Raw genomic sequence first — 72,089 nt, 5'->3', positions numbered from 1 at the left:
ATTTGAGCCTTTTCTGGAATTTCTATTCTATTCCAGGAGAAGGCTTCTTTATTTACGCATGATATTGGGCTGAGCTATGCTCAGTCGCTCAGCTGTGTCGGACTCTTTGTCAGAAGCCTTGGACGACAGCCCGCCAGGCTCCCCTGGCCTCTCCTGCCTCGGTAGGCAGATTCTTCACCACTGAGCCGCCCGAGAAGCCCTTGCATAATACTGCACTCTGCGAATCACGAGGTCTTGTAACTCCTTCCCAGCACTAGCTATTTCTTGCATGAGCCCCTGCAGGAGCTCAGCCTGGCTGGCCTCTCACTCCCCTTCTGTCCTTTATCACATCCGGTCCCCTTGAGAAGCCTGTCCCACCACCCACTACTCACGGGCCTTCCGTGATCTTTGCCGTGAGGCTCCTGATACTTTTTAATTAACCTTCCAAATCACTCGCACTGACACATACTATATGTGTTCCCTCTTGTAAATGTTTTCTCTTCATAATCATAAACCTTGCTGCTGCTGCTGCTAAGTCGCTTCAGTCGTGTCGACTCTGGGTGACCCCATAGAGGGCAGCCCACCAGGCTCCCCCGTCCCTGCGATTCTGCAGGCAAGAACACTGGAGTGGGTTGCCATTTCCTTCTCCAGTGCATAAAAGTGAAAAGTGAAAGGGAAGTCGTTCAGTGGTGTCCGACTCTTCGTGACCCCATGGACTGCAGCCCACCAGGCTCCTCCATCCACGGGATTTTCCAGACAAGAGTACTGGAGTGGGGTGCCATTGCCTTCTCCAAATCATAAACCTTGAGTGAGTGAAGTCGCTCAGTCGTGTCCGACTCTTTGCAACCCCATGGACTGTAGCCTACCAGGCTCCTCCCTCCATGGGATTCTCCAGGCAAGAGTACTGGAAAAACCGCTATTTACTAAATAATTGGAACCAATATGGAGAAGGAAATGGCAACCCACTCCAATATTCTTGCCTAGAGAGTCCTGTGGACGGAGGAACCTGGCGGGCTGCCGTCTATGGGGTTGCACAGAGTGGGACAGACTGAAGCGACTTAGCAGCAGCAGCAGCAGGAACCAGTATCCAATTTCGGGGTCATGAGAAACTGGCTCTAATTTTAAACAGTCTTTATGTTGGAGAAATTTCTCCATTCTTGAAAACATATAACTCACAAACTTTTTGCTTAGCATCTTTCCTATGATCTCAGCTGGACTTATTCCAGATTCTCATTATATTGTAACTAGAGTCTGAAAGTATTCACACCTTGAACATGTAAAATAAATTTGGGAAAATTTGGTGGTAGGCTGCAAAAGAGAGGAAAAATTTTCTCCTTCTATGGTTAACCTTGGGTTAAATTTTAAAATTTTGATGTATGTTTAATACATTCATCAGCTAAATCTCAGGTTGCTGAAGAAATCAATAACACACTAATTTTGCCCATAAAAATATTTGCCATCAGAATATGTATTATAACTATTACACAGATCTGTCCTCTAACTAAGAATCAAGAAACATACAGAGACTCTGCATAATGCGTTCATAATAGTTAAGAACTGGATGCATGTCTGTTTTGGATTGACCCAAATAATGCTGTGTGAGTGTACGGGCTCAGTCATGTATGACTCTGTAGCCCACCAGGCTCCTTTGTCCATGAAATTCTCCTGGCAAGGATTCTGGAGTGGGTTGCCATTTCCTACTCCAGGTGAATTTCCTGACCCAGGGATCAAACCCCTGTTTCTTGCATCTCCTGCATTGGCCTCTTCTTTACCAGCTGTACCACCTGGGGAGCCTGCAAATAATATTACTTAGCACCCTGTTCACATTTGAGAAATAAAATGCTCTGTGTCCTCTATTCCCTCTAGAGGCTGAAGAAAAAAATATTCTGAGTAGAGTGAGAGCTATCTGGGAAAATTTAAAAAAAAAATGCAAGTCAGAAAATTCACGAAGTGATGATTTAAATTGGAAATTTAAATGTGCCAGGTTGCAGAGATCCCTTGGGTAGAGATAGCTACTTTTAAAGAGCACTTTATGTATAGAAAGAACAGAATATTTAAAGTCCAGTTGAATAATTTTAGTGAAACAGGTAATTTCAGTTACGGGAACTTAAATATTCTGATCTTCTCTAGTGAGAAAAATCAGCAACATCTCAAGTAAGAAAGGTAAATATGAAAATAATTATAGTAAAGTTTAATTCTTATTTTAAATTTAAAATTAATAATTTAAACCTTTAAATGTGTAAATTTTAAATTTTAACATGGTAGCAAATGTTTCAATTCATTAAAGCATCTTTTATATGTTTCTTATTCTATTAAATAAAATTTGCAATTAAATAATAATAAATAATGGTACTAAGTCCGTTTGAAATGTCAAAAAATGTAATAATTAAAGTCTAGGTAAGATGATATTAAAGAAAACTTTATTTGAGTCAACATATTGTATCAAAAAAGTTAAATATGTTTATTCAGTTTGATATTACAATGAGAGATTTTAAATAACATAACACATAAAATAAAGTTACAACCATTGAGGAGTTCAAAGAACAATTATTTTGAAGAAAGAAACTTATAGAATTCAGGATTTATAAAATAATAAAGATAGCTTTAAGTCCAACATTGTTTTTAAATTATTTTCAAGGATTACATTGCTAATATTTATCAGATATACAAATATACTTGAAATACACCTTGTTCTACTCTTGAAAAATTCAAACTCAGATATTACCTATTTCATGTCATACAAGATTTGATCACCAAAATGTCTTATCTGTACAATTACAAACTGCATTTTATATAGCGCTGGAAATAATTTTATTCAAGTAATAGGTGAAATTGCTCATACTAAATGTTTTTATTCATAAAGTGATAAAGATTAAAATTGTATTCTTTTGTATATTAATCTTTTCTCCCTTTTCAGATTGACAATTTTAAAAGTGTCTGTTTCTTTTTTCAATTTCAGAATCAAATAATGAACACCATATTAAGCAAACAAGCATTTTCTATGTTCTCTATTGTTCCCAAGTAGGAAAATAGTCTCAGTGCTTCCATCTCAGATCATGTAATATCAGTGGGAAAATAAAGGGTAAATGAAAGGAAGGAGCCAAATTGCAGCACTATGTGCTACAAAGTTGTGTGTGTTCTCCCTATTAGTTCTACAGAGTGGAGGTCATACTATTATTGCAATTACTGGCAGAAAATTCTTGGAGAATTCACATCTAAGAGTCTTGGATTTTTATATCACTGTGATGATTGTTTTAATATCTTATTTTATTCCCTCATTAACCATGTGATACAAAGTCAAGGTAAATTAGAGAGCAGTTTTTCATAATGGTAAGACAGAGAGTGAAATTTAGAAGAATAAAATTTAGTTTTTAATGACAAAAATAATAGCTAGCTTTTGAATAGACTTTTATGAATGCCAAAACATCTTTAATTTGCTTTACATGTATCAAATGAATTAATTCATATAGCAATCTTAACTGTTGGTACAACTGTTAGTCAGTTTTACAGCCAAGTGATCTATGGCACGGGGAGATTAAGCAATTCACATTGTCACAAAGCAGGCAAGTGAAGCCATGATTCGATTGCAGGTCATTCGATTGTCATCATTCGATTGTCAGGATTGTATTTTTTGTCCATGACACAATATTTAGACTATGCTTGCATGGAAAAACTTGAAACATAAAGGATGGGGAAATGAGAAACAGGGCTGGGAGTCATATTGAGTCAAGTGATGCCTGGAGTGTAACATTTAAGGAGGCAGTCACTTTAACAATGGTACAATGCAGAGTCAGCCCTGAAACTCTGAAATTCTGTACTAGAGGAGTCTCATTCCTTATTTAGATAAGACCGTATTCTACTCCAGGCTCTGATGAAAGGAAAAAAATGCAAAAATGTAATCATCAGCAAGTAACTCAATAGCTCTACCAAAAACAATTTTTCTAGGGAGTGTGTTACAACCCTGGCAACTAAAGATTTAAGAACATTGTACCATATTAATAATTATAATTATAGGACCATAACTTAGACATAAACATATTAAAAGCGATAACTAATTTTGTCAATAATATAATATTTAATTATCTCAAATAAGAAAGCAAAGAAAATTTAAACAATTACTTAATATAACAGATGATAAGTAATGGAGTTAGGATTCAAACTTAAGTATGATTTAAAAAATAAGCACTGATTTGCAATCACAAAACCAATGCACAAATGATCAATGTATCCATCATTGCTAAATCTCAATATCCTAACTCAAGAAAAGTGAGTTTAGAAACTGTTATCTGAATTATTATTTTCTGAGGAACAACAAAGACATCAGAGAGGCACACTGAGTACAGGGTAAAGCATGACAGGAAGTATCGCACACAGCTAGTGACCACAGTCCGGTGACCCCTCTGTGACCCTCTTAATTGCTTCTATCTGTATCTATTCCCACACGACTTTTCCAGAATGCAACCCTCTGATAGCCCCCACATAATATCTTACTGAAATATATGTATTTTATTCCCCTATGTACAATTAAATAAAATATTCTCTCATTTTTAAAAAACTGCCTAATAATGTGAATTGTATATAAGAACATGTATGATCAAGATCATCAAGTGATGGGAGGGAAATGAAGAGTTGAAATATGTAGCTGAAAATATATAAGGAAGATAATTTCTGTTATATTAATAGTTCTACTGACGTATGTAAAGAAAAGTTATAGAGAAATACAAAATTGCCAAAAAATGTAAATATTTAAGGGAATTCCCTAGAAGTCCAACGATTAGGACTTTGTACTTTCACTTCAATCTCTGGTTGAGGTACTAAGATCCCGTAAGCCATGAGACACGGCCACAAAATAATGTAAGTATTTAAAACTGAGATAACATAGCAAGACTGTAGGTCTATCTTCAATGATTATCAATTTATCCAATGCCTGTGCTGATCCGGGCATTTGGTGCTTCCCTGGTAGCTCAGCTGATAAACAATCCACCTGCAATGTGGGAGACCTGGGTTTGATCCCTGGGTGGGGAAGATCCCCTGGAGAGGGAAATGACAACCCACTCCAGTATTCTTGCCTAGGAAATCCTATGGACAGTCAAGCCTGGTGGGCTACAGTCCATGGGATCACAGAGTCAGACAAGACTGAATGACTAACACTTTAACTTTTTTGACTTTGGACTGTATTCAGAAAGAATGCCCTAAAAGATATTTCAAGGGAGAGTGTATGGTGATAACACATGGATTATAAACTGAGAAAGGAGAAATGCATAAATAATAAAATTCTTAAATTAGAAACAATTGCATTGATCATATAAATCAATCTGGATATCCTGATACAATTTATAAAACAGGCACTGACCCTTGATGGTAAAAATGAAAAGCAGATAATACATTTCTGCCTTTTCACAGATGCAACACCAAGAAAAAGCACCAGAAGGTAATCTCACTAAATTGATGGAATTTGTTCTCCTGGACTTTGCTGATGTTCCTCATCTCCAGGGGTTTTTATTTGGACTGTTCTTACTCATCTATATAATTATCTTGATGGGCAATGGGATCATATTTCGGATAACAAAACTAGACCCTGGTCTCCAGACCTCCATGAATTTTTTCCTTGGCAATTTTTCCCTTTTGGAAATCTGCTATGTGTCTGTTACACTCCCCAGAATGCTCACGAGTCTTTGGACACAAAGAACGATTTCTTTAGTTACTTGTGCCACACAAACGTGCTTCATTCTTATACTTGGGGCCACTGAGTGCTTCCTTCTGGCCGTAATGGCCTATGATTGCTAAGCACCCATTTGTAGCCCTCTGCACTATCCTCTGGTCATGTCGCTCAGTCGTGTTCAACTCTTTGCGACCCCATGGACTGTAGTAGCCTACCAGGCTCCTCCATCCATGGGATTTTCCAGGCAAGAATACCGGAGTGGGTTGCCATTGCCTTCTCCAAGTCATGAACTACAAGGTGTGTATCCAGCTATTGGCTGGCTCCTGGATCAGTGGAATCCCAATCCAAATAGGCCAGACAGGCCAGATTTTCTCTCTGCCCTTCTTCTTCTGTGACATCCCTCCCATACTCAAGCTGGCCTGTGGGGACGCTTTTCTGAATGAAATGTTGGTCTTCACAGTTGCTGTGCAGTTTGTTTTGGCTCCATTTCTGTTGATACTTGTCTCTTACGGCAAAATCATCTCCACAATCCTTAAATTGCCATCAGCCACAAGTCGAGGCAAAGCCTTTTCCACCTGCTCCTCTCATCTTACGGCTGTGGCATTGTTCTTCCGATCAGGCCTTGTCACATATTTAAGACCCAAGACCCAAGGCTCAGCAGGAAGTGACAAAGTGCTTTCTCTCTTCTACACGATTGTGACGCCTGTGTTCAACCCCATGATATACAGTCTAAGGAACAAGGATGGCATAGTGGCACTGAGACAATGACCATGCAAATACCTTAGTTCACTGAAAAACTGACTTGTATTTCAGAAGTTGATTTCTTACATATTTGTTAGAAATTTTCAATATTTATCTTAACTCAATTTATCTGTCTATAAAGTGGTAGTTATTACCAAAATAAAAATTACTTGTAACACTGAGAAACCTTTCTGTCTCCAGTTATACAGTTGTGTATGGGTCAACAAATAGCAAATCATTCACTTGGGAATTCTATAACCTTCTTGTGAAACGTTCTCTTGTAGTAAGAACTTTAGACAAGAATTGCTATAATAGGCCCAGTTGTAATACAGACTCAGTTATATCACTTATTTGAAAGCATATTATTCAGTTCCATAGAGTTGTCACAGAAAATTTTAAAACTAAGTTAGTAATGGGCATTAATTAAACTGTTATGTATAGTTTGGCCTAGCAATTATTCTACAGAGAAATAATTTCTTAGAGTGAAAAGTGCCTCTCATTGGGAATGTAGTTTAATAAATGACATTGTACAATGATATTAGTAATTATTAGGCATCATTTATGTGTATATCAGATTAAATAATAATATGATTTGTTGAGTTGATAAAAGATATTATTGAAGTCTTTACATATAATAAGATGAGCTTGGAAAAAGTGATGGGAATATTCACAAGTCATGATTTTTTTAATATATTTTCCTAGAGATGATAGTGAGGATAGGAAAGTTAGGGGAAAAGGGAAAGGATTTAAATTTTTGTAAAAGTAAGTATCTGCTATAAAAGCACAAGTATTATACACCTTAAACCTTACATACATACACATATTAGAAACGGTCAATAAAAATAATCATCATTAATTATGGAAATCACAGAGTAAATCATTCTATTTTTCCCTTTGTTTTATTGAAATTGTGCAGTTTATTACAATAAGCTTGTGCTATTCAGGTAATCAAAATAACAATTTGTATTCATTCTGGACAAGGAAAATCACAATTATTAGTTGCATCTGCTATTTTTTGTAGTTATATAATTTTCAAAATTCCATATATATATATATATATATATATATATATATATATATATATAAAATCCTTCCTATAGACAGGCAACAGATCATTGCAGAAATATGACCTGTAACCAGTATTCAAAGTTAAAAAATATGATGAAGCTTGAACAGTTGCTTTTAAAGTTTATTCCCATAAAAATATATGTCAGTTTTGTTCACATTTATATGGAGCTGGCTATTTCCAGATGGATAGGGAGGTGCAGTACCACTTTCTCCTTGGGAAAGCAACCAGATGACATGTGACCAATTCTGATAATAAAGTGAAGAAGGAAAAACCAACTCTTACTGAGAACCAAGTAAACAATAAATCACCAAGATTCTCAGATAATACAGCCATCATAGCCTACTAAAATCTAATGGGGATGATTGAATACAGGGGAGATTAAGAGAAAGAGAACTATAACAAAAACAACAACAAAATTCCAGGAAAATTTCTAGGCAGAAGTTGGATAAATCCTGAAACTATCATATGTTGAAAAGATTGAGAGAAAAATTAAGAAATCCTCTCTTTTTTCTCTCCCTCTTGCCTAATTAAAAAAAAAAAAAACTTTTTTAGAGAGAAGAGATAACTAATTGGGGGTGGGCAACATTTAAAAATATTGATGGATTGAACAGATGTGATTGGATCGCTCTCCTTTTATAGAGAAGGGCAAATAAGAGTGATATTTTGGAGCACTGTGACTTTTTTTGCGGTAGATACTGAAGTTCCAAGCTAAAAATGTCAGTGGACAGCTTCAGAAATTATTTTCTCTTTGGCTTGGCAACTAACAAACTATATCTAAACTAGTTACCACATTTAGTGGTAATAGCTTGCCAAAAATCTGTATCTGTATCATTTGTTTTTAAAACACAATGAATGTGTGCAAATGCTGCCACTGCTTTGTAAATTATAAATATCTTTATTAGCAAGATAATCTTTTGTTACTACTTTGCATTGTACTATTTCCAGAGCAAGTCACTTATAATTCTGAGAAACTAAGCACACACAATTTTATTATTTAGAAACATGAAAACAGATATTCATTTACATAGGTATACATGCTTGTCTGTGTGTGTCTGTGTGTGCACTTTAGGAGAATATTGCTCTTGTGGACTGAAGTCAACTGACAACGAAGGATGGGAAGGTCAATAATATGTGCAAAATCTTTCCGAGATTAATAGCCTGATTCGGGGAAAGTGAATATGTCTTCATTGGGCATCTGGATTGTATTAATAGCTTGGATTCTTTGCTGGAAAGGAATATTTAGGGGATAATGGTAGACATCTTCTCTTTCTTTCCTTCTTTTAAAGGTATCTGCATATTTATATTTATATAGGTATCATACCTATAATTGTTTCTTGGAATAGTGTTTTGCTATATGTAACCCTTATATCGATTAACTATTTCTTTAGCTGTGACATGAGAGCATGTAAGCTTATTTCACTATCATATAATTAGTATAGAGAACATATATAGAAATAGAATAATAGAATTGGAAGATAAAGAGAAGGTGAACATATGGTCTAAGGGAAGAGCTGGAAAAAATATGTTATGAAACAAACTTTTAGAGAGATAATGTTGAAATTTCAAAAAGGAAGATGATTGAGCTTTGCCATAATAAGCTTTACACACAAAAGATATACATATTTATATATGTACATTTATATTTTGTGTTTAAAGCATTTAGATAGATGATACATAGATAAAGAGTTTGTGTATGTGCATGCAATAACACAGATGTGAACTTTTCTAGGTGGATTCATTGATGTAATTATATTTAGAATGATTAAGGTTGTCATATATGGCCTTCCCCAGTGGCTCAGCAGTAAAGAATCTGCCTGAAGTGCAGGAGCTGCAGGAGATGTGGGTTTGATCCCTGGATTGGGAAGATACCTTGTAGAAGGGCATGGCAACCCATTCCAGTATTCTTGCCAGGAGAATCCCACAGATAGAGGAGCCTGGCTGGCCACAGTCAATAGGATGGTACAATCAGACACAACTGAAGTGACTTAGCATGCACACAGAAGGTTGTCACGTATTTATATTTTTGTTGCTATTCAGTTGCTCAGTTGTGTTCACTCTTTGTGACCCCATGGACTGCAGCTTGGACTTCCCTGTCCTTCACCATCTCCCGGAGCTTGTTCAAACTCATGTGCATAGAATTGGTGATGCCATCCAACCATCCTGTCCTCTGTCGTCCCCTTCTCCTCATGCCCTCAATCTTTCCCAGCATCAAGGTCTTTTCTAATGAGTCGGCTCTTCGCATCAGGTGGCCAAAGTATTGGAACTTTAGCTTCAGCATCAGTCCCTCCAATGAATATTCAGGACTGATTTTCTTTAGGATGGACTGGCTTGATATTCTTGCAGTCCAAGCTACTCTGAAGAGTCTTCTCCAACACCACAGTTTAAAAGCATCAGTTCTTCAGCACTCAGCCTTCCTTATAAAATGTGTCCTTGAGGGTCATTATTCTGTGACAGCCAACATACTTGAAAAAACAGAGAATCAATTAACAACTGCCTCATATATTGCATTTCCATACTGAAAGTATGGGTAAACATTAGCAAACCACTGAATATCTTAGATTAAATAAAAAGAGAAAGAGCCTTGAGATAATCTCTGTTCCTTTCTTTCAAGTGAGGTCTCGTTTAGAATTGTAAGTAAAATCAAATGACTAACAAAGAACTATCTACTCTTTATCAGTGTGATAAAGAATGATAGATGACAATGAAAATCATATTCGGAAAAAGTAGTTAATTGAATTAAAGAATGTTTCTAGAATCTTGAAAATCAAGTGATGAGAATCAAGAAAGGAAAGGAGATAGAGGAATATGCATTCTATGTAAATTCAGAGCCCAATTAAATGTTCCATGTCAGCAAATAGTGGCAGGTCCTGTAAGCCAAGGATAAGAGCAAGTATTTATTCATGCATGTGTATCATGAGACAGCAAGGCAGAATGAACTCTGCCTGAAGGTTTAAGAAGGCAGGGAAGTGTGAACATTGTTGTAAGAGAATTTGTATTAATAATATTGTTAAAATAATTTCAATATTTAAATGAGTAGCCTTCGTTCTATGGAAAACTAGATGTTGGCAAATGCTTCCTTCTCCAAGATTTTTAAAATTTCTGAAGAGGCTCCTTGAATCCAAGATATTGTGTTCATTGCTTTGACATACTTAATGATAGTAGATGTTATTGCTATTTTATAGACAGAGAAATTGATACAAAAGAACAGTTGAGATACTTGAGAATGCACAGATGATAATAAATTCAAAACAAAAATCAGTTATCTTAATTATAGGACTGATACTACTTCATTTCATTACAATTTGCTTATCTAAGAGTTCAGGGAAAGAATTACTTTGTTGTTCAGTATCAAAGTCATGTCCAACTGTTTGTGACCCCATGGACTGTAGTATGCCAGGCTCCTCTGTCATCCACTGTCTCCCAGAGTTTGCTCAAGTTCATGCCCATTGAGTCCATGATACTATCTAATTATCTCATCCTCTGCCACTTCCTTTTCCTTTTGCCTTCATTCTTTCTCAGCATCAGGGTCTTCTCCAATGAGTTGATTCTTTGAATCAGGTAGCCAGTATTGGAGCTTCAAATTTAGCATTAGTCCTTCCAATGGATATTTAGGGTTGATTTCCTTTAGGACTGATTGGTTTGGCCTCCTTGCATCCAAGAGACTTCTTTAGCATCACAGTTTGAAAGGGAAAGAATAGCACCCCCATAATTATTATATCTTCACTTTCTTTATCACCATCAGTAATGTATTTAATTTTTGACACATTAAAAAAATAGATGAAGTAGGTTAAGATATTTACACTCATGTGTGCCATGTGTGTGTACTCAGTCACTCAGTCATGTCTGACTCCTGCTAACCCATGGACTATATAGCCCACCAGGCTTCTCTGTCCATGGAATTTTTCATGCAAGAATATTGCAGTGAGTTGCCATTTACTTCTCCAGGGGATCTTCCCGACCCAGGAATTGAACCTGCATCTCCTTCATTGGCAGACAAATTCTATACCAATGCACCACTGAGGAATCCCCACAAGCCCTAGAAAAATAAAAATCCAAATTTATAAATCAAATGTTATAATTAAACTGTTAACTCTTTTAAAGAGAAATTAACCTGAAGGAACAAAATCTACAAAAAAAATAATAAACCTATAAAGTGACATTATCATTAGATAAATAAACGATGTTGTTTACAAGTATTAGTAATATTTTTAGTTATAGAGACTGAGTATCCCTTGAGTTACACATTTGAAAGAGAGAAGCAGGTATATAGTGAAGTGTTGATTCTTTTTTTCTTTCCTGTTAGGATATTTATGATGGATTAATTCTTGACTTTATCTGTCAGTTCAGTTAAGTCGTTTAGTTGTGTCCGACTCTTTGCAACCCCATGAATCGCAGCATGCCAGGCCTCCCTGTCCATCACCAACTCCCAGAGCCTACCCAAACCCATGTCCATCGAGTCGGTGATGCCCTCCAATCATCTCATCCTCTTTCCTCCCTTTCTCCTCCTGCTCTCAATATTTCCCAGCATTAGGGTCTTTTCAAATGAGTCAGCTATTCACATCAGGTGGCCAAAGTATTGGAGTTCCAACTTCAACATCAGTCCTTCCAGCGAACACCCAGGACTGATCTCCTTTAGGATGGACTGTTTGAATCTCCTTGCAGTCCAAGGGACTCTCAAGAGTCTGCTTCAACACCACAGTTCAAAAGCAGATTTTATCTGTACCCTCTGGTTAATTTCATATACATTACTGAAAGATCAGCTGGTAAGGATTAGTTATATTCATACTAATTTAAATACAGCTTATAGACAGGCAGTGTTAGGCATTTTTTATGGCTATACTACTATTTGTGATATTAAGTAACTGTGTGTGAATCTTTGCTTGGAAAGTGAAAGTCACTCAGTTGTGTCGGATTCTTTGCAACCCCATAGACTATACGGTCCATGGAATTCTCCAGGCCAGAATACTGAAATGGGTTGCCTTTCCCTTCGTCAGTGGATATTCCCAACGCAGGGATTGAACCCAGGTCTCCCGCATTGCAGGCAGATTCTTTATCAGTTGAGCCATAAGGGAAGCCCAAGAATACTGGATTGGGTAGCCTATCCCTTCTCCAGGGTATTTTCCTGATCCTGGAATCAAATTGGGGACTCCTGCATTGCAGGTGGATTCTTTAACAACTGAGCTATCAGGGAAGCTCTTAATTTTCATCTAAATTACTAATCTGTTCCTTGATATTAAGTGTAAAAAAAACAATCCATACATAGTTTTTTTTCATTGCAACTTTGTTAATTCAACTAAGCTCTAGCAAAGCTTCTAAGTAGGAAATGCGTTTTGGAAATCGGTATGAAGCACAGTAATGAAAGCTGTATGACAGCGCTGTGTCAGATGTTTGGTATTCAGTTTTTATCACTCTTGGAAGAAAAGATCCAGATATTCAGCTCCCTCTGGTTACACATGGAACAATTTTCTTAATTTATACTGAGAAAATAGATGTAATGAAAGGTTTTCATTCTATTTTAAAATTATTGTTCACAAACATATGACTTATAATTTAGTCTTGTGTTCATTTCTCATCACACATCTAATAAAAATTCTCCCATTTGAAATGAATGTGTCACAAATACATATGGCAGTACCAGCATATTTGTAAATAATTTATCAGTTATCAAGGCAAAGTATTTTTTTTCTACACATTTTAAGCAAAATTCTAGCGATTTGCTTATCTGAAAGTGTTAGAGTTGGGTAAAATTTAAATGGCTATGAAAAAGTGGATTTGTTTTAAAGAATAAAATAAAATTAATTGATTTTCTTATTTAAAATGTAGTCAAACTGACTTCAGACAGAAAACCTCAAAATACGTAATAATAGTAAATGACAACATAATAATTGGGAATAATTACACTATCAGTAAACAATGGAAGAGTGAAATTAAATCGTATTTCTGTGAGCCCTCTGAGACAAACATTAAAAAGTGACCTTTCACATCTTCACAGTGTTTTCTTAAGTAATAGTTTTTTCAAAGCTGCAATGACATCCTTAGTCCTAAGACTGTATAGCAAGGTGTTAAACACTGGCGTCACAGCAGTGTAAGAAACAGAGCATTTTGTCGGTTCCTGTGGAATGATTTGGTTTGGGGCGTAAATAGGCAATAGTCACGGAGCCAAAGAATAGAAGCACAACGGTGAGATGGGAAGAGCAGGTGGAGAAGGCTCTGGACCGGCCTGTGGCTGAGCGCGGCTTTCAGATGGCAGAAATGATTTTGACATTTCAGGAGGAAATGAATCAGGAGGAAAGGAATCGTGGCAAACAGCGCAGCAACCGCATTGACACAAATTTATTAAGCGCAGTGTCCCCACAGGCCAAGGTGATCAACGGGGGATGTCACAGAAGAAGCGGTCGATCTGGTCTGAAGCGCAAAAGGGCAGTGAGGACACCCGGCGTGTCTGTGCTGTCGGGACTGGAATTCCCGCCCCCAGGCGCCAGCAGCCGACTGCGGGCCAGTCCTGTGATTCGTGAGCAGAGGGCGGCGCAGAAGCTGCAAGTGGATGCACAGGGCTCAGGCCTCGCTCCCAAGAGGAGCGCCCCCGGAGCAAGGAAGAAGCGCGTCCGATGGCACAGAGGCTGCGCATGGACGCACAGAGCACAGGACTCGCCCCCAGGAGGAGCGCCCCCGGGGCTCACGGAACAAGGAAGAAGCGTGTCTGATGGCGCAGCTCAGTGAAGAAACGCTTCTGTCCTGAGTCCAAAGGGTCACTAGAATCCTAGAGTGACAGATACGTAACAGATTTCCAGTGATGAGAAATTTGGAAGGGAAAAATACAGGGGCGTCTGGAGCATAGGGTCTACCTTCGTGATTATTATGATAAGACTATTTCCTGTTAAGATGAATATGTAGATGAGAAAGAAAATTCCAAATAGAAGTCCCTGGAGGTTTGGAAGATCCGAAAATCCCAGGAGAACAAATGCCATGACTGAAGAGAAATTGCCTTCTGCTGTTTGGTCTCCTGGAAGCATCTGCTATATATATAATTAATGTAAAGTCCTCTATCTCTCTGAGTTGCAGTTTGCCAAGTGATAAAATGTGTGCACTGCACTTTCGAAACTCACTAATTTGAGTCCTAGAAAAGCATCTAAATTTGATATTAAGCCGTAGTTTAAAGAAGTTCATTCTTTCACAAAAAGTAATCCATCAGAAAAGAGTAATATCAGGAATTAGGTCTGCTGATAGATGGCTGTATTTTCCTGTTACTGATAATGAAACAATTGATGCTGCATTTTGTTATTCAGCTTTGTGAGACGAATATATAGCTATAGCAAGAAATTTGACAATTTTATTTAGAATGACCTTTCCATCAATTCTTTCTCATGTTATTTCTTTTAAATTAATTGTATTTATTTATATTTTGATTTAAGCTATCCAAATATTTTTGAGTCATCATGCAACTATAATTTAAAAATAAGCCAGAAAAAGTGATTTGGGGGATGATCTTTGTGATTTTTTTGTGTTATAATAGTTGGTATAGCCAGTTTATTTCAATCGAAAGAGTCATAAAGAACTCAGCCAAAGAGGTTTTATCAAATCTCAAACACTGCTTTTGCATTTGAGTGATAATTCCTGCAATCGACAGCCATGCTTTCAATAAATTTCAACATAAAAATGTTATATAAATCGGCTAAGATCAAAGCAAATAAAAGGCATTATTAAAGACTGAATTTTAGGCATGTACAACTCAAAATCTAAGTTACTTTTACTGCAACAGATAATTTCAGGGGAACATAGAATGTATCATTTATATATACTTCTCCTTCCTGGGAACTAACATGTATAAATAACCCAATAAGTATTTGATTTACAAATGGATAACAATATTAAATATTAATTAGATTACTATATCCTCCACTAATGATTAGTATGGGATGCACTATTCTCATTATTGTGTTTTGTGTTCACCTCTCTCTCTCTGCACATTGAAATCTTGTCTTAATTCTTCTCCAATATTGTGGTAATATCCTTCTTTCATATTTTTCTTAAGTATTTTGGGGAAAACAAATCAGAGAAAAGTAAAAATAACAATTGAAAAACAAATTGGAAATTAGCAGTCTATAACTGAGTATGAATTTGCTTGACTAAGATTTGTGACAAGTTAATAACATGCAATGATAAGTAATTTTTGAAATTTCCACATGTATTGTGAATATTAAATAGAAATTGCATGATAAAACCTTTTGAAATGTAGAGAAGTTATTAAGCAATTTCTACCCAATTTCTAATTCCCTCCTTAAATATTATAGTAGCATAAAATCTTTCCTTCATATAAAGATAGTGAGGATTTTCTCCATGAATTTGGAATGTTTTCCAGGTGGTGTCAGGGATACCATTCATGCATGGCTTTATTATAATACTGAAAAATATTATGTATTCATCTATGACAGTGAAAGACGTATATACTGACCACACGTTGTGTTGGACTCATATTATTTCTGTTTTAATAACCTAAAAAAGTGTACAAACCAAACAGTTGGTGACTACAAATTCCATTCTAAGTCCACTATTTATTTCAGACTTTAATTAACAGTTTGTATTTGTGTTAAATGATTTTATGTTTACTTTCCAAAACAGTTTAATTGAAATTACAGTGTTCTGCAATACAGAGGGGTTTCCCACATGGCATTAGTGGTAAACAGTCTGCCTGCCAGTGCAGGAGATGCAAGAGTTGCAGGTTCGATCCTGGGTCTGAAAGAGTGCCTGGAGGAGGAGATAACAACCTTCTCCAGCATTCTTGCCTGGAAAATTCCATGGACAGAGGAGCCTGATGGGCTACAGTCTAGGAGGCTGCAAAGAGTCAGACACAGTTGAGCACACATTCATGCATACAATACAGAGATGGTGTTATTATCCACCACATCTACTATAAGGCTCTCCACATTTTATCTTCTCAAATGATACTTAAGCAATAAAACGATTATGAGCTGGATGAAATTCAAGCAACATAAACAGAGAAGAGAAAGAAAAGGATGAGAGAAAGAGAGGGAGAGGGAGGAGGAAGGAGGAAAGAAAGAGGGAAGAAGGGAGGGAAGGAGAGAGGGAGGGAAAGAAAGTAGGAAGAGAGAGAGATATGGAAAGTCAACCTATGAATTATTCTCAGTATTTTCATAACAAAATATTCACCTTAGTGAATCCCTGGTGGCTCAGAGACAAAGAATCCACCTGTAATGCAGGAGACATGGGTCCAATCTCTGGGTCAGGAAGATCCCCTGGAGAAAGAAATGGCAACCCGCTCCAGTATTCTTGCCTGGGAAATCTCTTGAATAGAGGAGCCTGGTGGGCTGCAGTCCATGGGGATCGCAAGAATCAGACAGGACAGTAACTAAACCACACCAGTGTTTTCAGTCTACGCCTAATACTGGAGATGAGATTAGTATTGTGATTTGATTGTATACTTATATCCCTTCACTGTAGATAGAGAAAGGCAGTATCATATCACTACTCTAAAATTAATTCTACTCAAACTTTTCTTTCGCAGAAGTCCTTCCAAGGGAACAGTAAACAGGCTTGATTCTTTTGAGGCTTTTTGTTTGTTTGTTTGTTTGTTTTTCCTTTAGGCTGGCTTGTTTTCTTAGGGACACAGGCCAATTTCTCTTTTACTTAGCTAATGACCTCAAGGCTCTAACTCCCTCTGGATGAGGACAAAGACAGTTATATTTGTAGTCTGATTTTGTAGTATTTGTTTAATCAGAAAAGTATAACATCAATTATTTTTCTTTTAATGCCCTAAAATGTTAGATTCCTGGCTCAGATGGTAAAGAGTCTGCCTGCAGTGCAGGAGACCTGGGTTTGACCCCTGGGTCAGGTGGATGTGCTTGAGAAGGGAATGGCTACCAACGACTCCAATATTCTTGTCGGAAAATTCCATGGACAGAGGAGCCTGGCAGGCTACAGTCCATGAGAACAAAGAGTTGGACACAACTGAGCAACTAATACTTTTCAAAGTAGTGTTTCTTCAGAAATAATACTGTATTTCATTGATTGTAGTACGCAAACACTTTTAAAACATTTAAAAATAAGCCAATCACTGCTTTCTTCAGTAAGTTTTCCTACATTTAGAATTTTCTTCAAAACTGCCTCAACTATTTTAATAACTTGTTACATTAAAACTAATAATACATTTCAAAATTCTTTTAGTCATTTATCTCACTAATTTTCTAACAGAATAATGAAGATGTTGCCTGAAATATAGTCTAACTTGTCAAATTTAATATATTATCTTGATAGCCTGTAAATATTTGGGTTTATAAACTTTGATATTTAAGATGTGATTAGCTAAGAGAATCAATCTAAAATGTAAAGAACACTTTTGATATAAGAGTTCATGCTTACCTCCCTGGATTGGAATGAAGCTATTTCTTTCTTTGATATGGAGTATTTTAAATGTTGTTCTATTGATATTCAACTTTAAATAATTTGAATGTTAGGTGTTGCAAATGTCTTCCTAAATCATTTTTTCCCTCCAAAGCAAATAGTGCTCTTTAAGTAGAAATAGATTTCTTTTGGCCTTGGGAATTAGTTCTCTCCCATATCAGTGTAAAATTGAACCAGCTCATTGTACTAGCCATTCAAATATTTTGGAAAGCAACCAAAAATGTCCCTGGCCATAGCATTCCTTTTCAGTGATGTCTTACTCTATTCCGTAGTGCTTTAAATAACAAGGCAACTGACTCTAGGATTCTTGCTGGGAGAATCCCATGGACAGAGGAACCTGGCGGCCTACAGTCCACTGGGTCACAAAGAGTCAGACATGGCTGAAGCTACTTAGTGCATAAGTACATAAATATCCTAGGGGAATTAGGACATCTAATGTTGATGGAGCAATGGAATCTAAGACATTTAAAAAATTTCCCAACACAAATATGACTAACTGATTTTTGACAAAGGTTCAAAATCATTCAATTTATTTAAGAAAAAATATATTGTCTTAAAAAAGTTATTAAAACATTGCACATGCAAATCCAAAGAAATAAACAACAACAACAAACCCTGAAGTTCCATATAAACCATAAAACCTTATTTAAAAATTAACTCAAAATTGATCAAATGAGGGGGAGAAATGGTGATGCCATCCACCCATCTCACCCTCTGTTGCTCCCTTTCCCTCTTGCTCTCAGTCTTTTGCAAACAGGCACACACACATACACACACACACACGCACGCACACACACACACGCACACAGAGATGCGTTTCCAGAAAATGGATGTGTGATTCCAGGGGCTGTGTGTGCGTGCGTGTGTGCTCAATTGCTTCAGTTGTGTCTGATTTTTTGTGATCCTCAGGCTGCCCTAATCGGTTTTCTGTAGTTTCTCATTAAATTTAACAATTGAATATTTTAAAATTAATATATATGAACAGATAGAGACATAGATTAGATATCTAGATACAGATACAGATATAAATATCCTGCAGCTTCCCAGGTGGCGCTAGTGGTGCAGAAGCCGTCTGCCAATACAGAAAACCCAAAAGATGCAGTTTCAATCCCTGGGTTGGAAAGATCCCCTGATAGTTTGTGAGTTTTGAGGAATCAGTCCATTTCACCTTATTGGCAATTTTATAGACATAGAGTTATTAAAAACATCTTTACTAATCCTTTAATAATATCTATAGATTTCAATGTGCCAACTCATTCTTTGTGTTTAATACATGTGATACGTCTTTTTTCATTGTCTGTTTTTTAAAAGTCATATCTACTTTACAAAATTTACAAAGTATCAGCTTTTTACTTGATTGCCTTTCTCTATTTTTTTTTTTTTTAGTTTTGGTGATTTCTATTCTGTTTTTTTCTTCCATTTGATTAGATTTATTTCACTATGACTTTTAGAATTGTTTGTGGTGAAAATTTAATCTATTGACTTAAGATGTTATTTTAATGTTCTAAATGTTCAGTGCTATGTTATTTTAATGTTCTAAATGTTCAGTGCCATAATATTTTGTTTAAGTACTGCTTTGGCTGGATCTCTTAGATTGTGATATGTGATATTTATATTAAGTAAAAATGTAGATCAATAAGAGGAAGACCTCCAGATACTTGAAAAGTTACATAACATATAACTCTTCAATAGTGAAAGCTTTCAATGCATGGATGAAATATCTCTAAAATGTATTGTTCTAACTCTCTTTCCATTATTCTTTATACAAGTCTGTTTATTTCTGCTTACATGTGTGCATGCTTAGTCGTCTCTGCGACACTTTGGACTGTAGCCCACCAGGCTCCTGCTTTCAGCTTGTGCACCTGAAAAGGAATAAGTGTGTGTTTCCCTTCCCCTCACTCCCCTTTCTGTAGTCTAGGAGATGGTGAGGTCGACCTGGTTAGTGTGAATGTGGAGATGGAAAATTTCTGTTGAACACGACCTAATTGTCCCAAGTCTTCTAGATTTCTTACTTTTGAATTTTTAATGAGAAAGACAATTCTCTTCAAAACATTATTCATTTAAATCTTTTTTAGAACATCTTTATAGCATCAGTAATATGTAATCATAAATTTCTGATTTTACAATACTTCCATTTCTTAATAATCACAAAATACAGGAAAAGAGGTAGAAAATTTTAAGGAATACTATGGACAGATATGATTTTGATTGTCGTATGAAACTCCTCCAGTGGCGGACAGAAAGGTTTAGTTTAATTAAGAAATGACATGGGGAATAAGCTGATCCCAAGGGTAAAGAATATTTTATATTTAAAGAGCACTATTTTTTATGACAAGGAATATATTATAGACTGTGGTTAGCCTCTGTTCCAAATAAATGTAAATTGCCTAACTGCCAAAACAAAAACGGTCTCACTTTTTTTCTGTCTTTTAACTCTGTCTATAAAGGTAAGCATTGCATTTAGCTTCAATTCAAACAGGTAAGCATGAATCATTTTTTCCAAAGCAAATTTAGCTTTACAAATCTCTATGTACATTTAGCATCAGCAAAAAAGGCACTCATTTTAGAAGAGTTAAAAATAGATCCTTTCTTCTTACTGTTAATTAATTTAGAAAACCTTGATTCAGATAATCTTTACTTTTCTGATTCTCATCATTATATTACAAAGTGAGAAATTACAGAGTACTATGTACTATGCAGGTGTGCACTCAGTCGCTTCAGTCTTCTGACTCTCTGGGAACCTATGCGCTGTAGGGGCCCACCAGGCTCCTCTGTCCATGGCGTTCTCCAGGCAAGAGTACTGGAGTGGGTTGCCATGCCTTCCTCCAGGAGATCTTTCTGCCCCAGGGATCGAACCCATGTCTCTCATCTCTTACATTCCAGGCAGATTCTTTACCACTGAGCCACAGGAAATGTCTTGTAATACATTTGGCCAATATATCAAATATTACAACCTCATTATCATTATCATCAGTCATCTTAAGTATTAAGATTTATTAAGTGACTATTACATAGTAAGCATATATTTAAGTAGTTTGCATGTAGTATTATATCAGGATATATCACAAAAATATTTAAAAAATTATTTAACTAAGTTGTACGATAGTAAAAGGAGTTATTAAAATGTGTTCTCATCCAATACCAAGGGAATCATTTGTTTGTTAAAGTTAAAGTCTATGGCAAATGAATGAGGAAATATTAAAGTAATATTGGCATGTTTTCCTTTTTATCCTAAAGGAAGCAGGCTTCTGAACTGTATTCACCAATTTTAGATTTTCATTTCCTATTTCAAATTGATTTAATAAACTTTCTCTAAACAGTAATAAACGCATTATGATATAGCTGATTTACATATCATAATCCCTACATCAAAGAAAATTGTCATTTCAGTGGAAACACTGGAACAATAAACATGAATTATTTGAGCAAAAACAAAAGTGGCTCTATTTAGATGAATTATATAGTGATTTTCTCTTTGGGTTGTATAAAGAGAAGCATTGACAGTTTTCAGAAGTCAGAGAAACCAACAAATATGTCACAAGATTTGAGGAAATCTTTGAACCTGAGATTGAGTTTAGAATATAAGTACAGTTTGTACAGAATTTGAATAATTATAATATTTCTTACTTTAGAAATGGTTTTATACAGACAATTCTATTTATTATTCATAAAAAGTTTCCATTTGATAAATAAAAAGTTGAGACAAGAAATATTTTAATAAATGTGGAACACTCCATTCTTGATATTAAGTTTTGCTTTCTTACTTTTTCTGGCTTTTCTTTGACATCTTAGTTTTAGTATGCTTTTCAAATGTACTATTCTACCTGAACAGGAAGGAATAATTTGTAAAGGGGATTAAAAAATGAGAGAAAAACCTTACATACATAAACAGCAGATACAATAAAAAGAATAAAGCAGATGGCAGTTTCTGTGGGAAATGGGTGGCTCCACAAACGTAGGTGCATGCTCCTTGCTAAAAAGATTGATGATTCATTCAACAAGTAATTTTAATCAGTACCCAAGTACTACACTCTACATTGATTTAAGTATGTGAATAAGATTTGGTAAAGGTGTTGGGACAAGGTATTAAAAAAAGGAGGCATGATTGCATAGACTCATATATAATACATCTGTCAGCCACTAGCTTCTGACCATTTAAGAGACTCATTCATAGCATTTTTGCATTTCTAACAATCGCATTTTTATTGAGAGAATTGTATAAGAATGGAAAAAGTTTGAATATCTTTAGTACTGTAATGTGTAGTTTAAGATATTGTAGATGGTACATATATAAATAGTATATGGCTTCCCTGATGGCTCAGATGATTGAGAATCTGCCTGCCATGCAGAAGACCTGGGTCTGACCCCTGGGTAGGGAAAATCCCCTGGAGAAGGGACTGGCAACCCACCCCAGTATTCTTGTTCTTGTATGGACTATAGGTTCTACCCCATGTTTGTCTACATTTTTGCAGCAGAAATCTTGACTTTTGTCCTTACTTAATATCCTTAGAATATGTAGTTAGTTGTGTATCTTATTTTCAGTGACTTATTTTCTATTGGCTTTCAAATAAGTTAACACATAATATGAAAATACCTGTATAACATGCTGAAAAAAATGAAGCAATTTACTACTTCTGCAAGAATGAGTAAAAAGTATAATTTCTAAATATACACACATTCTGCTGCTGCTGTAGCTAAGTCGCTTTAGTTGTGTCTGACTCTGTGCGACCCCACAGACGGCAGACTACCAGGCTCCCCGGTCCCTGGGATTCTCCAGGCAAGAACACTGGAGTGGGTTGCTATTTCCTTCTCCAAATATACACACATGCATGCCCCACAAAAAGTATGCTTGATCTCTAACAGGAAAGAGAGGAAGGAGAGATTTACATTTTCAGTGGGAATCCATGTTTTACTTTGGAAATGAAGTGAAGTGAAACTCTCTCAGTTGCGTCTGGCTCTTTGTGACCCCATGGACTATACACTCCATGGAATTCTCCAGGCCAGAAAAAATGAAAGAATCTAGTAATATAGTTAATGCAAAAAAGATGGGAAATCTCAACCTATCACATTCACATGCCTGACTAACAGAGACACATGGGAAAAGGAGGAATGAAAAAGTTGAATGGGATCATCAGTAAAACAGCAATTGTTGAGGATGTGGGTAATTTAAGAAGATCTCACAGATTAGTTGTGGGTGGTGTCTCTTTGATGCAGTAAGTGAGTGAGAGGTGAACATTCTAGCCAGAACTGCGTTTGTGAACATAAACCTGGATGTACTTGCCTCTTACATCTCGAGTGTTCCTGGACCAAAAGAACAGCTTAAAATTCCTTTTCTCTCAACTGAGAAATCTGAATAGAACTTATCAGTACTGATTTATGGACTTTACACTGAAATACACATGTTTGAAAACTAGTAACATCCCATAATGTTATATAGTCAGCTCATCAATTTTATTTATAAGAAAAAAATAAAATATGTAGACTGTCAGTGCCAAACAAGACTTTGGAAATACCACAGGAAAACCAACACTTTAAAAGTTAACTATATTCTTCCCTAAAACTATCTTAGGTCACTTACAATATATTTCACCATACAATCAAATTAACTTTCAATCGACAATAATTTAACACAGAATTAAGTTGAGAGGTGAAGAGAAAAACACAGGCTATAAGAGCAAAATCACTAATGTAAATGAATTTAACTCAAATTTTTGCATTTTTGAGCATTCAGATGAAGAAGTGAAGTCGCTCAGTTGTGTCCGACTCTTTGCAACCCCATGGACTGTAGCCCACCAGGCTCTTCTGTCCATAGAATTCTCCAGGCAAGAGTACTGGAGTGGGTTGCCATTTCTTCCTCCAGGGATTGAACCCAGGTCTCCTACATTTCAGTCAGACACTTTACCATCTGAGCCACCAGGAAAGCCCAAATTATAATCACATATCTTCAGAAAAAGTGATAATTCATGGCAGAAAATAAAGATTAAATGGATAACTTTTCTTACAAATTGATTTAATAATGATGAAAAATGTAATTCACAACCTGTTAGACACCTAACAATTATAGGTTTGTTTTCTAATGGAATTGGAAAAAATGAATGGTGTACCATCTTTTATATATATAAGGAAACAAGAGCCAAAGAAAGTGAAATAACAGTACTTTTGATTGAATCATTTCCACAGATGAAATATGAAGAGATGGAAGCAGAAGACAACGTATCCACAGTTATACAATTTGTACTCCTGGGGTTTCCTGACCTTCCAAACCTCCAGGCGTTACTATTTGGAGTATTCTCCATCATTTACATCATTATCTTAACTGGAAATAGTCTCACAATAATACTAAGTAGGCTTGACCCAGCTCTGCAGAAACCCATGTATTTCTTCCTGGCAAACTTTTTCTCCGTGGAAATCTGTTATGTGTCCGTCACTCTCCCTAGGATTCTGGTGAACCTTTGGACTCAGGACAGAAGAATATTTGTCCCGGACTGTGCCACCCAAATGTGCTTCTTCCTTATCCTCGGAGCCACTGAGTGCTTCCTCCTGGTGGTGATGGCCTATGACCACTGTGTGGCTGTCTGTGGCCCTCTGCACTATCCCCTGGTCATGACCCCAAAGGTGTGCCTCCAGCTGGTTGTGGGCTCCTGGGTCAGTGGAATCCCAGTGCAGATAGGGCAAATGTGCCAGATCTTCTCTCTGCATTTCTGTCATTTTAACGAGATTTACCACTTCTTCTGTGACATTCCCCCCCCGCCCCCCATTCTGAAGCTGGCCTGTGGAGACACTTCTGCACACGAGCTGTCAGTCTATGCAGTAGCTCTGTTGTTTGCTGCCGTCCCTTTTTGCTGATCCTTGCCTCTTATAGCCAAATCATTCCCACTATTCTGAGGTTGCCAATAGCCAGAGGACAGGCTAAAGCCTTCTCCACGTGTTCTTCTCACCTGCTGGTTGTGGTGTTATTCTTCAGATCCGCTGCCATTACCTACTCAAGACCAAAATCCAGTCATTCTGCAGGAACTGACAGACTCCTCTCTCTGTTCTACACCATAGTGACTCCGATATTCAATCCCATGATATACAGCCTTCAGAACAAGGATGTGATTACAGCGCTGAGAAAATTATTACTGAAAAAATAATGTGATGAGTTTAATTATAAATGTTTTAATTGTTTGCTAAACAGTTAACAGAGAAACATTTTCAGCTTCTATCTTCCCTGTTTAAGGAGTTAGCCACTTCTATTCTCAGATGCACTTATGAATACTTTAGAAAACTAATCCACAATTTACTGGGTTTGGATAAATACCAGATAAATGAGTCATCAATCCTCCATGCCTAAGGAATAATCCTGCCTGATGAATTACATAGTAATTTACACATTAAAAAAGCTAAAACAAAATTGAATCCATTAAGTTTTTTGGCTTAAATATACTGGAAAATATGTTTATTTATCTAAATAATTATCTCTCTCTCCACACTTGCATTTGTTGGCATTCTTTGATTCTATAGCACAGAAAAGGAGTATAAGCAGTTGAAAATTGGATGTTTGAAGGAGGGATTGAATGAGTGAATGGGTAAATGAATATTGCTAGTGCCAACATCAGACTGCTAGCAAAAAAGTCTAGATTTTTCAGAGAACCAATAATATTGGGAGCATATTTGTTTATCCACTATAAACTCACATGAAATTATTGCAATCATAAAACCAAAAGAATAGCATTCATAGACTTTGTTTTCTTCCTAAGTGCATGATAAAACAGTACCTTTCTACTCATCTTAACTGGTTTATTTTGCACATACTTGCATGTTCTACTTAGCAAATTTGATCCAAAATAATTTGCTTTGCATTATTTCATCCTTTACGTAACTGCATTCTAACAGCTAAATCTATGTCCATTTGAATTTTAAAAGAAAATACATATAGATATAAAAATGAAGAAAAGTTTTAGAAGTTATTTTCAGAATTACCCACAGTCCGTACAATTGCATTACATTAGTGTGTCTGGACTAACTTCCCATGTCTTTATCCCTTCCTTTAGTGTTGAAAACTTTAAATCATTGACTGATATAATCAAGGAAAGTGAACATATCTCACTAGGATTATTAGTGCCCATCTTCCCAATTCCATCCTCAAATCAGCAACATTAAGAGATGATTTGTTGTAGCTGTCCCTGAGAACTTCTGCTATAGTTCTTTTGACAATTATTCCATTCTCTAGTTTTAGTTTCAATTATAATTTAACTGTCTTTATCCTGGGATGTACTATCATATGATGTATCAGAGAATAATTTATGGATGTTAATGGTTCAATCAAATGAAGACCACATAGGCCGGTCATGCTATTTCATTGGGAAATTGTGATAGATATCTCTCCAGGTGAGATGAACTAGAATCCCTGGAAACAAGTGCACTATATTAGTTGACAAAATGGGCTTTATAAATATGATTAATATCATAAATCATTGAAATGGGGAGATTATTCAGGTAGAACAAATCTGATCACATAAGCCTTAAAAACAAGAAGAGAAAGAAAAGCAATATTCAAAAAATGGGTTATCACAGATGGAACAGAGAAAAGGAGGGCTCATTTTGTCAGTGATGGCTCCAGAGTCTGTTGAGACAAAGAGCAAGGACTGTCCTGATCTCTAGAAAGTGAACATGGCATTTGACCAGTTGCCAGCAAGGAAACAGTCCTCTGTCCGACAACCTCAAAGAAGAAAATTCTGCCAATAATTTAATTGAACAAAAAAGATGGAATACTCACTAAAGCAAAAAAAGAAAGAATGTGGCCCTCCCAACAGTTTTGACCTATCATCTACAGACCTCCAAGATAATAAACTGCAAGAGGCAACTAATACACAGAAGATAATGATATCTTTCACAGAAAATAATATGAGATGGTGTAGACCTGCTCAGGATATGCAAATTCAAAACTTCAATCTCATAACCAATTTAACTGTACTATAAGAAGAAACTTCCCTGGTGGCTCAGATGGTAAAGCATCTCCTACAATGTGGGATACCCGGGTTCAATCCCAAGGTCAGGAAGATCTCCTTGAGAAGGAAATGGTAACCTACTCCAGTATTCTTGACTGGAAAATCCCATGGATGGTGAAGCCTGGTAGGCTACAGTCCATGGGGTCGCAAACAGTCAGACACAACTGAGCGACTTCACTTTTCTATGAGGATTTGAAATATTCAATTTCTCAGCCTCCTTTCCAGCTGAGTATGAAGCAATGACTCAATTTTGGCTAATAACATGAAGATAGATGTTAACAAGTGTTCAGACTTTTGTTTCCACTATTTTTATCCTTTGTGTTAGTCCCTCAGTCATGCCCAACTCTTTGCGACCCCATGGACTGCAGCCCCCCAGGCTCCTCTGTCTATCAGATTTTCCAGACAAGGATACCCTTCATCCTTGGAAGGGTGCAGAAGTCATATCTAAGAATGGGAAAGCAGGAAAGCATAAGGAACCTGACACTCCGATGTCTTTATTTTTAAAGTATAAGACTAGTCAGACCACCCCACCAGAAGTGCTCTGTGAAGCAAATAAATGTGTTCTATTTCACAGGCTTAAATAAAATTCCAAAGGAGAGTATATCTGCATACATATTAATGTTTCACAATGTTTGGTGGTAGTAGATAGTATCTCTTTTGTGTCTGTTCATCTGGTGAAAAGCTGTATTGTGGCAGGAAGTGTTTCTCAGGAATGTAGATTTTGGTGCTTTTTTATTTTGATTTTTTAAATTGGGGAATAATTGCTTTGCAATGTTGTATTGGTTTCTGCCACACAACAAGGTGGATCAACCCTACGGCTACATAAGTCCCCTCTCTCTTGAACCTCCCTCCCATTCTCCACCCCACCCCACCTCTCTAGGTTGCATTAGAATACCGGGCTGAGCTGTGTTATACAGCAACTTCCCATTAGATCTGCTTTGCACATGGTAATGCAAATGATTCAGTGCTACTCTCTCAATTTTCCCCATCCTCTCCTTCCCCTGCTGTGTTCACGAATCTGTTCTCCATGTCTGCCTCTCTAATCCTGCCCTGCAAATAGATTCATCAGTACTATTTCTCTACATTCCATTTTATTTGCATTAATATACAATATTTGTTTTTCTCTTTCTGACTTCCTTCATTCTATATAGCACTTCACTCTAGATTCATCCACCTAATTAGAACTGACAAATTCATTACTTTCTATGACTGAGCAACATTCCAGTATATATATGTACTGTCTTCCCTCTTGGCTCAGATGGTAAAGCATCTGCCCACAATGCGGGAGACCTGGGTTCCATCCCTTGGTTGGGAAGATCTCCTGGAGAAGGAAATGGCAACCCACTCCAGTACTCTTGCCTGGAGAATCCCATGGATGGAGGAGCGTGGTAGGCTACTGTCCATGGGGTTGCAAAGAGTCGGACACGACTGAGCGACTTCACTTTCACACCTTCTTTATCCATTCATCTGTCAGTGTACACCTAGGTTGCTCCAATGTCCTGGCTATTATCTATAGTGCTGTGTATCTCTTTGAATTATGGTTTTCTCAGGGAATATACCCAGGAGTGGGATTGCTGGGTCTTATGGAAGTTTTCATGGGGATGATTTTGATCACCATCTCCTTTACGTTACATACCTCCATTTATAGTTCTTTAGGCACTCTGTCTATCAGATCTAATCCCTTGAATTGATTTGTCACTTCCACTGTATAATCAATCATAAGGGATTTGATTTAGGTCATACCTGAATGGCCTCGTGGTTTCCCCTACTTTTTTCAGCTTAAGTCTGAATTTTGCAATAAAGAGTTCGTGATTTGAGCCACAGTCAGCTCCCAATCTTGTTTCTGCTGCTTATATAGAGCTTCTCCATCTTTGGCTGCAAAGAATGTAATCAATCTGATTTTGGTATTGACCGTCTGGTGATGTCCATGTGTAGAGTCATCTCTTATGTTGTTGGAAGAGAGTGTTTGCTATGACCACTGCATTCTCTTGGCAAAACTCTGTTAGACTCTGCCCTGCTTCATTTTGTACTCAAAGACCAAACTTACCTGTTACTCCAGGTATCTCTTGACTCCCTACGTTTGCATTATAGTCCCCTATGATGAAAAGGACATATATTGGGTGTGTTAGTTCTAGAAGGTCTTGGAGGTAATAATAGAAGCATTCAATTTCACCTTCTTTGGCATTAGTGGTTGGAGCATAGCCTTGGATTATGTGATACTGAATGGTTTTCCTTGGAAACAAACAGAGATCTGTCATTTTTGAGAGTGCACCCAAGTACTGCATTTCAGACTCTTTTGTTGACTAGGAGGGCTACTCCATTTCTTCTAAGGGATTCTTGCCCACAGTAATAGATATAATGATCATCTGAATTAAATTTACCCATTCCCATCCATTTTAGTTCACTGATTACTAAAATGTCAATGTTCACTCTTGCCATCTTCTGTTTGACCACTTCTAATTTACCTTGATTCATGGACCTAACATTCCAGGTTCCTATGAAGTATTGTTCTTTACAGCATCGGGCTTTACTTTCACCACCAGTCACAGCCATGGATGAGTGTTGTTTTCCACTTTGGCTCAGCCTCTTCATTTCTTCTGGAGCTTTTTCTTCACTCTTCAGTACCATATTGGGCACATACCAACCTGGGAAATTCATCTTTCAGTGTCATATCCTTTTTCCTTTCCATCCTGTTTATGGTGTTCTCAAGGTAAGAATGCTGAAGTGGTTTCCATTCCCTTCTCCAGTGGAACACACTTTGTCAGAACGCTCTGCCATTCAGTTCAGTCACTCAGTCGTGTCCGACACTTTGCGACCCCATGGACGCCAAGCCTCCCTGTCCATCACCAACTCCCGGAGTTCACCCAAACTCTTGCCCATCAGGTCAGTGATGCCATCCAGCTATCTCATCCTCGGTCGTCCCCTTCTCCTCCTGCCCCCAATCCCTCCCAGCATCAGAGACTTTTCCAATGAGTCAACTCTTCTCACGAGGCGGACAAAGTATTGGAGTTTTAGCTTTAGCATCAGTCCTTCCAATGAACACCCAGGACTGATCTCCTTTAGAAAGGACTGGTTGGATTTTCTTGCAGTCCAAGGGACTCTCAAAGAATCTTCTCCAACACCACAGTTCAAAAGCATCCATTCTTCGGCGCTCAGCCTTCTTCACAGTCCAACTCTCACATCCATACATGACCACAGGAAAAGCCATAGCCTTGACTAGACAGACCTTAGTCGGCAAAGTAATGTCTCTGCTTTTGAATATGCTATCTAGGTTGCTCATAACTTTTCTTCCAAGGAGTGAGCGTCTTTTAATTTCATGGCTGCAGTCACCATCTGCAGTGATTTTGGAGCCCCCCAAAATAAAGTCTGACACTGTGTCCACTGTTTCCCCATCTATTTCCCATGAAGTGATGGGACCAGATGCCATGATCTTCGTTTTCTGAATGTTGAGCTTTAAGCCAACTTTTTCACTCTCTTCTTTCACTTTCATCAAGAGGCTTTTAAGTTCCTCTTCACTTTCTGCCATAAGGGTGATGTCATCTGCATATCTGAGGTTATTGATATTTCTCCCGGCAATCTTGATTCCAGCTTGTGTTTCTTCCAGTCCAGCGTTTCTCATGATGTACTCTGCATATAAGTTAAATAAGCAGGGTGACAATATACAGCCTTGACGTACTCCTTTTCCTATTTGAAATCAGTCTGTTGTTCCATGTCCAGTTCTAATTGTTACTTCCTGACCTGCATACAGATTTTTCAAGAGGCAGCTCAGGTGGTCTGGTATTCCCATCTATTTCAGAATTTTCCACAGTTTATTGTGATCCACACAGTCAAAGGCTTTGGCATAGTCAATAAAGCAGAAATAGATGTTTTTCTGGAACTCTCTTGCTTTTTCCATGATTCAGCGGATGTTGGCAATTTGATTTCCGGTTCCTCTGCCTTTTCTAAAACCAGCTTGAACATCAGGAAGTTCACAGTTCACGTATTGCTGAAGCCTGGCTTGGAGAATTTTGAGCATTACTTTACTAGCATGTGAGATGAGTGCAATTGTGTGGTAGTTTCCTATCCTTTGTAGACCTTTGCTATTCTTCAGTCATCATTCCCAAAATGCCTGTCCACTTTCTCTCAGAACAAGTCCATTTCCTATCACGGCTGTTCCCAGCAGTTCTATATTTTCTGTGCTTTTGCAGATACTGAATCCTTTATCTTGGCTGCCATGGCGTATGACCACTATGTCACCATCTGTAACCCTTTACCGTACACGGCTGTGATGTGTCGGGACATCTGCATATGGTTGATCGTCTTGTCATACTTTGGAGGCAATATGAGTTCCCTGGTGCACACATCCTTTATGTTTATTCTGAAATACTGTGACAAAGCTGTCATTAATCATTTTTTTCTGTGGCCTCCCTTCCTTGCTTAAGTGATTGTGCACAGACACGTCACTTATTGAGTGGCTTCTCTCCACATACAGCAGCTCAGTGGAAATTATCTGCTTCCTTGTCATCATCATCTCCTACTTTTACATTATCCTCTCAGTCTTAAAGATACGTTCTTCCAGTGGGAGGAAGAAGACCTTCTTTACGTGTACCTCTCACCTGACATCCGTGGCCATCTACCAGGGAACTCTGCTCTTCGTTTACTCACGACCCAGCTACCTGTTTTCTCCCAACACTGATAAAATCATCTCAGTGTTCTACACCATCATCATCCCAGTGCTGAATCCTTTGATTTATAGTTTGAGAAACAAAGATGTAAAAGATGCTTCTAAAAAAGTCTTAAAACCAAAGATAAATCCCTCCTGAGATATAAGGTTCCAGGAGTCATCTAAATCCCTGATTACAAACTCCAGCTGTGTGTATGCTCAGTTGTGTCCAACTCTTTGCAACCCCATGGACTATAGCCCGCCAGACTCTTTTGTCCTTGGAATTATCCAGACAAGAATATTGGAGTGGGTTGCCATTTCCTCCTCCAGGGAATCTGCCCCACCCAGGGATGGAACCTGTATCTCTTGCTTATCCTGCATTGGCAGGCAGATTATTTACCCCTGCAATGCCTGGGACAAACTGTAGCTAAGAACCTGCAACAACCTTGCCAGCACATACACAACTTCTCACACAAACATTTTATCAAACACTTGTTTTCACAGAGCCAAATACATTTCATAGCCCCAAGATAAAGGAAACACTTAAAAGTTTCAAAATTGCTGCAAACTCAAGATTGCCGAAACATCAAAACCTCAGATATGCAGATGACATCACCCTTATGGCAGAAAGTGAAGAGGAACTTAAAAGCCTCTTGATGAAAGTGAAAGTGGAGAGTGAAAAAGTTGGCCTAAAGCTCAACATTCAGAAAATGAAGATCATGGCATCTGGTCCCATCACTTCATGGGAAATAGATGGGGAAACAGTGGAAACAGTGTCAAACTTTATTTTTGGGGGCTCCAGAATCACTGCAGATGGTGATTGCAGCCATGAAATTAAAAGACACTTACTCCTTGGAAGAAAAGTTATGAGCAACCTAGATAGCATATTCAAAAGCAGAGACATTGTTTTGCCGACTAAGGTCTGTCTAGTCAAGGCTATGGCTTTTCCTGTGGTGATGTATGGATGTGAGAGTTGGACCGAAGAAGGCTGAACGCCGAAGAATGGATGCTTTTGAACTGTGGTGTTGGAGAAGACTCTTGAGAGTCCGTTGGACTGCCAGGAGATCCAACTAGTCCATTCTGAAGGAGATCAGCCCTGGAATTTCTTTGGAAGGACTGATGCTAAAGCTGAAACTCCAGTACTTTGGCCACCTCATGCAAAGCGTTGACTCATTGGAAAAGACTCTGATGCTGGGAGGGATTGGGGGCAGGAAGAGAAGAGGACGACCAAGGATGAGATGGCTGGATGGCATCACTGACTCGATGGAGGTGAATCTGAGTGAACTCCGGGAGTTGGTGATGGACAGGGAGGCCTGGCGCGCTGCGATTCATGGGGTCGCAAAGATCAGACACGACTGAGCGACTGAACTGAACTGAACTGAACTGAATAGTTGAATAATTTTCCAACTATTCAGTTCAGTTCAGTCCCTCAGTCGTGTCTGACTCTTTGCACTCCCATGGACTGCAGCACGCCAGGCTTCCCTGTCCATCACCAACTCCTGGAGCTTGTTCAAACTCATGTCCATCGAGTTGGTGATGCCATCCAACCATCTCACCCTCTGTCATCTCCTTCTCCTCTTGCCTTTAATCGTTTCCAGCTATGGGGTCTTTTCCAATGAGTCAGTTCTTCACATTAGGTGACCAAAGTATTGGAGCTTCAGCTTCAGCATCAGTCCTTCCAGTGAATATTCCTTTATTATTAACTGGCTTGATCTTCTTACAGGCCAAGGGATTCTCAAGAGTCTTCAACATGACAGTTCAAAAGCATCAATTCTTTGGCACTCAGCTTTCTTTATGGTCCATTTTTCACATCCATACATGACTACTGGAAAAACTATAGCTTTGACTCGATGGACCTTTGTTGCTAAAGTAATGTCTCTGCTTTTTAATATGGTGTCTATGTTTGTCATACCTTTTCTTTCGTGGAGCAAGTGTCTTTTGATTTCATGGCTGCAGTCACCATTTGCAGTGATATTGGAGCCCCCCCCAAATAAAATCTGTCACTTCCAACCATTAGGAGCTGGGAGTTAATTCTAGAACAGATTGTAATAGGTTGTCTTAAAAGATATAGTAAGGACCTCAGAGATTGTGTCTGTGTGTGTTTTCATGTGTAGAATATTTCATTAACAAGATTGCATTTACGAAATTGCTGGATTAGGGAGGAAGCCAGATTCCTTTGGTTTCCTTTGCTATCTCTTGTACCCAACTAGTCAGTTGCACTTTGATCAAGTTGCTTAATTTTTCTGTCTCAATTCTCTGACCTGTAAAATGAAGAGACTATAGTACCTACATCAGTGACTGTTGCATGTTTGACTAAATGCTGAGAATCATGCCTGAATCATTTTAAACACTTGATAGATCTTAAATACATATATTTCTTTAATCAATTTAAATACATAAAGTGCAACATGATGGTGTAAGGCAGGGATGCTAGGAAAGCAATAATACAAAATCAAATACCTTTTCTTAAGTGCTGTCCAATACCAAGTCAAGAACCTTCTATATCCAATCAAATTAATTTGAAAACTTTTTCTAAGTGGCATCTTGTAGACTAAAGGTTAATTGCAAGCAAAGTGTTTGTTTTCCTCCCTATCTTTTATCTTTATGTGTGAAAGTATTACTGAAAGTATGGAACATCCTTCTCTGCTATCAGAAACACAATGAGCTACTAAGCATATAACCTGTATCTTCAGTAGCTGATCAACTGACGTGACATTGGGAAGCACCACAGAGAACATTCACTTGAAGCCTGGACATAAAAGGACATGTATAATTGCAAAATATATTTCTATAACTTATGTTTTTGCTGTTTATTATTATTTTCATCATTATTATTTATCATATCATTATTTAATAGCCATTTATATATCTATTGGTGAGGTATCTGTTCAAATCATGTCCTTATTTTTAACTGGATTGTGTTTTTATTATTTATAAACCTTTTTGTATAGTCTAGCTACAAATTCTTTGTTGCAAAAATGTTTTGCAAATAGTTTCTTCACTTCACCTATAAATCTAACATTTATATTACATAATAATACATAGCATTACATAATAATACAAACATTAAAAATGATTTCATAAAATTATGTAATGGGAATAATTAATAATCAATAAAACATTTTTCCCCTCTGCTTATATTCTATTCATAGTGCTTCAGTTTTCTTTTGCTATATAATCACTATCTCAAAACGGCACAGGTTAAATAACTTGTCTGTATACTGTTATTCTTGATGGTGACCTTGGTCAGATGGTATCAAACTGTACAGCATCCTATGGACAGAGGAGCCTGGTGGGCTACAGTCCAGGGGGTCGCTAAAGTTCCAAACATTACTTAGTGACTAAACAACACCACCACCAAGTATAAACATTAGTTGGAAGGTTCTTGTTGCTTTATTTCAAAAGTAGTTGAGGTTCCATCTTACAAATAACAACCTGTGAAAAAATGAACTTCAAGTGAACAATATGTCATATTCTTTAGGTCTAAAAAATATACACATCACTCACATTCCAATTTTCACATATTATCCAAGACACACACACACGCAAACACGTGACACACATATAAATGCATGCAAACACAATGGAGATAATTCTGTATATTTCAGAAACAAGAAAGTGAAAGTCAGTCAGTCGTGTCTGACTCTTTGTGACCCCAGGAACTATACAGTCCATGGAATTCTCCAGGCTAAAATACTGGAGTGGGTAGCTATTTCCTTCTCCAAGAGCTTATTCCCAACCCAGGGATCAAACCCAGGTCTCCCTCAATGCAGGCAGATTCTTCACCAGCTCAGCTATAAGGGAAGCCCACAGCATTTATTATCTCTCATCTCACTTCCATTTTATAAAGAAAAGTCTTTTTTAATATTTCACCAGAGTGGATAGCTGTTCTTTTCTTCAGGGGATCTTCCCAACCCAGGGATTGAACCCAGGTCTCCCATATTGCAGGTAGATTCTCTACCATCTGAGCCACCAGGGAAGCACAAGAATATTGGAGTGGGTAGCCTACCCATTCTCCAGGGATCTTCCTGGCACAGGAATCAAACCAGGGTCTCCTGTATTGCAGGCTGATTCTTTGCCAGCTGAGCTACAGAGTAGCTCAAGAGATAAAAATATATGTGTTAAATAAGTTTGTAGAAATGTTTCCCTTCAATGAGTAAAGTGATTCTTTCTTTGGCACCAGACAATTCCCACAAAAAGGTAATTAATATTATGACAAAACAAAAATACACATCTAGAGAACTGCTCATTAATACTTGCTTAATGTCTCACCAAACACTGAATATAACATAAACCAAAACCAGAAACATAATTATTTTATTATGATCAACCCATGATATGCTCATTATTTCTGGAACTGACACAGATACTCTTAAAACAATCATGGTTTTGAGAAATATTAAAATTACTACCTTGTTTTGCATCCACATGAATATTCATAGAAAATGCTCAGTCCTGACACTTACAGCCAGATATCTCTAATATTAGAGTCTCACCCACATTATTTTGAGGAGGAGAAGACAGGTAAATTCATCAAATGTACTCTCTGAAGTAAAGAAAGGAAGGCTCAGGGACAAGCTTGTAGAAAGTAACATGCCTCACAAATTACATTTAGATTTGGTTCAATTTCCCAATGTTCTATACCGGGTATTTTTTTTTTAATCATTTGGAACTGTGTGTCCTTTAGTGCAACTTTGTTTTTTTTTTTTTTTCTTTTTTTAAAATTTATTATTTTTTAAAATTTTACTTTACAATACTGTATTGGTTTTGTCATACATTGACATTGTTTTTTTGAGTAATAACAGTTATGCCTTTTTAAAGAGTGTGTGCATGAATGTATAATTTTCTGAATATGAAGACGATTGCAGATAGAATTGTGTTCTATCTTGTGATATATTGCAGATGTGCAGAAGTGTTACACATCCATGTGTTCTTTTCTTGATCATTTTCTAAAAGCTCAGACAAGAACAATGAAAAATGGATGGAGGGAATTGCTCCTCCGTAACTGGATTCATTTTCTTGCGAATTACGGATAACACTGAGGACAAAGTGACCATATTTACCATGGTTCTAATTGTTTATCTCATTGGCCACTTGGCAAAACTTGGGATGATATTCCTGATTAAGATGGATCCCCAGATGCACACACCCGTGTACTTTTTCCTTGGTCACCTCTCCTTCTGTGTCCTCTGCTATTTCCACTGCAATTGACCCCAAGATGCTCGTGGACCTATTTGCCAAGAACAAATCAATCCCCTTCTATGGCTGTTTCTGTGCAACTCTTGGTCTTCTGTATCTCTGCCAATTCTGAGTGTCTCCTGCTGGCAGTGTGGCCTATGAGCAGTACAAACCTGTCAGCAGCCCCTTGCTCTCTGTGGTCAGCGTGTCCAGCAGGGTGTGCTCCCTGCTCGTGGCTGGGGTTTACCTGGTGGGGATGACAGATGCTCTGATACACACGACATTAGCATTCTGCTATGTTTATGTGGGTCAAATGAGATTAACCATTTCTTCTGTGACTTACCTCCAGTTTTCTTCCTTTCCCACTCTGATATACAGGTCAATGAATGGGCATTATTCACTGTTTTGAGTTTTATTGAGCTAAGTACCATTTCAGGAGTCGTTTTCTCTTACTGTCATATCATCCTATCAATCTTGAAGATCCACTCTACTGAGGCGAGGTTCAAAACTTTCTCCACCCTCACCTCTCATTTAAATGTTGTGACAATTTTCTAGGAAACTGCCCTTTTCTTATATTTCAGGCCAAATACTTCCTACTGTCCAGATCAAGACAAAATGACCTAATTGTTCTACACCCTTGTGATTCCTATGTTAAATCTTCTGTTATATAGCCTACAAAACAAAGATGTGAAACAGGCCCTGAAAAACTGGAAGATTAAAGGTGGTTTTAAAGGGTGTACTATAAATATATAGACACACATACATATGCCTGTTGTTTGTAAAATTATATTCATGATCCAAGGGAAATGAAATTGTTTAAAATACTTTAAAAGAGTAAATAAATATTTGTAATAAAATGTCATCTTTAAAAATACTACCGTTCCAAAACAGCATGCTTCATTGTGTATATACAACTAATGTATAGCACTTCCTCTTTGCTGAATACTTCCAGAATTTTGCAGTTTTGTCAAATATTATGCTTAATTCTTTAATTCAAATATTATTTCAATTACACTAAGATTTATTGTATATTTACTGAGAGATCATTGAACATTTAGGTCCTTTATATTCTATGATACACACTGCATTTTCTATATTAATAACTATAAGCTAGAGCTAATAGCAAGTATTAATTAACTACATGGTCAAGTAATTCCTAACAAGCCTCAAAATCACTCTAAAATAAAAATTGAGGACTATAAATCCAGTGGAAGCAAGATTATCAAAAGAGAAAAGGCAATCTCTCCAATAAGTGGTGCTGGAAAAATTGTACAGCTCTTGTAAATTAATGAAATTAGAATATTCTCTAATACTGTATACAAAAATAAATGGAAAATGAATTAAAGACATAAATATAAGATGAGATATTACAAAGCTCTTAGAGGAAAACATAGGCATAACAGTCTTTGACATTCATCGCAGCAATATTTATTTTTTTGTATCCACCTCCTAAGGCAACAGAAATAAAAACAAAAATAAACCAATGGACCTAATTAAAATAAAACAACAACAAAAACTTCTGCATAGCAAAGGATAGCATAAACACAATGAAAGGACAACACATAGAATGGGAGACAATATTTTAAAAGATGTGAGCAACTAGGGATTGATTCCAAAATTTACAAACAGCTAATGCAGCTCAGTTGGAGAAAGAAATGGCAACACATTCCAGTGTTCTTGCCTGAAGAATCCCAGGGAAGGGGGAGCCTGGTGGGCTGCTGTCTATGGGTTCGCATAGAATCAGACACGACTGAAGCAACTTAGCAGCAGCAGTTGCAATGCAGCTCAGTATACAAAACAAACAACCCAAACAAAAATATGCACAGAAAATCTGAATAGATATTTCTCCAAACAAAACATACAGATGGCCAAGAGGCACATGAAAAGATTCTCAACACGTGAATCATTAAAGAAAAGCAAATTAAAGCCACAAAGAGATATTATCTCACACTGGTTAAAATGGCCATCAGTAAAAAGCCTACAAATAATAAATGCTGGAGAGAGTGTCAGTTCATTTCTGTTCAGTTGCTCAGTTGTGTGCAGGACCATGGACTGAAGCACGCCAAGCCACCGTGTCCATCACCAACTCCCAGAGCTTACTCAAACTCATGTCCGTTGAGTCGGTGATGCCATCCAACCATTTCATCCTCTGTCATCCCCTTCTCCTCCTGCCCTCAATCTTTCCCAGGATCAGGGTCTTTTTAAATGAGTCAGCTCTTTGCACCACATGGCCAAAGTATTGGAGTTTCAGCTTCAACATCAGTCCTTCCAATGAACACTCAGGACTTATCTCCTTTAGGATGGACTGGTTGGATCTCCTTGCAGTCCAAGGGTCTCTCAAAGAGTCTTCTCCAACACCACAGTTCAAAAGCATCAATTATTCCAGCTTTCTTTCTAGTCCAACTCTCACGTCCATACGTGACCACTGGAAAAACCATAGCCTTGACTAGATGGACCTTTGTTGGCAAAGCAATGTCTCTGCTTTTGAATATGTTGTCTAGGTTGATCATAAGTTTTCTTCCAAGGAGTAAGCAGCTTTTAATTTCATGGCTGCAGTCACCATCTGCAGTGATTTTGGAGCCTAAAAAATGAAATCAGCCACTATTTCCACAGTTTCTCCATCTATTTGCCATGAAGTGATGGGACTGGATGCCATGATCTTTGTTTCCTGAATGTTGAGCATTAAGCCAACTTTTTCACTCTCCTCCTTCACTTTCATCAAGAGGCTTTTTAGTTTTTCTTTGCTTTCAGCTATAAAGGTGGTGTCATCTGCATATCTGAGATTATTATTATTTGTCCCAGCAATCTTGATTTCAGCCTGTGTTTTATCCAGCCCAGCATTTCTCATGGTACTTTGCATATACGTTAAATAAGCAGGGTGATAATATACAGCTTTGATGTACTCCTTTTCCTATTTGGAACCAGTCTGTTGTTCCATGTCCAGTTGCTTCCTGACCTACATACAGATTTCTCATGAGGCAGGTCAGGAGAGGGTGTGGAGAACAGAAAAACCTCCTATACTGTTGTGGGAATGTAAACTGGTACAGCCACTATGGAGAACAGTATGAAGGTCTGTTAAAAGCTCAAAAATGGAGCTAGCACATGATGCAATCATCCCAATCCAGGGCATATATTCAGAGAAAACTGTAGTTTGAAAGGATATATGTGCCCCAATGTTCACTGCAGTGCTGTTTACAATAGCCAAGAAATAGAAGTAGCCTAAATGTCTGTTAACACATGAATGGATAAGAAGATGCAGTACATATTTATAATGCAGGATTTGTTGTTGTTCAGTCACTTAGTCATGTCCAACCCTTTGCGACCCTATGGACTGCAGCATGCCAGGCCTCCCTGTCCTTCATTATCTCTCAGAGCTTGCTCAAACTCATGTCCATTGGATTGCCACCCAACCATCTCATTCTCTGTCATCCCCTTCTCATCCTGCATTCAACCTTTCTCAGTATCAGGGTCTTTTCTAAAGAGTCAGTTCTTTGCATTAGGTGGCCAAAGTATTGGAGTTTCAGCTTCAGCATCAGTTCTTCCAATGAATATTCAGGACTAATTTCCTTTAGGATTGACTGCTTTGCTCTCATTGCAGCCCAAGGAACTTCATACTCAAAGTTTGCTCTAAGATATTCATATCTGGTATGATTGGGCTACATCCAAAGATACCAGGACTATGGCTCATTGGAAAATGAGTGTCCAATGACTATGATTGTCATTGGAAAAGACCCTGATGCTGGGAATGATTGAAAGCCAGAGGAGAAGGGGATGACAGAGAATGAGATGGTTAGATGGCATCACCAAGTCAGTTCAGTTCAGTTCAGATACTTAGTCATGTCTGACTCTTTGCAACCCCCTGGACTGCAGGATGCCAGGCTTCCTTGCCCATCACAAACTCCCAGAGCTTGCTCAAACTCATGTCCATTGAGTAAATGATGTCATCTGGTCCCATCACTTCATAGCAAATAGATGGGGAATCAATGGAAACAGTGACAGACTTTATTTTCTTGGGTATCAAAGTCACGTATTCAATGGACATGAGTCTGAGCGAGCTCCCAGAGTTGGTGATGGACAGGGAAGCTTGGCATGCTGCAGTCCATGGGGTAGCATAGAGTCAGACACGATTGAGTGGCTGAACTGACTGACTGAAAGAGTTCCGTTGCTGTCTAGAAGGGAGAATTTGGGAGGATGTAATATTGAAACTTCTGTCTCATAGAATGAATGTGGATAGTAGAAAACAAATAACTTTTTTAAAAAAAATTATGAACCCTGTTTATTTAGAAAAATCATTTGTGTAAAATTTTTAAAATGAGTCATCTTTGCATATATGAACTTATCAATAGAAAATTCTGATCACAGTTACATTCTTATTTTTTGTTCCTCAGCCTCTTCTTTAATAGACAGAAATATTAGTACTATACTTAGTAGTAAATAAATATTTAGATAGTATTACCTTTTCAAATTCTTGCACTAGAAATTTTAGGAAATGAAAAAAAAATCATTGATTTCATTCCTGAGGTCTTAAATGTAATATAAATATTCTTATATAAATAAAATGTAATTCAGAAAGAAAAAGTACATTATTTAGGAAATGTGAGGGAGTCATAAAGTCAATGAAATGCCTGTAAAAAATGTGGTAGGATGAGAATAAGACAGTGTGTGGTGATGAAAGCTATGTTGAAAGGTAGCATTGTTACTAATGTTATAGCATCATTATATATAGTAGATAAAAAGTAGAAAAAACCTGATAGTCACTTAACTGAAGAGGGGATCTACAAAGTGTATTGTATCTTTAAAATAAAGTATTGTCCCCAAACGATGAAACAAAATACTGATAAGTGGAGCAACATGGATGCAACTTGAAAACATTATCTTTAAGGAAAGAAAGCTGACAGGAAAATAAAATAAACATATGAACACAACATATTAGAAAAAAAAGGTATCACATGATTCTGTTTGTATGAGACATCCATAATAGGGAACCACATAGAATTAGTGGTTACTATGGGCTAAGGAAGGAGAACTGACGGGTAGCAGGTGGGGGTTTCTTATTGAAGTGATGAAAATATTCTGGATTTAGATACTGGAGATAATTAAACAATCTTGAAAGTATAATAAAAAACAATAAAAACAAGAACTGCATACTTACATAAGAAAGATCAGTTGTATGGTATATGCCTTGTATTTCAATAAAAAAGAAACTATGGTCAAAGTGTAGCCATATTCCTAAATAATCCGTGAAGGAGACTGTTTCAAAGATGCAATGACCAATCCAAAGGAGCTGAAAATGATGGAGGGAGGATCTTTTTGAGTTTCATTAGGTTTCCTCTTTGACTGGAAAAGGAGGAGATAGTTTCAGGGTAACTGCAAAGCACTCCATACAAACAAATTGCTATTTTCTTCTACCATAGATCAATCTGGCAGCAATAGTGAAGCTTTAAATCTCAGCCTTTGCAAAGTTGTTTCTGAATTCACAGGGGAATACACAGAAGCAGAAACATAATTAATGAAATGTTTGCTAACATCAAAACCTAGGGGCAGTAACTGAGGGATTTAAGTCCCCATATACCTGGTAAAATAAAAGACCATCTGCTTATTATCATTTGGCTACCCAAGACCTGCCCATTTCAGGTAGGTTTCCAGGTCCTATCTTAAAGAATATAAGAGGAAATAACTTTTTGAGAAAGAAAAAATGTATCTGTAAGTGAAATGTTTATGCCTACTTACTCAATTAAATTAACTCTGCATTTATTTGCCAGAAATGATATTGATTTCTCTGATTGGGAACTATCTCCCTGAACTTGTTAATAACCACAGTATAACTTCTCAATGATTTTATTTTCTTATTGGCTCACAAAAAAATCTTTTACTCCTTTTATCATTGGATAAGTGTATACATGAATTGAAGGTTTGTTTCATTTTGTTTAAAAAATAATACAACTACCACAGTAAAAATAAAAACTTGCAAATTAATTCTCATGTGAAAAAATGTCATATCTATTTAGGCTTAAGAAGAATTTCATTAAATGCATTCTATTCTCATATACATCAAAAATATATACAAGTCAAGAGGGAGGTGATATGTTTATAATTGTGGCTGAGTTGCTTTGTTGTATGGCAGAAACCAACATAACACTGTAAAGCAATTTTACTCCAATTAATAAAAAATAGGCATTTCAAGCATGACACACACACAAAGACACATACATAAGAGAGGGTATGTGTCTATCTCAGACGAATTTGTCTCTCATCGCATTTCCATTTTATAATATTAGAGCCCATTTAAAATCCAAACAGATGCAAATGTGTTCTATTGTTTTCAATTCCTTTTAGATCTTTTCTTTCCCTCATCAAGTGACTTGATTTTTGACAACTATCTCTGCAAAGGGGTAATGAGTATTGTGACAAATCAATAATAAATTATTAGGAATAAAGGCTGATAATATTTAGATGTCTCAGTAACTATTAAACACAACATAAAACCAGTAACAAAATAGAGATCATTATTATTAGTCAGTGACATGGTCATTATTTCAGGAATTAATACAAATATTCTTAAACCAATCATGTAATGAGAAACATTAAAACTGTAATCCCATTTTGTTTCCATGTAAATACTTTCAAGTGTAGAGACTCCTTAGCCCTGTCTTACAGCTCAACATCTCTAATACATTAGAATCTTGTTCATATTATTTTGAAGAGGAAAAGAGAGGTAAATTAATTCAAATGTATCCATTGAGATAAAGTCAGACTCCGACATGACCTTGTAGGAAGTAACATGCCTCATAAATGACATAATAGATTTGGTTCATTTTCTCAACAGTCTATTCTAGGTGATTTTTCTTATTGGATAATAGATAGCTGAAGAAGTGTTAGTCACTTAGTGATGATGGACTCTTTGTGACCCCCAAAACTGTAACCCACCAGGCTCCTCTGTCCATGGAATTCTTCAGGCAAGAATACTGGAGTGAGTAGCCATTCCCTTCTGCAAGGGATCTTCCTGACTTTGGGATCAAACCTGGGTCTCCCATGTTGCAGGCAGATTCTTTATTGTCTGAAGCAACAGAGAAGCCTCAGTAGATAGTTTTGCCTCTTTAAAGAGTGGGCACATGACTGGATGCTTTTCTGTTATAGAAAGAAATGTGTTCTGCTTTACGATATTTTGCAGATGTGCAGAAGTGTTACCTATCCATGTATCTTTGTTATTTATTTAAAAAATATTTTTCTAAGAGTATGTTACTACTAAATCACTTCAGTCGTGTCCGACTCTGTGCGACCCCATAGACGGCAGCCCACCAGGCTCCCCCGTCCCTGGGATTCTCCAGGCAAGAACACTGGAGTGGGTTGCCATTTCCTTCTCCAATGTATGAAAGTGAAAAGTGAAAGTGAAGTTATTCAGTCGTGTCTGACGATTAGCGACCCCATGGACTGCAGCCTACCAGGCTCCTCCACCCATGGGATTTTCCAGGCAAGAGTACTGGAGTGGGGTGCCATTGCCTTCTCCATCTAAGAGTATAGACAAGAACAAAGAAGGATGGACATAGACAATTGCTCCTCCGTGAATGAATTCATTTTCTTGGGAATTACTGAGAACACTGAGAACAAAGCGATCCTATTTACCATGTTTCTCTTTGTCTATCTCATCAGTCTTCTGGCAAACCTTGGAATGATAACCCTGATTAAGATGGACCCCCAGCTGCACACACCCATGTACCTTTTTCTCAGCCACCTCTCCTTCTGTGACCTCTGCTATTCCACAGCCATCAGCCCTAAGATGCTGATGGACCTATTTGCCAAGAACAAGTCAATCTCTTTCCATGGCTGTGCTCTGCAGTTCTTGGTCTTCTGTATCTTTGCAGATTCTGAGTGTCTCCTGCTGGCAGTATGGCCTATGACCAGTACAAGGCCGTCAGCAGCCCCTTGCTCTATGCGGTCAGCATGCCCAGTGGGGTGTGCCCCCTGCTCATGGCTGGGGTTTACCTGGTTGGGATGGGATGCTCTGATACACATGACATTAGCATTCTGCTTATGTTTCTGTGGGTCAAATGAGATTAACCATTTCTTCTATGATTTACCTCCACTTTTCCTCCTTTTCTGCTCTGATATACAGGTCAATGAGTTGGCATTATTCCTTGTTTTTGGCTTCACTGAACTGAGTACCATTTCAAGAGTTCTTGTCTCTTATTTTTATATCATCCTTTCAGTCTTGAAGATCCATTCTGTAGAAGGGAGGTTCAAAGCATTCTCTACCTGCACCTACCACCTAACTGCAGTGGCAACTTTCCAGGGAACTATTCTCTTTATGTATTTCAGGCCGAGTTCATCCTACTCTTTAGATCAAGACAAAATGACTTTGTTGTTTTATACTCTAGTGATTCCAATGTTAAACCCTCTGATTTACAGCCTAAGAAACAAGGATGTGAAACAAACCCTAGAAAAAATAAAACTTAAAAGATGATGCTAAATGTTTATATTTCACACACAGAAAAAGACACACATTGTGGTTTTTGTATTTGTAAAATTATGTTGCATCATACAAGAGAAAATAAGTTGTCTCACTAAATACATAAATTAATAATAAGCATTGGTTATAAAGCCCAAATTTTAGAAACGTTACAACTTCCAAATACAGCATGCTCATACGTGTCAAGAATTTATATATGGCATGCTCTCTTCATTGAAAACTTTCCTGAGTGTTCTAATTTTGTCACATTGTATTGATTCATTCTTTCATTTATGTACTATTTCAATTACTAGATACTTCTCATGTGTTTACTGACAGATGTTTGAACTTTTTAAAAAATATTCTATGATACGTACTATACTTTTTGTACTAATGAGTATAAGCGAGAGGAACTACCCCACGTTCTAGGTCAGGGACCCCATGCCCAAGGGGCGGTGGCCAAGAGGAGTTACCTTACGTCTGAGGTCAGGGGCGGCAGCCGAGAGGAGCTACCCTGCGTCCGAGGTCGGGGCGGAGGCCAAGAGTGCCAGGCTGTGACAGCGCAGGAGCAGCCAAGAGGAGCTACCCCACGTCTGAAGCCAGGGGCGGCGGCTGGGAGGAGCAACCCTACATCCAAGGAGCAGTGGCTGCACCAGCACAGGAGGGCCTAGAGGAGCTATTCCACATTCAATGTCAGGAGGGGTGGAGGTGAGGAGATACCCTTTGTCTAAGGTAAGGAGCAGCAGCTGCGCTTTGCTGGAGCAGCTGTGAAGAGATACCCCACGCCCAAGGTAAGAGAAACCCAAGTAAGATGGTAGGTGTTGCAAGAGGGCATCAGAGGGCAGACACACTGAAACCATAGTCACAGAAAACTAGTCAATCTAATCACACTAGGACCACAGCCTTGTCTAACTCAGTGAAGCTAAGCCATGCCCATGGGGACACTCAAGATGGGTGGGAAATGGTGGAGAGGTCTGACAGAATGTGGTCCATAAGAGAAGGGAATGGCAAACCACTTCAGTATTCTTGCCTTGAGAACCCCATGAATAGTATGAAAAGGCAAAATAATAGGATACTGAAAGAGGAACTCCCCAGGTCAGTAGGTGCCCAATATGCTACTGGAGATCAGTGGAGAAAAAACTCCAGAAAGAATGAAGGGATGGAGCCAAAGCAAAAACAATACCCAGTTGTGGATGTGACTGGTGATAGAAGCAAGGTCCAATAATGTAAAAAGCAATATTGCATAGGAACCTGGAATGTCAGGTCCATGAATCAAGGCAAATTGGAAGTGGTCAAACTAGAGATGGCAAGAGGGAATGTCGACATTCTAGGAATCAGTGAACTAAAATGGACTGGAATGGGTGAATTTAACTCAGATGACCATTATATCTACTACTGTGGGCAAGAATCCCTCAGAAGAAATGGAGTAGCCATCGTGGTCAACAAAAGAGTCTGAAATGCAGTACTTGGATGCAATGTCAAAAATGACAGAATGATCTCTGTTCATTTCCAAGGCAAACCATTCAATGTCACAATAATCCAAGTCTATGCTCCAACCAGTAACTCTGAAGAAGCTGAAGTTGAATGGTTCTATGAAGACCTACAAGACCTTTTAGAACTAACACCCCCCCAAAAGATGTCCTTTTCATTATAGGGGACTGGAATGCAAAAGTAGGAAGTCAAGAAACACCTGGAGTAACAGGTAAATTTGGCCTTGGAATACGGAATGAAGCAGGGCAAAGACTAACAGAATTTTGCCAAGAAAATGCACTGGTCATAGCAAACACCCTCTTCCAACAACACAAGAGAAGACTCTACACATGGTAATCAGCAGATGGTCAACACCAAAATCAGATTGATTATATTCTTTGCAGCCAAAGATGAAGAAGCTCTATACAGTCAACAACAACAAGACCAGGAGCTGACTGGCTCAGGTCATGAACTCCTTATTGCCAAATTCAGACTTTTTTATAGCTGCATAGCTACTAACTCTTGAATCTCAGTTGCTGACATAATTTATAACATGAATTTGCATTTTAAAGCTCCAGCTTACTTGAGATAATACTTCCAAATTTTCTTAATCTACTTAGTAATAAACCTCAGTCAAGCTTCTTGTTTGAATGGTCCCTATTGGTTCAGCCATACAGAAATGCTGGTGCTATTTAGTAATTTCTGTTTAGATAGTAGTTATACCTGTTAATAATAAGAAATAAAATTAGTGAATTAATTTTCTGGTTGAGGAAGGTGAAAGTAGGAAGGTGTGTACAACTGAGACAACCCTCAAAACAGTTGTGCTTCTACTTGGGGCTCAGGTGGGAACAGACGGGGGGAGGACAAGACCATCTGGGCAATTAAACTAAAGTAACATGAAACAGAGAACGTCTCCGTTCATCCTAAATATTCTCATCTACATGCGTGGGTTTACTGGGATGCGTTTTATTTAACGCTGTATATTTAGACATTAAAAAAAAATGTATTTCTACTGACTTTGGTCTCTCTGTCTAGGACAATAGCCAAAATTTGTTGTCATATATAGTGTCATATTATCTTTGCGATTTTGATGAGGTGAGATAATGTTCACAGAGTCACATTTTGTTATTCTTTGTTGTTGAGTGATGTGGTTGTGTTTGATGTTGTCATTGCTGCTGCTGTTCTGTCCTCATTTAATTAAATGTTCTGTGCTTCATGCTGACCAGGACGCTGGGAAAGAACAGTGTGTGTCTCCACTACATGAACCCCAGGACCTCTTTCAGGTCTCACAGATGAAGTTTGAAGCTTTTCAAAAAGATCTTAGAAAACTCAAGAAAGACCTGAGAGGTAACTTACAATCTTAAGGATACTCAGTTGTTATTTATGCTTCTTTAATGAGAGAACAGATTTTTCAGTGTTTCTAAAGAAAATAAACATCGATGTAAATAAACATTTTCATATGTGGCAAAAGAAAAATTTTAATATGTCAGCAAATTTGGAAAACTCAGGGCCACAGGACTGGAAAAGGTCAGTTTTCATTCCAATCCCAAAGAAAGGCAATGCCAAAGAATGCTCAAACTACTGCACAATTGCACTCATCTCACACGCTAGTAAAGTAATGCTCAAAATTCTCCAAGCCAGGCTTCAGCAATACATGAGCCATGAAATTCCTGATGTTCAAGCTAGTTTTAGAAAAGGCAGAGGAACCAGAGATCAAATTGCCAACATCTGCTGGATCATGGAAAAAACAAGCGAGTTTCAGAAAAACATCTATTTCTGCTTTATTGACTATGCCAAAGCCTTTGACTGTGTGGATCACAATAAACTGTGGAAAATTCTGAAAGAGATGGGAGTATCAGACCACCTGACCTGCCTCTTGAAAAATCTGTATGCAGGTCAGGAAGCAACAGTTAGAACTGGACATGGAACAACAGACTGGTTTCAAATAGGAAAAGGAGTACGTCAAGGCTGTATATTGTCACCCTGCTTATTTAACTTATATGCAGAGTACATCATGAGAAACCCTGGGCTGAAAGAAACACAAGCTGGAATCAAGATTGCTGGGAGAAATATCGGTAACCTCAGATATGCAGATAACACTACACTCCTGGCAGAAAGTGCAGAGGAACTAAAAAGCCTCTTGATGAAAGTGAAAGAGGAGAGTGAAAAAGTTGGCTTAAAGCTCAACATTCAGAAAATGATGATCATGGCATCTGGTCCTATCGCTTCATGGGAAATAGATGGGGAAACAGTGGAAACAATGTCAGACTTTATCTTCTTGGGCTCCAAAATCACTGCAGATGGTGACTGCAGCCAGAAAGTTAAAAGACGCTTACTCCTTGGAAGAGAAGTTATGACCAACCTAGATAGTATATTCAAAAGCAGAGACATTACTTGGCCGACTAAGGTCCGTCTAGTCAAGGCTATGGTTTTTCCAGTGATCATGTATGGATGTGAGAGTTGGACTGTGAAGAAGGTTGAGTGCCGAAGAATTGATGCTTTTGAACTGTGGTGTTGGAGAAGACTCTTGAGAGTCCCTTGGACTGCAAGGAGATCCAACCAGTCCATTCTGAAGGAGATCAGCCCTGGGATTTCTTTGGAAGGAATGATACTAAAGCTGAAACTCCAGTACTTTGGCCACCTCATGTGAAGAGTTGACTCATTGGAAAAGACTCTGATGCTGGGAGGGATTGGGGGCAGGAGGAGAAGGGGACCACCGAGGATGAGAAGGCTGGATGGCATCACGGTCTCGATGGATGTGAGTCTGAGTGAACTCTGGGAGATGGTGATGGACAGGGAGGCCTGGCGTGCTGCGATTCATGGGGTCGCAGAGAGTTAGACATGACTGAGCGACTGAGCTGAACTGAACTGAATCTTATTCTTTCATTGTTCAAAAAGTTATGTGTATTAGAAATCTAGTTATTTCTTTGCATCTTTGTTATTTGAATAGCAGCCTCTTTCATCAGAGACAAATTTTATTGTCTTACTTTTGCTTTATGTTCAAGAATATTTGTACATTATCATATCTTGTTAAAAGACACATATTTCCTCCCCACCCGCCCTTGGTATACTTGCCTAAGATTTTGTGGCATGTGAACCTTCCTGGGAAGAAAACATTTTTTCATGTATTTGTTTAAAAAAACAAAACAAAACAAACAAACAAACAAGAAAAACAAACCATGTGTAATGCTTTATTGCTATTGTTTAGTTGCTAAGTCATGTCTGACTCTTTGTGACTTCATGGACTGCATCACACCAGGCTTTCCTGTCCTTTACTGTCTCACAGAGTTTGCCCACACTCATGTCCACTGGGGCTTCCCAAGTGAAACTAGTGGTAAAGAACCCTGTTGGGAGCCGTGCTAGGCATTACTGACAAAATAGAGGCATGGCCCCAACCCCCTCTCTTTGTCCTGCAGGCATGGACCCAGGATGAAGTTGTTAAGCTTTGTGATTCTGACTTGTTTTTTCCTTTCCTCGGCTGGGTTGACTGAAGAGAATATTAAGGTGCTTATTATTCTTGGGAGAGCATGAGAAGGCACAAAGCCTTATGCAGCTGCACTCAGAGAATAATTCATAAAGTTAATCATTGACATTTGTTCAAGGACTTTTACAAAAGAGTGTTCCAGTGTGAGCACATAGGCCACAGCTTGAGGCCATGGGAGGGATTGCTATCTGAAGCCTATTTGTGAGGAAAGTGTTTATGGCAAAGGAGTTTGCTGAGTTTAGGGCTTAGGAGTAATTAAAATAGTTAGAAGCTAAAGATTTAAGGAATGTTGTAATGTTAGTATATTCTACTCTAGTTTATAGGGATTAGGAACTTTAGAGATATTAATAGCTAGAAGCCCCTTTTAAAGAAATAGTAAGCTTAGGATACTAGGGGCAAACAGAACTTAGGAAGATAAGAAATAAGCTGAGGTTTGATGTATGCAGCCCAGACTTAAACACGAGTTACAGTGTAATCACGAGTTAAAGTAAAAACTATTCTGAGAGAACTGCTGGAGCAGAAACTCTGCTTGAAGGACAACAATGATTTATGGGGACAATAAATCTGGCTGAGGGGAAATTGAAAACGTCAAATTTCTGACCTAATGCTTTTGTTAAAGTATAAAAAGAATCTTAAGCTTAAAATAAAGTTAAGTAGTCCAAGAAAATTGAAAGGCTGTGTCATTACTCAGCGACACCATTCCTCCCTTCAGGTTGAATCCTTGGCTGCTGGAGCTGGACTCTGGCAGAACCCACCTGACAATGCAGGAGACAGAATAGATGCAAGCTCTATCCTTGGGTTGGGAAGATCACCTGGAGAAGAGCGTGGCAGTCCACTCCAGTATTTTTGCCTGGAGAACCCCCATGGACAAAGGAGACTGGCTGGATATAGTCCATAGGGTCTCAAAGAGTCAGACACCATTGAAGCGACTTAGCACACAAGGACACATGTCCATTGAGTTGGTGATGCCATCCAGCCATCTCATCTCTGTCACCCCTTCTCTTACTGCCCTCAGTCTTTCCCAGCATCATGGTTTTTTTCCAATGAGTTGGCTCTTCTCATCAGGTGCCCAAAGTATTGGAGCTTCAGCTTCAGCATCAGTCCTTCCAGTGAATATTCAGCATTGATTTCCTTTAAACTGACTGGTTTAATCTGCTTGGTGTCCAAGGTACTCTTAAGAGTCTTCTCAATTGTTAGTTGAGAAGCCTTAGATCATTTTGAAGAGACTTTGAAATTCTTCAAAATGGTAAATTTAAAGTAATGCACAAAAGCAGATAGTTTACAATTTTTTATTTTTTGTAAATAAAAATCCTTTCATCTGTCCTACCTTTATAAATGAGGTACAGTTGGCTTAGAATATTATTATTAGTTTCAGGTGTACAACTTAATGATGACAAAGGTCTGTATAGTCAAAGCTATGGTCTTTCCAGTGATCATGTACAGACGTGAGAATGCTGCTGCTGCTAAGTCGCTTCAGTCGTGTCCGACTCTGTGTGACCCCATAGACGGCAGCCCACAAGGCTCCCCTGTCCCTGGGATTCTCCAGGCAAGAACGCTGGAGTGGGTTGCCATTTCCTTCCCCAGTGCATGAAAGTGAAAAGTGAACGTGAAGTTGCTCAGTCGTGTCCGACTCTGAGCAACCCCGTGGACTGAAGCCTACCAGGCTCCTCCGTCCATGGGATTTTCCAGGCAAGAGTACTAGAGTAGAGTGCCATTGCTTTCTCTGATAGAAGGCTAAGCACCAAAGAATTGATGTTTTCAAATTGCAGTGGTGGAGAAGACTTTTAAGAGTCCCTTGGACAGCAAGGAGATTAAACCAGTCAATCCTAAAGAAAATCAACCCCGAATACTCATTGGAAGGACTGATACTGAAGCTGAAGCTTCAATACTTTGGCCACCTGATGTGAAGAGCCGATTCATTGGAAGAGACCCTGAGGGTGGGAAAGATTGAGGACAGGAGATGGGAGTGACAGAGATGAGGTGGTTGGATGCCATCATGGATTCAGTGGACATGAACTTGGGCAAACTCTAGGAGATAGTGAGGGTCGGGGAAGCCTGGCATACTGCAGTTCATGGTGTCACAAAGAGTTGGATGCAACTTAGTGACTGAACAACCACAAAATTTCCATATGTTATGCACCACCATTAATACAGTGTTGTATTCCCCATGCTGTACTTGCATCCCTGTGACTTATTTATTTTGTAACTGACAGTTTGTGCCTCTTTAATCCCTTTCACCTATTTCACTCAGCTACTTTATCTTCTTTTCATGAAGTTTCATGAAGCTTTGTATGGTCACAGATAGTTACTAGACTCACCATGGTATTCATTACATAATGTATTTAAATGTTGAATCATTGTTGTATACCTGAAACTAACATAATGTTGTACATCCACTATAATATTTTCAATTCCTTTTTATAGTCCCCTAAAGTGAAGCCTTGATGATAGGCTTCTTTGACAGCATTGGATGCTGACATTTGTCAGTTATCATGGTTAACAAGATTTCCTAAAACAATTTGTAATTGTTTTAATGCACCGTTAGCAGTGTGACATTCTGAACACTGTCTCTCTTTAATTTCAGCCTGTGAAGTTGAAGCAGGAAAAGTTTACCAAGTGTCCTCAAAAGAGCACATCCAGCCTTTCAAAGAAAACATGGAAAAATTCATTATTCAAGGTAAATTCTGAAAAGATGCTGTACTTCCCTCCCTGCTCAACAGAAAGGTAGAAGGCATTTTGAAAAATAGGCATTGGTTTAAAAGGGATTATTTTAACGTCACACACAAAAAATGATGTTGTATCATAAATCACACAGTTGCGATAGATGAACAATTAGCTAAACATGCTGTTTTGTGGATAATATTCATTATTACTGTTTTATAATGACAGTAAATACAGTAGTTATTAGTTAAAGCAGCATATACTTATAAAGGCATTAAAACTTTTATGCTTTTCGTAATAGAAAGTTAGATATTCTTTAAAGTTTTATCTACACGCACAACTTGGTATTTCCTTTATCAAAACATTGTGGTACAAAACAAAGTACACTGATGATTTTCTGATCTTTAAAGCATTATATTCTGTTTTTATAGGATGTATAAATATCCTGGATATTTAACACATTTTCCCCAAGGACCATAAAATCTTTATAAATATTATATTCTTGATTCTTCCTATATTCCTAAATAAGCAGCAGTGGAAAATTTCAAACAATATTAAAATAACAAAAATTTTAATAGGAAAAATCTATTAATCTATTGCTGTTTGAAATCCCTGAAACATGATTATATCAAAGGACTCACTACTCCACACATTTCTGTTTTGGAATATTGCATTCCTTCTGAAGATCAGATCTGTATGAAGCTGTGCTCTGGGAGGCTCTCCTAGTTCAGGAATTCTCCAGAGACTGGTGTGGCCTGAGACTGAAGCCAAGCAGTGCTCTGAAGACTGGGTTCATCTTCTGTCGTTTTATAGGTTGTTCAGGTGTCTGTAATGATGATAACCCAGTGAATGAGTTATACTGGAATTTGATTAAACATTAAGCACAGCTCATTTTTAAATGAGACAATAGCATTTAATCATTTAAATTAATTGTGATCTTAGAAACAGAAGTTTGGCCCATTATGTATCAGAGTGGTTGTCATTTTCATATCTTCAGGGCCTCATAACTGAGAATAGAAAGTCTGCTCACTGATTCCTAAATAGTCCTTGACTGAAATCCATGTTATGTAGGATCCTGTCAGCTCACTCCAGTCTTAATGGTGAAGGAAAGTGAATCTTGGTTTTTCATCCAGTGGGCCTTTAGGATCAAGAGCCTGTGATTTTATGGAATTTTTTTTTTTTTTTTTTTTTTGCTTATGGGTAAAAAATGTCCTTAACTCTATAACTCATTAAAAAAGAAGTCAAACAATTTGCTAGATTTCACATCTAAAACATTAATGAGCGTGTTATTCATATAGTTGTTCACATTATATGTGATTATATTATATAATATTTTGAATCTGTATTTTGTAGACCAAATGCTGAATTTTTCTTTTGACTCCATCTTAGTCATTTTTTGAATGAACAACAAAATTGTGTTTTGCCACCTAGGTAGAATTTAGAAATTGTGCTTATAAATCATATGTGATCAGCCATATCTAATCTTTCAAAATCATTATGATGATTCCAAGGTTGTGTGAGACCCTCAGAATTTACCCAGTAGTTCACGTGGATGGGAGACCATATCCCTTCAGGCTAAATGGATAGGTATCTATTCATGTTTTACTGGTCTTCTGTATTGTATCTCCTTTATTATGAAATTCAGGTGTTAGTAATTCTTCTGCTTCTCCATGACTTCATGGTCAAAGAAACAATGACTCTTGTAAAGATAATACCTTTTTATCCTTATAGGTGTGAAATGCTTCACCTTATTACCATTAGGTTAATCCTCATTGAGTCTGACATGACTGAGAGACTTTCACTTTCACTTTTGGGCTTCCCTAGTGGCTCAGCTGGTAAAGACTCTGCCTGCAACGTGGGAGACCTGGGTTCCATCCCTGGGTTGGGAAGATCCTCTGGAGAAGGGAACAGCTGCCCCCTCCAGTATTCTGGCCTGGAGAATTCCATGGATTATACAGTCCCATGGGGTCACGGAGTCAGACATGACTGAGTGCCTTTCACTTTCAGCCCTAATTATGTGAATCTTTTCTTCATGTCTCTTCATCAAGTACCTTCAGTTACCCTTTTATTTCTTCTCTGGTACTCTTCACATGTTCTATGATTTAAAAAAAAAATTTAAACCTATTGAATTTATTTGCCCAAACATTCTTTGGGGTACTGAGTCACAGCAGTGAATAAAAAAATGTTTGTGTCTTGTGGGGCCTTAAATGGGAAACCTTAAAAAAGATGGGTTAGCTTTGCGGTGGGAAACTAAGATGGCGACTGGCGGAAGAGATAGGGGCATGGTCTGTTACAGTTTTTGATTGGCTCTCTTGATTTCCCTGCACATGGACAGTGCATGATCAGCATAGACTCCTGTTACAATGAAGGTGCATGACGATTTGACCTTTAACGAGATTGGTGCAACTATGGCATATTACAATTTGACCTTTAACGTGATTGGTGTGACTATGGCATATTATGATTTGACCTTTAACGTGATTGGTGCAACTATGGCATATTACGATTTGACCTTTAACGTGATTGGTGCAACTATGGAAAGTCCCTCGCAAACCCCCCTGCTTGCCTATATAAACCAAGAGTTTGTGGCAATAAAGCGGAACTGCTTAGACGGAACCCCTGTCGCATCTGATTGTCTCTCGCTCAGGGGCTGGATTGGGGGACAGCAGGCTCACCTCTCCTCGGGACCCCTCGGCTTTGCTGAGGGAAGTTCCACCGCCTCTCTCATTCTGCGGAGGGCCCCCCGCAGTGTCTTAGTGGGCATTATGTTGTACATTATCTGAAGACAGATGATGACAACAGCAAATCCTTAGGAAAAACTTACATAGTTCAAATGTGTCTAAAATGTGGAGGAAAACAAAAGTCTAGCTTTAAACACGATTGCTCATGAGCCTGTGTTCAATGACATATAGTGAAAAAATGAATTTCAAAATACATTTCTCTAAGAATATGGCCAATTTTGGATCCCATATTTTTTCTAGTTATCAGGACAAAATTCTAAAATTAAATCTATGCACTAAAAATGCATTCCATTTTATATACCAAATCTTTGTTTATAATTAGACCTTCAGTAATAAAACCATTTTCCTACATTAACCTGTGTGCTCAGGTTACTTTACATGAGTATATTCTTTTTTTTTCTAATAGTCCAACAAAGCCTTTTCAACGTGCTTCATTTTCTAAAGCTAAAGTCTCTCTCAGACAATCCAAGAGCCTATATCCAGTGCTAACCAAACATTTAAATTGCATTAGCTCTCACAGTATAATAGAGACCTCTCTTAAGCATACTCTAAGAGCCTCTGAGTCCATCTGGTCCAGTTTTCCATGGGTCCACCCCCATTTGCACTCCCCATCTTTCCAGTTCTACTCAAGACCAAACTTCATGGCCTTTACTTAAACACCTCTTTGGGAGTGTCCCTTACCTATGCTCTGAAATAGACAGATTTAGAGAGTTGAATCCTGCTTCCATAAAGCACATATTGATTCTATTGGAGACAGCTAAGTGCCATCCCTTGGAGAACTGAGAATGTATCATGAATAAATAATATTCAATTATTTATTATACAAATACAGTTCTGAGCGTCCCCCCCCCCCAGTTTTATATTCCTTGTGACATTTAACCATTCTCTGAGATTGTATCATTTATTTGTCCCCAAACAGTGTAAGGTCAATTAAGAGAGCACTTTGCTCTGCTTCTTGCTGTGTCCCTACACCTAGAAAAATGCCTGGAGTATAGTATACACCATCCTGCTCACCAGACAAAAGCCCAACAACCCTCATTAAGCCTATATTCACACCAGGGTAGCTCAACGTTTGTTTCTTGACAGTGTGGTTGTCCTTATACAACACTGACTGCTGTCACCTAAGTCATGCCAGAGACCTGCTGCTGGAATTCACTTCTCAGCAGTACTATAATATTTCCCTTGCAAAGTTAGTTTTCTCAGTTTCTGATATTTGTTTCTGTCTTCTCTTGCACCTCCACAATCTTCCTGTTCAGAAAACTGAGATCACAGCATTCAGTTCCATCACTTCATGGCAAATAGATGGGGAAAAAATGGAAAGAGTGACAACGTTTATTTTCCTGGGCTCCAAAATCACTGCAGATGGTGACTGTAGCCACAAAATTAAAAGATGCTTGCTCCTTGGAAAAAAAGCTATGACAAACCTAGACATACACCAGACATGGGAAAAACGGACTGGTTCCAGATTGGGAAAGGAGTACATCAAGGCTGTATATTGTCACCCTGCTTATTTAACTTATATGCAGAATACATAATGTGAAATTCTGGGATAGCTGAAGTAAAAGTTGGAATCAAGATTGCCAGTAGAAATATCAATAACTTCAGATATGCAGATGACACCACCCTTATGGCAGAAAACTGAGAGGAACTGAAGAGCCTATTGATGAAAGTGAAAGAGAAGAGTGGAAAAGCTGGCTTAAAACTCAACATTCAAAAAATGAAGATCATGGCATGCAGTCCCATCACTTCATGGCAAATAGATGGGAAAACAATGGAAACAGTGACAGACTATTTTCTTGGGCTCCAAAATCACTGCCAATGGTGACTGCAGCCATGAAATTAAACGATGCTTGGCTATGACCAACCTAGACAGCATATTAAAAAGCAGAGACATTACTTTGCTGACAAATGTCTATCTAGTCAGAGCTGTAGTTTTTGTAGTAGTCATGTGTGGATGTGAGAGTTGGACCATGAAAAATACTGAGCACCGAAGAATTGATATTTTTGGACTGTGGTGGGGGAGAAGATTCTTGAGAGTCCCTTGGACTTATACGCTGAAGTCCTGCATATAAGTCCAGGGGAGATCCAACCAGTCAGTCCTAAAGGAAATCAGTCCTGAATATCCATTGGAAGGACTGATGCTGAAGCTGAAGGTCCAATACTTTAGGCACATGAAGCGAGGAACTCACTCATTGGAAAAGACCCTGATGCTGGGAAAGATTGAAGGCAGGAGGAGAAGGGGACGACAGAAGATGAGATGGTTGGATGGCATCACCAATTTGATGGACATGAGTTAAGTAGACTCTGGGAGTTGGTGATGGACAGGGAGGCCTGGCATATTGCAGTCCATGGGGTTGCAAAGAGTTGGATATGACTGGCTGAACCGAACTGAGACATTGTATTAGAAAACAGAGACATCACTTTCCCAACAAAGGTCCCTATAGTCTAAGCTATGGTTTTTCCAGTAGTCATGTACAGATGTGAGAGTTGGACCATAAAGAAGGCAGAGTAAAGACCATAAAGATAGAGGGCAGGAGGAGAAGGAGGCAACAGAGGATGAGATAGTTGGATGGCATCACTCACTCAATAGACATGAGTTGAGCAAACTCCGGGAGAGAGCAGTTCATGGGTTCGCGAAGAGTCGGACATGATTTAGCAACTAAACAACAACATACTCTGGTGAGAAACAGACTCAGTTATAAAGTTTCTGCCACACCCACCCATCACTGTATCTGCAAACCTGGCTGAGGACCTTGGGCTTTGCCTTGAATTTGGAGGAGCAGAGACTTAAAGCTTTAAAGCCTAGGGACCATCTAGGTGGAGGCTGCCCGGACTTGGAGGCAGGAGGCCACTTTGAAGATTGTTTGGTTACACTATTAGAGAGACAAGGGGGCCTGTAACAGGTTCTGGGGGGATAGTCACAGTGCTAGAGACAGGATATATTTGAGGGATATTAATAACATAGAACAGAAATCACTTGCTGACCAAATGAAAATAAAGGCGATGGATGGTGTCCAGATTTCAGGTTTCAGTGGCTGGGTGAGTCACTGAGATAGAGAAAAGAAATCTTGGAAAAGTTTTGAATGAGTAGTATAATCATCTTAGGTGGACATACAGGTGAATATTCCCACTAAGCAGGTGTCTGTATTCAGTAGATGTGGGAGAGAAGCCGAGGTGGAGGATTGCACATCACAGGCCAAGTGATTATTTAGTGCCTGTGATCACCTAGGAAGATAAGAAAATAGATTCTAGGGTAGAATTCTGGAGGAGAATACAGTTATAAGATGAACAGAAGAATCCCCAACAGGTGTTAGTAGTCAAACAGGTGGAAAGAACATGAGAGAAGCTATTGTAAGGGAAGCCAGAGTGAGGGATAGTTCGGAAGTGGGGAATGATAATAGTGGTACATGCTCCTGAATGAAACATTTCTCTTGGATTGGTATAGGCAGAAACCAGTTCTTGGAGGTTTTTACATTGAAGGTAAGTGAGAAAGTAGAGTGCAACTCTGCAGTGACTTTAAAAGTTATTGTTGGACAAGTGAAAGTGATACATGAGCATTTGACTTACTGTTTAATTGAAATCACTGCAATTAGCTTTCTCTGATATATACGAACATATGTGATAATTTTATTTTTGTGCATTGTTAGAAAACTGATTGGTAATCTCCAGATGCTTATGCATCATTCATTCATTCATTTATTTATTTATTTATTTACTCATTTTAACTTTATTTATGCAGCTTTAAGTACAGTTGATTTCTGATGTTAAGTTTCTGCTATACAGCTAAGTGAATCAGCTATGCATGTATCTACTCTTTTTAAGATTCCTTTCCTGATAGGCCGTTACAGAGTATTGAGTTGAGTTATCTGTGCTGTACAGAAGGTCTTTTGGTTATCTATTTCTTGGTTTCTATTTGTTGGTTGTCTATCATAGCATGCGTATGTCAATCCCAACCTCCCAATTTATCCCTGCTCCCCATTCTTCTGGACTTCCCTGGTGGCTCAGATGGTCAAACATCTGCCTGCAGATTTTTTGACCCAGGGTTCAGTCCCTGAGTCAGGAAGATCCCCTGGAGAAGGAAATGTCAATCCACTTGCCTGGAGAATTCCATGGACAGAGGAGCATGATGGGCTACAGTCCATGGGATTGCAAAGAATCAGATCTGACTGAGCAGCTAACACTTTCCATTCCTTCTGGTAACCATCAGTTTTTTGTTGTTTTGTTTTCTACATCTATGATTCTGTTTCTATTTTGTAATTAGGTTCATTTGTACCATTTATTTTAGAGTCCACGTATAAGTGGTAATATATGATATTGGTCTTCGTCAGATTTGCTTCACCACAAATGGCATTATTTCATTCTTTTTATGGCTGAGTAGTATTCCATTGTGTATATATATACACACACACAATGTGGTATATATATACACCACATCTCTTTAATCCATTCGTCTATTGATGGACATTTAGGTTGCTTTCATGTCCTGGCTTTTGTAAATAGTGCTGCAGTGAACATTGGGGTACATGCATCTTTTTGAATATGTTTCTTTTTTCAGATATATTTGCAATCATATAGTAGCCCTATTTTTATTTTCTAAAGGAACCTCCACACTGTTCTACAAGTGGCTGCACCAATTTACATTCCCACTAACAGTGTGGAAAGGTTCCCTTTTCTCCACACCTTCACTAGCATTTATTGTTTGTAGACTTTTAGATGATGGCTGTTCTGACCGGTGTGAGGTGGTACCTTATTGTAGTTTAGATTTGCATTTTTTAAAATAATGAGCACTGTTGAGGATCTTTTCATGTGCCTCTTGACCATCTGTGTGTCTTTTTTAAAGAAATATCTATTTAGATCTTTTGCCATTTTGGAGTTGGGTTGTTTGTTTTCTTTTACTGCGTGAGCTACTTGTATATTTTGGAGATTAATCCCTTGTCAGTCACTTCATTTGCGATATTTTCTCCCATTCAGTGGATTGCCTTTTTGTTTTGTTTATGGTTTCCTTTGCTGTGCAAAAGCTGTGAAGTTTAATTAGCTTCCATTTATTTATTTTTGTTTTTATATTCATTGCTCTAGGAGGTGGATTAAAAAAAAGATCTTACTGTGATTTATGTCAGAGAGGTTCTGCCTGTGTTTACCTTTAACAGTTTTATAGTGTCCAGTCTTACATCTAGGTCTTTGATCCATTTTGAGTTGATTTTTGTGTATGGTATTAGGGAGTATTCTTTCATTATTTTACATGTAGCTGTCCAGTTTTCCTAGCGCAACCTATAGAAGAGACTGTGTTTTTTCCATTGTATGTTCTTGCCTCTTTTGTCATATTAGGTGACCATAGTTGTGTGGGTTTATCTCGGCTTTCTATCCTATTCCATTGATCTATATTTCTGTTTTTTTTTTTTTTTTTTGGCCAATACCACCCTGTTTTGATAACTGTAGCTTTGTAGTATAGTCTGATGTAGGGACCCTGATTTCCCCAGCTCTATTTTTCTTTCTCATGATTGCTCTGGCTGTTCAGAGTCTTTCATGTTTCCATATAAATTGTAAATTATTTTCTTCTAATTCTGTAAAAAATGCTATAATTTCATAGGGATTGTATTGAATCTGTAGATTACTTGGGTGGTATGGTCATTTTGACAACATTGATTCTTTCATACCAAGAGCATGGTGTATCTCTCTATCTGTTTGTGTCATCTTTGATTTCTTTCATCAGTATCTTATAGTTTTTGAAGTACAAGTCTTTTGTCTCCTTGGGTACGTTTGTTTCTAGCTTTTTATTCTTTTTGATGTGATGGTAAATTAGATTGTTTCCTTAATTTCTCTTTCGAATTTTTCACTATTAGTGTGTAGGAATGCAAGAGATTTCTGTGTTTTAATTTTGTAGCTTGCAACTTTACCAAATTCATTGAGGAGCTCTGGTTTTCTGGCAACATCAGTAGCATTTTCTATGTATAGTATCATGTCATCTGCAAACAGTGACATTTTACTTCTTTTCCTTTTTCATTTTTATTATGAAATTTAAAAATATTACTATATGTATTTTTAAATATTTTATATTATATTACATATAACTTAGTTTATATTTAATAGAAATATAGCATATGTATGAACATATGTATGCTGAAATATGATTCTGTGAAAGTGCTGCACTCAATATGCCAGCAAATTTGGAAAACTCAGCAGTGGCCACAGGACTGGAAAAGGTCCGTTTTCATTCCAATCCCAAAGAAAGGCAGTGTCAAAGAATGCTCAAATTACCACATAATTGCACTCATCTCACACGCTAGTAAAGTAATGCTCAAAATTATCCAAGCCAAGCTTCAGCAGTACGTGAACCATGAACTTCCAGATGTTCAAGCTGGTTTTAGAAAAGGCAGAGGAACCAGAGATCAAATTGCCAACATCTGCTGGATCACAGAAAAAGCAAGAGAATTCCAGAAAAACATTTATTTCTGCTTTATTGACTATGCCAAAGCCCTTGACTATGTGGATCCCAATAAACTGTGGAAAATTCTGAAAGAGATGGGAATATCAGACCACCTAACCTGCCTCCTGAGAAACCTATATGAGGTCAGGAAGCAACAGTTAGAACTGGACGTGGAACAACAGACTGGTTCCAAATAGGAAAAGGAGTACAACAAGGCTCTATATTGTCACCCTGCTTATTTAACTTATATGCAGAGTACATCATGAGAAATGCTGGGCTGGAAGATACACGAGCTGGAATCAAGATTGCTGGGAGAAATATCAGTAACCTCAGATATGCAGATGACACCACCCTTATGGCAGAAAGTGAAGAGGAACTAAAAAGCCTCTTGATGAAAGTGAAAGTGGAGAGTGAAAAAGTTGGCTTAAAGCTCAACATTCGGAAAATGAAGATCATGGCACCTGGTCCCATAACTTCATGGGAAATAGATGGAGAAACAGTGGAAACAGTGTTAGACTTTATTTTGGGGGACTCCAAAATCACTGCAGATGGTGACTGCAGCCATGAAATTAAAAGATGTTTACTCCTTGGAAGGAAAGTTATGACCAACCTAGACAGCATATTAAAAGGCAGAGACATTACTTTGCCAACAAAGGTCCGTCTATGCAAGGCTATGATTTTTCCAGTGATCATGTATGGATGTGAGAGTTGGACTGTGAAGAAAGCTGAGCACCAAAGAATTGATGCCTTGAACTGTGGTGTTGGAAAAGACTCTCGAGAGTCCCTTGGACTGCAAGGAGATCCAACCAGTCCATTCTGAAGGAGATCAACCCTGGGATTTCTTTGGAAGGAATGATGCTAAAGCTGAAACTCCAGTACTTTGGCCACCTCATGGGAAGAGTCGACTCATTGGAGAAAACTCTGATGCTGGGAGGGATTGGGGCAGGAGGAGAAGGAGACGATCGAGGATGAGATGGCTGGATGGCATCACCGACTTGATGGACGTGAGTTTGAGTGAACTCCGGGATTTGGTGGTGGACAGGGAGGCCTGGAGTGGTGCGGTTTATGGGGTTGCAAAGAGTCGGATACGACTGAATGACTGAACTGAACTGAACTGATGCACACATACATATAATTTTGCATATTTTATATTCCTTTCATTTATAACATAATATAAATATATTCTCATTATTTGCCATAGTTATGTTCCACAAGGTTGCCACAAACACTGAATTGTTGAGTACTGGGCCACTGTTCCTAGCAGTAAAGACAGTTCTTCAAGCTTCTGGTCTCATTTTAGTCTCATTTCATCAACCAACCAAAGTACAGTCTTGCTTTATGTGTGTTCATGTTTGAATACACCTTTTTACTGTACTGCTAGTTCATTAATATCAAACTTACAGCCAAGTCTGACTGTCCCTTAGTGAAGCTTACCCAACACATGTATTTTTTCCATAAGGCACACCATAGCCTTCTCAGGTTTAGGGCACTAGATACCTCTGCACTTCCATGCTTGTGGACTGTTTAAAAAGAGAGATTACCAGAAAAGAAGGAGATAAAAAGATGCCAAACTATGTCCAAGCAGACTGAGAAAAGGACACTTGTACAGTATGAGACTTGGAATAAAGCAGAAGCACACTTTATTCAGCCTTAACCAGGAACATGTGCCTGGTGACTCAGATTTTCCAATGCTCTGCATACATCTGTGAGTAACTACAAAAGCACTACAGTTCTTTATTTTGGAATTAAAATCAATTTTAACAAGTTGGCTACTTCACAAATACAGAATCCATGAATAATGAGGATCACATTTAAAAGGTTATGTATGTATAACATAAATAAGGGCAAATGTGTATACATGTGAAATACTGGGCTCAATGAATCACAAGCTGGAGTCAAAATTGCTGGTAGAAATATCAACAGCCTCGGATGTGTAGCATGATACCACTCAAATGGCAGAAAGTGAAGAGGAACTAAAGAGCCTCTTGACGAAGGTGAAAGAGGAAAGTAAAAACCTGGCTTGAAACTCAACATTCAGAAAACCAGGATCATGACATCTGATCCCATTGTTTCATGGCAGATAGAAGAGGAAAAAATGTAAATAGTGACAGATTTTATTTTCATGGGCTCCAAGACCTGATACTGTATATAGAAAATCCTAATGATGCTTCCAGAAAACCAGAGCTCATCAATGAATTTGATAAAATTGCAAGTTACAAAATTAATACACAAAAATTTCTTGCATTCCTATATACTAATAATGGAAGATCACCACCAATGGTGAATGCAGCCAAGAAATTTAAAAGATGCTTGCTTCTTGGAAGGAAAGTTATGACAAACCTAGACAGCATATTTAAAAAGAAAGACATCATTTGCTGACAAAGGTCCATATAGTCCAAGCTATGGATTTTCCAGTAATCATGTACCAGTGTGATATTTGGGCCATTAAGAAGGCTGAGTGTCAAAGAATTGATGCTTTTGAGTTGTGGTGCTGGAGAAGACTTTTGAGAGTCCCTTGGACTGCAAAGGGATCAAACCAGTCAATCCAAAAGGAAATCAGTTCTGAATATTCATTGGAAGGACTGTTGCTGCAACTGAAGCTCCAAGGCTTTGGTCACCTGATGTGAAGAGCCAACTCATTGGAAAAGACCCTGATGCTGGAAGAGATTGAGGGCATGAGGAGAAGGGAGTGGCAGAGGAAAAATTAGTTAGCTAGCATCACCAACTCAATGGACACGAATGTGAGCAAACTCCAGGAGATAGTGAAAGACAGAAGAGCCTGGCATACTGCAGTCTGCAGAGTCACAAAGAAATGGACATGACTCACTGGAAAAGACCCTGATGCTGGGAAAGATTGAAGGCAAGAAGAGAAGGGGAGGACAGAGGGTGAAGTGGTTGGATGGCATCACCGTCTCGATGGACATGAGTTTGAGTAAACTCCAGGAGTTGGTGATGGTCAGGGAGGCCTGGCGTGCTGCAGTCCATGGGATCACAAAGAGTCAGACACAACTGAGGGACTGAACTGAACTGAACCAGTCTGATCCACTACAGCTTTTTGAATCCTGGAAAAAAATACTTCTCATTACATCTGAGAAGTATGCTTAGCGGTTTGATGAGATGCTCTGAAAACTGCAATGCCCACAGCTGGCATTGGTCCACAGAAAGGGCCTAATTCTTCTCCATGACAATTCCTGACCACATGTTGTACAACCAATGCTTCAAAAGTTGAATAAATTGAGCTCTGAAGTTTTGCCTCGCCTGCTGTATTCACCTGACATCTCACCAACCAACTTTCACTTCTTCAAACATTTTGACAACTTTTTGCAGGGAATATGCTTCCACAACCAGCAGGATTCAGAGAATGCTTTCCAAGAGTTCATTAAATCCCAAAGCACAGATTTTTATGACTTAGGAATAAAAAAACATTTCTCATTGGCAAAACTGTGTTGATTATAATGGTTCCTATTTTGATTAATAAAGATGTATTTGAGCCTAGTTATAATAATTTAAAATTCATGATCTGAAACTGCAATTATCCACTCCAGTCTTCTTGCCTAGAGAATTCTGTGGACAGAGGAGCCTGGTGGGGTGCTGTCCATAGGGTTTCACAGAGTCGGACACAACTGAAGCGACTTAGCATGCATCCATGCATTGGAGAAGGAAATGGCAATCCACTCCATTATTCTTGCCTGGAGAATCCCAGGGACAGAGGAGCCTGGTGGGCTGCTGACCAGGGGATTGCACAGAGTCAGACACAACTGCAGCAACAGCAGCAACCTAATAAAAAACACAATTGGTCTAAGATTTTGGTCACTGCATGTAATTAATTTGAATGCTCCCTAAATGAATGGCAGAGTGATATAAAAAAATACCTTAATTTTTACTACCTTAGTAACATTTTATTTTAGTTTGGTTGTTTTCATCCTCACAAACTAAAGAAACACATCTAGCATTTGTCTCTAAGTTAACATCTTTATTTGCATGCTAAGTCACTTCAGTCATGTTAGACTCTCTGTGACCCTATGGACTATAGCCCACCAGGCTCCTCTGTCTGTGGGATTCTCCAGGCAAGAATACTGGACTGAGTTGTCATGTCCTCCTCTAGGGACTGAATCCATGTCTCTTACACCTGCATTGGTAAGCAGGATCTTTACCACTCACATCACTTGGGAAGCCCAAGTTAACATCATCAGTTCAGTTCAGTTGCTCAGGCGTGTCCGACTCTTTGCGACCCCATGAACTGCAGCACGCCAGGCCCCCCGTCCATCACCAACTCCCGGAGTTCACTCAGACTCACGTCCATCGAGTCAGTGATGCCATCCAGCCATCGCACCCTCTGTCTTCCCCTTCTCCTCCTGCCCCCAATCCCTCGCAGCATCAGAGTCTTTTCCAATGAGTCAACTCTTCGCATGAGGTGGCCAAAGTACTGGAGTTTCAGCTTTAGCATCATTCCTTCCAAAGAAATCCCAGGGTTGATCTCCTTCAGAATGGACTTGTTGGATATCCTTGCAGTCCAAGGGACTCTCAAGAGTCTTCTCCAACACCACAGCTCAAAAGCATCAATTCTTCGGCGCTCAGCCTTCTTCACAGTCCAACTCTCACATCCATACATGATCACTGGAAAAACCATAGCCTTGCCTAGACGGACCTTAGTCGGTAAAGTAATGTCTCTGCTTTTGAATATGCTATCTAGGTTGGTTGTAACTTTCCTTCCAAGGAGTAAGCGTCTTTTAATTTCCTGGCTGCAGTCACCATCTGCAGTGATTTTGGAGCCCCCCCCCAACACCAAATAAAGTCTGACACTGTTTCCACTGTTTCCCCATCTATTTCCCATGAAGTGATGGGACTGGCTTAAAAGATTGTGGTAACAAAATGTTGATGGTGTTTTTTTCTGCAAGCAGTGTGTTGAGAAATTATAGCTCAGTGTCTCCGGAAATCCAAATTGCACCCCAAGTTTCCAGAAAATTTTTTATTTCTTTTCTTTTTTTTTTTTGGCTGTGTTGGGTCTTAGTTGTGGCCTGTGGGATCTTAGTTCCCTGACCAAGGATTGAACCCATGTCCCTTCATTGCAGGGTGGATTCGTAACCACTGGACCAAGAAGGAAGTCCCAAGTTTTTTATTTCTAAGATTGCCCTACAAAAGAGAATTATCTCTTATAGGACTTTATCAAAGCTGATTAGAGCTGAGAAAACAACTCCTTTTAGCTTCAAAATCATGTTTTTAAAAAATGGAAAACACAATAATTTAAAGTATTTCCTGCTATCCCAATTTGGTTTTATGGTTGTAATATGGCTATTAGGTTTGGACAGAGAGCCTATTTTTGTTTTATTCCTTTAGTAAGAATCATTCTTCTGCCACATTGAACTGGAGTGTTTATTTAGTAAAACTTGCTCGTACAATGAAGCCAAAGCTGTTTTAGTATACACCACAAGGAAACATTATGAATAACTGAAACTCACTTCATTCCACTTCCAACTAGTTAGGGGCTTATATTATGTAAAAAGCTGTTAAGTATCTGTTTTCTTTATCTGCATATAATGTTGAAGCATGATACAATAGCAGTTGGTGTATTCAGTTAAACATTATTATGCAGTATATCACTTTAGGGTTTCAAGAGCGTGAAATCCAACATTTTCAAAGAATGTTTATGTAGTTCCTACTAATTATTGGGGGCACTATGCTAAACATTTTGTATATGTTAACAGATTAATCTATTTGCCTAAGATTCTGTGTGTGTTAGTCACTCAGTCGTGTCCGACTCTTTGTGACCCCATAGACTATAGCCCACCAGGCTCCTCTGTCCCTGGGATTTTCCAGGCAACAATACTGGAGGCGGTTGCCGTCTCCTTCTTCAGGAGATCTTCCAAACCCAGGGATTGAACCTGGGGCTTCCCTGGGGGCTCAGCAGGTAAAGAATCTGCCTGCAATGTGGGAGATCTGGGTTCGAACCCTGGGTTGGGGAGATCCCCTAGAGAAGGGAATGGCCACTCACTCCAGTATTCTGACTGGAGAATCCCATGGACTGTATAGTCCATGGGGTTGCAGAGTCAGACACGACTGAGCGACTTCCACTTTCTTTCTCCTGCATTGCACGGAGGCTCTTTACCATCTGAGCCACCAGGGAAGCCTAAGATTACAAAGCTTATTTCAGAGGCAGAATCAGAATAGAATACACGTCACTGGAATCTCATTCTAAGGTGTTTTAAATTTCATAAACATTTACTCAGTGCGTCTAGAATAGTCCAAAAATTTTCTTCCTTTCTCAGTCTTAAATTCTATATTTTACAAAAGAAAAAAATGATGCAAGGGCAGTTGGAAGAATGTCCTTCCTAAAAGTGTTATGCATTGTGTTGCTTTGTTGTTTTCTCTTAAACTTTTCTGTGGTTCTAGAATTATTCAGGAAACAAACCATTTTCATACAGCAGCCCAAAGCAGATTTTGTAAGTAAACAGGTTAACATTGGAGACTTTTCAAAGTGAAGTTATGGAACATCTATCTTGTTTCTTAATATGGCTAATGATTGACCTGTAGGTTTACAGAAGCATTCTAAAAAACCAGAAGGGAAAGGGGAAACATACCTCTGCTACCATCTCCCAGGATTGCTGTTAAATTCAGGCAGTCCTATAGAGGGCCTGCATAACACTCCACGGTGGCTTTGCAGATGCGTGCAGACCTTCAAACAAACAGTCTTGAGGTTGTGAAACAGCAGCCCAAGCTGGCAAGTGTTTAAGTCGTGATGCAGTCACTGACATTTCCCAAGTGGCCACAGGTTTGATTTCACACCCACTTCCAATATTTATAATCATTTTGCCCTGCTCTCCTTTTTGTCTTTTAATTTTTCCAAACGGCTGCAAGTGTGCCCCCAAAGGAAATGGTTATGAAAAGGCAACTTCTTTCACTAGCTCCAGGGTGGTTTTTTCTTTGATTGTTTTGTCCAGTAGCTCAGTGATTTTCAAACTGTGTGTCACAGATAATTAGTGAAGAATGAAATGAATTTAGTGGGTCACAACTACATTTTGAGGTCTATGGGAATAGACTAAAAATACTATTAAAAGCACTGTAAGAAGTGGGAGTATTTTTGAAGCTTTTGTTCCAAATATGTGTGTGTGTGTATGTGTATAAAGTAATACATAAATTCCTAGAATGCTTACTGGCCAGTGAAAGTCATTGGCATACATACTTTATGTGATGGGAGTTTCTGTCAGAAATATAGATCAATGGAACAAAATAGAAAGCCCAGAGATAAATGCACACATTTATGGACACCTAATCTTCGACAAAGGAGGCAAGAATATACAGTGGATTAAAGACAATCTCTTTAACAAATGATGCTGGGAAAACTGGTCAACCAATTGTAAAAGAATGAAACTAGATCACTTTCTAACACCACTTACAAAAATAAACTCAAAATGGATTAAAGATCTAAATGTAAGACCAGAAACTATAAAACTCCTAGAGGAGAACATAGGCAAAACACTCTCTGACATACATCACAGCAGGATCCTCTATGATCCACCTCCCAGAATATTGGATATAAAAGCAAAAATAAACAAATGGGACCTAATTAAAATAAAAAGCTTCTGCACAACAAAGGAAACTATAAGCAAGGTGAAAAGACAGTCTTCGGAATGGGAGAAAATAATAGCAAATAAAGCAACTGACAAACAACTAATCTCAAAAATATGCAAGCAACTTATGCAGCTCAATTCCAGAAAATAAACGACCCAATCAAAAAATGGCCCAAAGAACTAAATAGACATTTCTCCAAAGAAGACATATAGATGGCTAACAAACACATGCAAAGATGCTCAACATCACCCATGATTAGAGAAACGCAAATCAAAACCACAATGAGGTACCATTTCATGCCAGTCAGAATGGCTGCGATCCAAAAGTCTACAAGCAATAAATGCTGGAGAGGGTGTGGAGAAAAGGGAACCCTCTTACACTGTTGGTGGGAATATAAACTAGTACAGCCACTATGGAGAACAGTGTGGAGATTCCTTAAAAAACTGGAAATAGAACTGCCTTATGACCCAGCAATCCCACTGCTGGGCATACACACCGAGGAAACCAGAATTGAAAGAGACACATGTACCCCAAAGTTCATCGCAGCACTGTTTATAATAGCCAGGACATGGAAACAACCTAGATGTCCATCAGCAGATGAATGGATAAGAAAGCTGTGGTACATATACACAAAGGAGTATTACTCAGCCATTAAAAAGAATACATTTGAATCAGTTCTAATGTGTTGGAGGAAACTGGAGCCTATTACACAGAGTGAAGTAAGCCAGAAAGAAAAACACCAATACAGTATACTAATGCATATATATGGAATTTAGAAAGATGGTAATGATAACCCTGTATGCGAGACAGCAAAAGAGACAGATGTATAAACAGTCTTTTGGAATCTGAGGGAGAGGGAGAGGATGGGCTGATTTGGGAGAATGGAATTGAAACATGTATAATATCATATAAGAAATGAATCGCCAGTCTAGGTTTGATGCAGGGTGCAGGATGCTTGGGGCTGGTGTACTGGGATGACCCAGAGAGATGGTATGAAGAGGGAGGTGGGAGAGGGGTTCAGGATTGGGAACACGTGTACACCCGTGGCAGATTCATGTTGATGTGTGACAAAACCAATACAATATTGTAAAGTAAAAGTAATAATAATAATAATAATAAATTTTAAAAATATTTGAAAAAAGAAAAAAAATTGAAATAGTGATGTAATCTCTTTCCCAAATTTGATCTTTGGGTTTGTGTCCAGCTACCATTCTTTATTTCTAGCAAATCAGTGGGTGCACTGTCATGTCATCACTTGAAGTTAGGAGAAAGTATTAGTATTTTATCTTATGTCTGCATAGAAGTCAGCTCTGGATCTACTCAATTGTGATCTGATGTGGAGAGCACTGGTAAAGATCATTACATACCATTTCTATTTAGGTTTTTACTTGGTTTTTGGAATTTTGCTTGAGAGAATTGTTTTCAACTAATTATTGGCATTTAAATCCTTGACAGACAAATTTGATGTGAATATCAAGTTATCTGGTATTTTATTTTCTCAGGTTAATGTGACTAATTTAAATAAATTACTTAGAGAGTAGTATTAACTTAATGAAAATTAAATATAAGCCATTCAATCATATCTATTCATAGATTTAAAATAAAATTCTATAATTATGTTCCAATAAAATTTTTTAAAAATGAAATAAACTTTTGGTGGAGTCCACTAATGTTAATGTATTGAAATATATTTCATATTATTTGATCTATTTTGTTTGAGATGGTTATAACCATTTATCAATCTCATCTATTTCTTTTCTTGCATTTTCAGCTAAAACTGACCAAGAAGCAGAGAAGAACTCACTCATAGAGACTCATAAGTGGTGAGAAATTACTTTCCTTTAATATTTGTTCTCAGAGTAGGTTTATAAAGCACTTAATATGCTTCATTGCAAGGAGTCAATCATTAGCTCAGTTTTTATTTTCAAGAATAAAAGAAACTAACAATGTACTTTAATTATACATTGGATTTCTGACTTTTGTTTTTATAATTTTGGATGATATATAATCCTGTTATATCAAATTATTGTGACTAGATAGCTTATTAGCACCTTCTCTTTAGAATAGGTTTTAGGGCCGTGGAAATACCAGAAAGAAGGACAGCAGGAAACTCTCTCAAGAAAGAGTGTGAAGGGTTTGGCTATAGGACATGTGTTTCCAGGTGCAAAAGCACAGTTCAAGTGGCCCCCTGAGTTCCCCTTGCATGACCCTCATTTTCACAGTAGAGGTTTGCCATCATCAGTTCAGTTCAGTCTCTCAGTCGTGTCTGACTCTTTCGACCTCATGGACTGCAGCACGCCAGGCCTCCCTGTCCATCACCAACTCCTGGAGTTTACTCAAACTCATGTCCATCGAGTTGGTGATGCCATCTAACCATCTCATCCTCTGTCCTCCCCTTTTCCTCCCGCATTCAGTCTTGCCCAGCATCAGGGTCTTTTCCAATAAGTTGATTCTTTGCATCAGGTGGCCAGAGTATTGGAGTTTCAGCTTCAGCATCAGTCCTTCCAATGAATATTCAAAACTGATTCCCTTTAGTACGGACAAGTTGGATCTTCTTGCAGTCCAAGGGACTCTCAGGAATCTTCTCCAACACCAAAGTTCAAAAGCATCAATT

General features: G+C 38.2%; 1 protein-coding gene and 5 pseudogenes across 1 annotated transcript; 5 read left to right on the top strand and 1 right to left on the bottom strand.

Moving 5' to 3' along the window:
* Positions 1-5,376: 5,376 nt before the first annotated feature.
* On the top strand, positions 5,377-6,409 carry LOC128061685 (olfactory receptor 10AG1-like; annotated as a pseudogene).
* Positions 6,410-13,437: 7,028 nt separating this feature from the next.
* Positions 13,438-14,079, bottom strand: LOC128061729 (olfactory receptor 10A7-like; annotated as a pseudogene).
* A 9,953-nt stretch (positions 14,080-24,032) lies between these two features.
* Positions 24,033-25,003, top strand: LOC128061702 (olfactory receptor 10AG1-like). The gene is given in 2 exon segments (XM_052654083.1): positions 24,033-24,699; positions 24,702-25,003. Coding segments are annotated over 2 exon segments (951 nt in total). The 5' UTR covers positions 24,033-24,050.
* A 1,328-nt stretch (positions 25,004-26,331) lies between these two features.
* On the top strand, positions 26,332-31,662 carry LOC128061728 (olfactory receptor 5I1-like; annotated as a pseudogene).
* Positions 31,663-36,479: 4,817 nt separating this feature from the next.
* LOC128061727 (olfactory receptor 5W2-like) lies at positions 36,480-37,433 on the top strand (annotated as a pseudogene).
* Positions 37,434-44,214: 6,781 nt separating this feature from the next.
* On the top strand, positions 44,215-45,141 carry LOC128061585 (olfactory receptor 5W2-like; annotated as a pseudogene).
* The last annotated feature ends 26,948 nt before the right edge of the window (positions 45,142-72,089 follow it).

The sequence above is a fragment of the Budorcas taxicolor genome, chromosome 16, assembly GCF_023091745.1.
Source record: "Budorcas taxicolor isolate Tak-1 chromosome 16, Takin1.1, whole genome shotgun sequence".
NCBI classification, from domain to species: domain Eukaryota; kingdom Metazoa; phylum Chordata; class Mammalia; order Artiodactyla; family Bovidae; genus Budorcas; species Budorcas taxicolor.
This window is presented reverse-complemented; position numbering and strand designations above follow the sequence as displayed.